The sequence below is a fragment of the Loxodonta africana genome, unplaced genomic scaffold, assembly GCF_030014295.1.
Source record: "Loxodonta africana isolate mLoxAfr1 unplaced genomic scaffold, mLoxAfr1.hap2 scaffold_55, whole genome shotgun sequence".
Taxonomy (NCBI): domain Eukaryota; kingdom Metazoa; phylum Chordata; class Mammalia; order Proboscidea; family Elephantidae; genus Loxodonta; species Loxodonta africana.
This window is the reverse complement of record NW_026975272.1, coordinates 903,928-976,016: the sequence shown is the minus strand read 5'-3', so window position 1 is coordinate 976,016 and position 72,089 is coordinate 903,928. Positions and strand designations below refer to the sequence as shown.

The window sequence follows — 72,089 nt, the reverse complement described above, 5'->3', positions numbered from 1 at the left end:
CTTTGTAACTGAGTTTGTTCTCTTGGGTCTTTCATGGAATCCAAGTGTTCAGAAAATAATATTTATTGTATTTTTGTTCTGCTACATTGCAACTCTTGGGAGCAATTTGCTAGTTGTGGTGACAATTGTCAGCAGCCCAGCACTCCTGGGATCCCCGATGTACTTCTTTCTGGCATTCCTGTCCTTCCTGGATGCCTGCTATTCCTCTGCATTTGCGCCAAAGATGATTGTGGACTCCCTCTATGAGAAGAAAACCATCTCCTTCAAGGGCTGTATGACCCAGGTCTTTGCTGATCACTTCTTTGCTGGAGTGGAGGTGACTGTCCTGACCGCCATGGCCTATGACCGTTATGTGGCCATTTGCAAGCCATTGCACTACCCCTCTATCATGAACTGGAAGCTCTGTGGCATTCTGATGGGGGTAGCCTGGACAGGGGGCTTCTTGCATTCTGTGATACAAATTCTCCTTATTTTCCAGCTGTCCTTCTGTGGCCCCAATGTTATCGATCACTTCCTATGTGATTTGAACCCATTATTGAAGCTTGCCTGTACTGACACTTGCATCAGCAGCTTTTTGGTCGTTGCCAACAGTGGGTTTATCTGCATCATAATCTTCTCCTTGTTGCTTATCTCCTATTTTGTCATCTTGCTCTCACTAAGAACTCATAGCTCTGAAGGACGGCTGAAAGCTCTCTCCACCTGTGGATCTCACACTGCTATCGTGGTTTTGTTTTTTGTCCCATGCATAATTATCTATGCCCGACATCCATCTGCTTTCTCCTTCGACAAGATGGTGACCATAGTTTATGCCTTCGTAACTCCCTTGCTCAATCCTTTGATTTATACTTTCAGGAATAAGGAAGTGAAAAATGCTATGAGGAAATTATGGACCAGATTGCTGGGTTTCTGATGAAAAATAAAACATTAAACTTAAAAATTTAAATTTCAAGGGGAAAGAATTCAAAATGGGCTTAACAAAATGCTTTATAGGGGTGGGAACTTGTAAGGCAGAAAGTAATGTAATGCCACAGAAAAATATTGATGGGTAGGTCAGGAAATGCTATTACCACCCTCAGATCACTCATATCTTGGAGTTGGCAGCTAAGTATCCTTATAGGTAATTAATGGAAAGTTGAATTTTATGTTTGTTTCGAATATAGTAAAGAAAAGAAATCACTAAAAAAGAGGAATCAGATTATATTCTAAACTTCTTGCCATGTACACCATACTTTGAAAAGCCCTTAAGGATAGTAGAAAAAAAATCTTAGATATCAGGAATAGGAACTTCATGAAACTATTTTAACTGAAGAAAAAGTTCACTTTTAGGGTCCTGATCCCAGTTAAGCAGCTCTGGTGGCACACAAGGTAAGCCCTCAGGTGCTGACATAAAGTGTGGTGGTTCAAAATCACCACCTACTCTATGTCAGAAAGATGTGGCTTCTGCTTTCCTTATAAATATCACAAATCTGGAAACCTTCTGAGTCCAAACTCAGGGGATGGTAATGGTTTTTGTTGTTGTTTGTTGCTGTTGTTCTTTTTTTAAGAATCATTGCTTCCTAGCTAAAAGAGATTCCCCAGCATCCAATGTAGTTAGGTGTGATCATGTGATCAATTATGGTGAACAAAATGTAAATGAAAGTGATATATGAAATGGTAATTCTGTAAATATGGAATTGTGGTGGGAATTCAGGCAATCATCTTGGACTTTGAGGATGTGTGTTAAGGTTAGTGGAAACGCAAGACTGAAGGATTCTAAAACCCTAATGTTGTAGAGTTGTAATAGCAGCCCCATATTACTTGGCTCAGAATTCCTATATGTAAGAGGTAAATAAATTTCCAACTTGCTTAAGTCACTGTTAAAAAATAAAGTAATATCTGAATCTACATCATCTATTACAGTTATGAGCTATTCTGTTCATTAATGATGCAGTATTCCATGTTCATTTGTTCTCACAAATTTCTTATAGTTCTATAGGATCTCCAAATTAGTTCACATTAAATAGCCTTTACCCATTAAACATGTTATTTAACAGCTTAATGTCTGACTTTTTTTTTTTTTGACACCCTGACATCTGAAACAAATCTTGTTCATACTGTTTTGTTATGGAGACTTGTTTTTACTAATACTACCTGGTAAATTGTATGATTACCTCTGTATTAGAATTTGAAAAATTCTCAACTGTTTATGATACTGAGTTTTAGCAAAGTAGGAATTGAAAGATACTTCAATTTGAAGAAAGGTATCTGCTTAAAAAATTACTACAAGCATCAAACTTAATGGGAAGCATTGATGTACTTTCTCCCTATTTCAATGAAATAATTTAAATTATCAAAAGAGAATTTCCAGACTCCTGTAGCTATATCTATCAATCTGACAGCATCCATTCACTTATATGCTGCCTTTTAAGTGCTACTGTAAGTGACGTATCTGTAACCCGTACCAAAGACAACCAGCGTCTCTTTACTTTTACATGGGAACTCATCTCCTCACTGCTTACACAAGGACTGTTGCCTAAGAATCTCTTCTGACTCTTATTTCATCCACGTTTCCCTCTCTACTGCAACAGTTGCATCATCAAAGAAGCAATCCATTACGTCTCTCATTGTTAAAAGTATTTTTTTTTTACTCTGCTTCCTTTGTATCTAATACCCCATTTCATTCTCCCTCCTTGGAAGGAAAAATAAATGGGATCTCTAAAATGTCCAGCCCCGCTTTCTCTCCTTCCAACCTCTTTAAACTCCCTTCAGTCACATGTAAATAACTAGAACTATCTGAAAATCCTCTCTTCAAGGTCACCACAGACCTCTGCATCATTATATTTAACAGCAGTTTTTCATTTCTCATCTTATTAAATCAATTAACATCGTTTAACCCAGTTGCTCTATTCACTTTTCCTTTACATAATCTCTTACATGACCAAGGTGCCCAAATTAATATTTCCAGCCCAGGCTTCTTCTTTGAGGTTGAGATCTGGACATCCAACTGCTTCCATGGTATTTCCATCTAAATGACAAGTTGGTTTCTTAAACTGAATAAATCCAAAGCAGTATTTCTGGTTGTTCTGGCCCAATCCCCAAACAGACTCCACTCACATCATCCTCCATCTCTACTGAGGGCTCATTTGGTTTGTTTTTCTCCCTGCCCACATCCTCTCTATCAGGAAATGCTGTTAGCTTTAACCTATATATCCCCAATTCAAAAACTTCTTATCATTTTTTAGAGCTGTCACTTAATTCCAAGCCACCATCCTCTTTCACCTCGATTATTGCAAGTCCCTCTTACTTAGTCTCCCTACTTTTACCTTTGTATACAATACCCCAGTTCTATCCTCAGCAAGACATTTGTAGTTATCCTTTAAACCCGTAAGTCAGATCATATTATGAATCTGCTTAACTGCAGTGGTGCTCAGGATAAAAGCTAAAACCTTACAATTGCTAAAGATCAGGCAGCATTAATCTTGCTACCCTCCCACCTCTCTGAACTCCTCTCTCAGGGCTGACCCCTCACTGATCCCCCAGTCCATGTGACGCTTTCTCTTCTGCTTGCTAATCACATATACTCTTGCCGTAGAGCCTTAGCGTCCATAAGTTATTTCTTCTGTCTGGAATACTTTTCCTCCCCTGAACTCTCTAAATGGCTTACAATCTCATTTTATATTCACAGATTTGAAGAACTGATATTTTACAGGAAACTACCCTTGGACCTGGACAAGCAGAACCCTGTCCCTGCTTCCATGCTTTGGAGAGCCTGCTGTAAAATGTCCAACATTCTCCAGTGCCTGTGACTGGGAAGTCTGTAGTGCCTTCTGGGTATAGCATCCCAACTTGGACATGACTCTATGGACCCCTGACCATTTATAATTTTCATGCTGCTCTTCCATACTCTATCCCATCCATGGAGTCAAACAGTATCTTCCAGGGGCTCTTATTCAGCCCCAATCAACTTATGACTGGTCCTGCTGCTGGGACCCCAGTTCCAGTTACATGGACTGGCATCCAAATGGCTTCAGAAGGCTAGATCTTTGTTTATTTTTTCCACAGGATTACACTACTTTGGGTTATCAGAGTTTTGCTGAGATGCTCAGTTCCGGGGACGGAAGTTCAGGGCTCTGGGATAAAAACAGTCCCCTGCTGATCCTTGTCCTTGGGCCTTTTGTGTGGGCCCTTATAAAGCTCTCATCTGTCCATGCTCTGACTGAGGGTGTTGAGAGTGGAGGAAGACCTCCTAAAGGAGTGTCCATCTTCATGGTACCTAACAAGAACACCCAGTTTCTCCACAGAATCCAGGCCCTGTATCAGGCAGTTTTCTGTGGATTTCTGTCCTTGAATCACAAGGAATGTATCCATGTCAGGTAGTTCTTCTGGTCAGGGCAAACCTCTAAAATTTTGATAAAAAGAAAGCAACCCTTGTTCTTTGTTCCCATAGGTGCTTGATTTGAAGGTGCTTCTGGGCCTTAACTTTTCTGATGAATCACTTCAATTTTACATCTTTTGTGGGGTATGAACTGCCATAGAAGTAGGTAGATTAAAATGTTTAAATACCGAATGGAACAACGTATTGTTTGGTTTGGCCCCTTTCTGAAGCGGCCTGATGGGGGATCTCCAGGTTTTCCCTCAAACTTCAATCACAATGCTACATTTCATCAGAGCAAACTGATCTGTCATTCATTCTTTTCATATAACATGACAAAAGAAGAAAATATTAAACAAACCAACAAAGTCCAGTTACTGTCAAGTTGATTCTGACCATGGGGACCCCATGTGTGTCAGAGTAGAGCTATGCCTCATAGAACTTTCAAGTACTAATTTTTTGGAAGTAAATGGCCAAGACCTTGTTCTGAGGTACCTCGAGGTGGACGTTAACATCCATCCATTTGGTTAACAGGTGTGTGCATTAACGATTTGTACCACCCAGGGACAGAAATCAGGCTTTTAGTTTTAAAGTCATGGAATATCAAGATCAGGTATGTAGAGAAAAAGGTAACATTTGGGTTAATCTACGTAGTTTTGCATATTTCTATATGAAATATGTTATTCCTTAATAAGCACTCATTGCTACCCCAGCCCAAGAACAGCACATGCTGTCCTCATGTATAGATGCTGTGCCTGATCCCAGAACTGAGCTCTTGCGTTTAGTAAGAACATAGGCATTTCCATCCCAGCATACACATTGTTATATTCCTGAACATAAAGGGAAGTGAAAACATCTTCACATAGAATCTCAGGAGTAGTTATGAAAGAAGGAGATTAAAACAAAAAAAAAATCCTGATTGATTTGGGACATAGAAATTTGCCAATGCTTAAGTACTTCAAACCACATTAAACTGTCTTGGAGAATCATGCTGATGGAAAATTTTCAAACCCCGGAGGGCAACTGAGAGGCAGTTCTACAGGTTCATGTCCTCTCAGGGAAACCTCTTTAAATTCCAGTTGGAAATAAAGGACAAATCTTTTCCTTCTCTATTTTTTGTTCCATGACATCAAATTGGAAACAGCACTTGAGAAGCAGTGGGGAACATTCTCTGCCTTGTGTGCCTGTGAGACTTTCTCTCTCTCTTAGATGTAGAAATAAGACTTGGAAATGGCATTCACATTTTATCCAGGCACTGAATGAACTTTTCTCCACAAAGAATAGGAGATTGGCAACACCAGAATTTTCAAAAAAAAAAAAAATGATGTATGGTGAGATTTATAATTCACATTTTTGCATTCTTAGAACTATTTAATCATCAATATAAATTAGCATTAATTAATTTACAGACAACTTGATTTTCTTTGTGTAAAGAAGCTGCCTGAAGTAGAAGTGGACTCATGGGTATTTGAGAGGTACTAAAGGATTACAAAGGTCATTCAATAGTGCTATGCATTAAAACAATTGGCATACCTACACTGTGACCAAATAAAATAATTTCCATTTTTAAATTAGTAAAACAAAGAGTCAAAGAGCTTATCAGTAAAAGCACTTGTCAGCCCTGTTCATGGTAAAAGGGGAATTAAGCATAAGAAAAAATGTTGCCAATTCCCTGTGTCAGTGGTCTGGGGGCTTGATCTCCTGTTGAATGTATTTATGCATATTGTGTTACCTGATTCTATGAATAGGCATTCTTAGTATACTCACTTTTCAGAAGTGGAAACCAAGGATTGGAAGTAACTTGTTCCATGAGCCATAACTAAATAGAAGAGCTTGGATTTGAATCCAAGCCTGTATGAGTCTGGAGTTGATGTTCTTACTTATTTCACTTCATTGTCTCCCTTACTTTTGTCCTAGGCTAAACTGACCACTATTGGGTCCTATATCTGTTGTAGAGTGATAACTTTCACTAAAGCCTTCTGCAACAGAGTTTTTTATTGTGACTTATCAGAAAACACAAAAAGGGAAATTGGCTGCAAGCACTCAGGCTACAAAGAAACCAAAATCCAAAGAAGAATAATCAATAAGTGCTTTTTGTACAATTTTGACAGGTGCAGATTCCTTACGAGTAATAGTGTTTCAAGGAGATCTTCACAGCCATTAGTGTAATTGCCTATAAGAAAATTACTTACAGACTATCTTTGTTTTAAGTAAATACAAAGAACTAAGGTCATGACTGGGTGACCTTTTCTTGTTTATCTTTTCTGACAGTTTGGTCTATTGGCTCAGGGGTCCAGGGTCTGTCATATGATAATTGCTGTCTGTGATGTGGGCTATGTGTGATGTTGGGTAGATCTCTAACTCACTTCCGGGGGTAAATTTTCACTTTGTTTTGGTAGACACTTCCACAGTCCATCGAACAAGTTAGAGCATTCAGTCCTACCCCTTTGATACAGTTTCTTAGAGTTTGAAGCCCTATGGATCCTGAGAAATAAATTGACCTGTTGTGGTTATGGCCTTCTGTGGTTAGGTTAACCCTTTATTGATAATCTTTATATTTTAAGATATGTTTGTTGACAGACCCAATGACCCTTTTGGGTTGGTTTTATGTTTTTATTTTTTGTTTGTTTCTGGATAACACCTTGCAGCTAGATATGGAGTTAACAGTGCTGGCACAATTTAGGATTGCCAAGGTCCCTGGGAACATAAGGAAAATGTTTTTTTAAAAGCAAACAAATAGATGACATAAACCTGTAAAATTGTATATTCATTAGTTTTGTTTGTCAATTCTAAGTGGCATTTAACAAAATCACTTTACCACTATAAGCCCCACAAGTATTTTTTTCGTCTCTTTAGCAAACATATAATTACGTAAATGATTTGAGTGATAAATTTCTATTACAGGTACAAAGACACATTCATCCTTCAAAGCTTTGTCTATCTACGGAAAATGGAGTCAGAAGTTGAAATAATTATTTGGTTGAGTCGTGGAAATGCTTTCCATGGGGAAAGCAGCTGGTTTATTAAGTGAGACAATAATGACCACAGTTTGCAACAACAGTTCTTTGAAATAAGCAATGCTTTCACATCTTCAAAATTGGCCCTCATCATAGTCTTGTGAGATGCTTAGGTAAGCAATATATGAACTATTTTACAATAATGTTATATAATTTTGAAATGAATATACCTTGAGGAGTTGCACTTGATTGTGTTAGGTCACATGGTTTGAACAATTGGTTAAGAATAAATTAAGTCTTAAGACTGGCTTATGTTGAATATGTTGTTTCTATTCTTCACTTCCATAGTTGTTGCCCTTTGTATATGTATTTGATATGTATTGTGTATGGTAGGGCCATTACCTTCTGATTATAAATCATCTGGAGTTTTTTTTCCCTGAGGTGTCTAATTTAAACATGAACAAATGAATCAGAAGGTTTTAACCTTGAGAGGTGTGTGGAGAGTGTAGAAAGGCCATCCTTACTCTGAAGTTCTCCCAGAAAAGAAACATTCTCACTGCTTGTTATTGATCCAGTGGAATGGACATTGGCTGTGGAGACAGAAAATCCAAGATCTACATGTTTTTTTATTTCCTGAACTCTCAAACCATAACTTAGCTGATACTAGAATAGGGATAATAAGACCTCACATGGACAGTATCCTAGACACTAGGCACTGAGCAATTGCTTTTTTCCTTGCATTATTTCACTCAGTCATCAGCAGAACACTTTGAAGTAGGTATTATTATTTTTGTCAGCTTCTGTTTACATCCTAAAATGAAGACTAAAACAAAAACAAAGACAACCCAAAACTTAATGCATCCTTATTTTTGTTAAGCATACAGTTAGGCAATGTTCCATTGGCCTTTATTTTTGATAAGAAATGAATTAATTCATCTTGAAGGCCCAGTTCAACTCAAATTTTTAAAGAAATATTTGGGGGAATAGGCATGATTTCCAGTTGCCTGTTAAAATGCATGTTAGCTATTCCTTTATTTGTAGGTAGGACAGTCTCCTGGAGAGAGATGCATTTCCCATGCGAGTCATCCTGGTTCCCATGCCATGTCAATGGGAGGCATAACTAATACATTACAGTCCTCCTTTCCTCAGAGCTTGGATGTGCTTCAGAATCTTCCTCAACATTTCACTCTAGGTAGCCACACCTAACAAGTCAAAGCTGGCACCCACTTTAAAAACCATTTGTCATCCCTACCACATGTGAATGGTTCCCTTCCCCCTATTGAAACTCTGACTGTTTTAAAGAGTTTAACCTCAGTTCTGACTGATGGCTCAAGAAATTTCTAATTTTGTATTCTTAACAACAACAGAAGGACTTAAAATAATTTTGCTTATGGATGCACCAATAATTTTGATGACTACACTAATATAATAAACTGGTTTAAGACAAATATATTTCTCCTAATTTCAGATTCTACATGGTCACTGTGTTAGCTTCCAACTTTTCCTCTGAAATATGCAAAACCAAAGCTTTGTAACTGAGTTCATCCTCTTGGGTCTTTCATGGAATCCAAGTGTTCAAAAAATAGAATTTGTTGTATTTTTGTTCTCTTACATGGCCACTGTTGGGGGCAATTTGCTAGTTGTGGTGACCATTGTCAGCAGCCTGACAGTCCTGGGATCCCCGATGTACTTCTTTCTGGCCTTCCTGTCCTTCCTGGATGCCTGCTATTCCTCTGCATTTGCACCAAAGATGATTGTGGACTCCCTCTATGAGAAGAAAACCATCTCCTTCAAGGGCTATACGACCCAGGTCTTTGCTGACCACTTCTTTGCTGGAGTGGAGGTGACTGTCCTGACCGCCATGGCCTATGACCGCTATGTGGCCATTTGCAAGCCATTGCACTACCCCTCTATCATGAACTGGAGGCTCTGTGGTATCCTGATGGGGGTAGCCTGGACAGGGGGCTTCTTGCATTCTTTGACACAAATTGTCTTTACTTTCCAGCTGCCCTTCTGTGGCCCCAATGTTATTGATCGCTTCCTATGTGATTTGAACCCATTATTGAAGCTTGCCTGCACTGACACTCACATCCTTAGCCTTTTGGTGGTTGCCAATAGTGGGTTTATCTGCATCATAATCTTCTCCTTGTTGCTCATCTCCTATTGTGTCATCTTGCTCTCACTAAGAACTCATAGCTCTGAAGGACGGCTGAAAGCTCTCTCCACCTGTGGATCTCACATTGCTGTGGTGGTTTTGTTTTTTGTCCCATGCATAATTATCTATGCCCGACCTCCATCTGCTTTCTCCTTCGACAAGTTGGTGGCCATAGTTTATACCATTGTAACTCCCGTGCTCAATGCTTTGATTTATACTTTCAGGAATAATGAAATGAAAAATTCCATGAGGAAATTATGGACCAGATTGCTGGGTTTCAGATGAAAAATAAAATATTAAAGTTAAATTTCAAGAGGAAAAAATTTAAAGTGGGCTTAAACAAAATACTTTATAGGGACTGGAACTTGTAAGGCAGAAAGCAATGTAATGCCACAGAAAAATACTGACGGGTAGGTTAGGAAATGCTATTACTACTCTCGGATCACTCATATCTTGGAGTTGGCAGCTAAGTAGCCTATAGGGATTGCCTATAAGGTAATTTAAGGAGAGTTGAATTTTGTGTTTGTTTAGAGTATAGTAATGAAAAGAAATCACTAAGAAAGAGAAATCAGATTATCTACTAAACTTCTTGTCAAGCACACCACAGTTTGAAAAACCCTTAAGGAAAGTAGAAAAAAAAATCTTAGATATCAGGAATAGGAACTTCATGAAATTATGTTAACTGAAAAAAAAGTTCACTTTTAGGGTCCTGATCCCAATTAAGCAGCTCTGGTGGCACACAAGGTAATCTCTTAGCTGCTGATGTGAAGTGTGGTGGTTCAAAACCACCACCTACTCTACATTAGAAAGATGTGGCGTCTGCTTTCCTTATAAATAACACAAATCTGGAAACCTTCTGAGACCCAACTCAGGGGATGGCAATGATTTTTGTGGTTGTTTGTTGCTATTGTTGTTTTTCTGATAAACTCACTTCCTAGCTAAAAGAGATTTCCCAACATCCAATGTAGTTATGTGTGATCATGCAAACAAATTACGGCAGATAAAATGTAAATGAAACTGTGCCCAAAACCCGAAAGTGGTATATTAAATGGTAATTCTGTAAATGCGGAATTGTAGTGGGAATTCAGGCACCCATCTTGTACCATGAGGATGTGTGTTAAGGTCAGTGAAAGCAAGACTGAAGGATCCTAAAACCCTCATGTTGTAGAGTTGTAATAGCAGCCTCATACTACTTGGCTCAGACTTCTTATATGTAAGAGGTAAATAAATTTCCAACTTGTTTAAGTCACTACTAAAAAAATAAAGTAATATCAGAATCTACATCATCTAGTACAATTCTGTTCATTAATGATGCAATATTCCATGTTCATTTGTTCTCACAAATTTCTTATAGTTCTATAGGATCTCCGAATAAGTTCACATTAAATAGCCTTTAACCATTAAACGTATTATTTAACAGCTCAATGTCTAACATTTTTTTTTTTTTGACACCCTGACATCTGAAACAAATCTTGGTCATACTGTTTTGTTATGGAGACTTGTTTTTACTAATACTACCTGGTAAATTGTATGATTACCTCTGTATTAGAATTTGAAAAATTCTCAACTTTTTATGATACTGAGGTTTAGCAAAGTAGAAATTGAAGGATACTTCAATCTGAAGAAAGGCATCTGCCTAACAAATTACCACAAGCGTCAAACTTAATGGGAAGCATTGATATACTTCCTTCTTATTTCAATGAAATAATTTAAATTGTCAAAAGAGTATTTCCAGACTCCTACAACTATATCTTTCAATCTGACAGGATCCATTCACTCGTACGCTGCCTTCTAACTGCTGCCGTAAATGAAGTATCTGTGACCCTTACAAAGGCAACCAGTCTCTCTTTACTTTTACATGGTACCTCATCTCCTCACTGCTTACACAAGGACACTTGCCTAAGAATCTCTTCTGACTCTTATTTCATCCATGTTTCCTCCTCTGCTGGATCAGTTACATCATCAAGGAAGCAATCTGTTACCTCTCTCATCGTAAAAACATTTTTTTGACTCCATGTCCTTTGTGTCTAATACCCCATTTCATTCTCCGTCCTTCAAGGAAAAATACATGGGATCTCTAAAATGCCCAGCCCCCATTTCTCCCCTTCCAACCTCTTTAAACTCCCTTCAGTCACATGTCAATAACTAAATCTATTTGAAAATCCTCTCTTCAAGGTCACCACAGACCTCTGCATCATTGTATTTAACAGCAGTTCTTCATTTCTCATCTTATTAAATCATTTTACATCTTTTAACCCAGTTGCTGTATTCCCTTTTCCTTTACATAATCTCTTATATGATCAAGGTGCCCAAATTAATTTTTCTAGCCCAGACTTCTTCCTTGAGGTTGAGATCTGGACATCCAGCTGGTTCCATGGTATTTCCATCTAAATGACAAATGGATTTCTTAAACTGAATAAATCCAAAGCAGTATTTCTGGCTGTTCTGACCCAATCCCCAAGAAGTCTCCACTCACGTCATCCTCCATCTCTACTGATGCCTCATTTGGTTCATTTGTTTTTCTCCTTGCCCACATCCACTCTATCAGGAAATCCTGTCAGCTTTAACATATATCTCAAATTCAAGAACTTCTTTTCATTTTGAGAGCTGTCACTTAATTCCAAGCCACCATTCTCTTTCACCTCGATTATTGCAAGTCCCTCTTACTTAGTCTTCCTGCTTTTACCTTTGCATTCAATATCCCAGGTCTATCCTCACCAAGCCAGTTAGAGTTAACCTTTAAACACATAAGTCAGATCATATCATGACTCTACGCAATTACACTGGTGCTCAGGATAAAAGCTAAAACCTTACAATTGCTAAAGATCAGGCAGCAGTAATCTTGCTACCCTCCTACCTCTCATAACTGCTCACTCATGGCTGATCCCTCACTGATCTTCCAGTCCATGTGGTCCCTTTCTGTTCCACTTTCTGACCAGGTATACTCTTGCCATAAAATTTTTTTTTTTTTTTTTTATGGCATAGGGCCTTTATATCCATAGGCTATTCCTTCTGTATGGAACACTTTCCCTTCCCCTGAACTCTCTAAGTGGCTTACAATCTCATTTTATATTCACATATTTGAAGAACTGATATTTTACATAAAAATATCCTTGGCCCTAAACAAGCAGAATCTTGTCCCTGCTTCCATGTTTTGGAGTGCCTGCTGTAAAATGTTCAGCATTCTCCAGTGCCCGTGACTGGGAAGTCTGAAGTGCCTTCTGGGTATAGCATCCCAACTTGGACACTCTATGGACCCCTGGCTATTTATATTTTTCATGCTGCTCTTCCATACTCTATCCCATCCATGGAGTCAAACAGAATCCTCCAGGAGCTCTTATTCAGTCCCAATCAATTTATGACTGTTCCTGTGGCTGGGACCCCAGTTCCAGTTACATGGTCTGGCATCCAAATGGCTTCAGCAGGCTGGATCTTTATTTGTTTATTTATTTCCACAGGATTGTACTACATTGGGTTACCAGAGTGGTACTGACATGCTCAGTTCAGGGAACACAAGTTCAGGGCTCTGGGATAAAAATAGTCCCCTGCTGATCTTTGGCCTTGGGCCCTTTGTTTGGGCCCTTTTCAAGCTCTCATCTGTCTATGCTCTGAGGGTTTTGAGAGTGGCAGAAGATGTCCTTTACCCTGAGTATCCATCTTGATGGTACCTAACAAGATCACCCAGTCTTTCCACAGACTCCAGGCCCTGTGTCAGGCAGTACTCTGGGGATTTCTGTCCTTGAATCACAAGGAATGTGGTCCATGTCAGCCAGTTCTTCTGGTCAGGGCAAACCTCTAAAATTTTAATAAAAAGAAAGCAACCCTTGTTCTTTGTTCCCATAGGTGCTTGATGTGAAGGTGCTTCTAGGCCTTAACTTTTCTGATGAATCACTTCAACTTTACTTCTTTTGTGGGGTATGAATTGCCATAGAAGTAGTTAGAGTAAAATGTTTAAATACCGAATGGAGCAACATATTGTTTGGTTTGGCCCCTTTCTGAAGTGGCCTGATGGGGGATCTCCAGGTTTTCCCTCAAACTTCAATCACAATGCTACATTTCATCAGAGCAAACTGATCTGTCATTCATTCTTTTCATATAACATGAGAAAAGAAGAAAATATTACACAAACAAATGAACCAAACCCAGGTATTGTTGATTTGATTCTGACTGACGGGAACCTCATGTGTGTCAGAGTAGAACTATGCTTCATAGTGTTTTCAAGTACAAAGTTTTTGGAAGTAGATGGCCAGAACCTTGTTCTGAGGTGCCTCGAGGTAGACTTTTACATCCATCTTTTCAGTTAACAGGTGCGTGCATTAACGATTTGTACCACCCAGGGACAGAAATCAGGCTTTTAGTTTTAAAGTCATGGAATATCAAGATCTGGTATGTAGAGAAAAAAATAACATTTGGATTAATCTATGTAGTTTTTCATATTTGTATATGAAAAATTTTATTCCTTAATAAGCACTCATTGCTACCCCAGCCCAAAAATAGCACATGCTGTCCTCATGTACAGATGCTGTGCCTTATTCCAGAACTGAGCTCTTGCGTTTAGTAAGAACATAGGCGTTTCCATTCCAGCATACACATTGTTATATTCCTGAACAGAAAGGGAAGTGAAAACGTCTTCACATAGAATCTCAGGAGTAGTTATAAAAGAAGGAGATTAAAAAAAAAAAAAAATTCACAATTGATTCGGGATGTCGCAATGCTGCCAATGCTTAAGTACTTCAAACCACGTAAAAGTGTCTTGGATAATCACGCTGACTGAAAATTTTCAAACCCCCGGGGGCAACTGAGAGGCAGTTCTACACGTTCATGTCCTCTCAGGGAAAACTCTTCAAATTCCAGTTGGAATTAAAGGAGGAGACCTTTGCTTCTCTGTGTTTTGTTCCATGACACCAAATTGGAAACAGCACTTGAGAAGCACTGGGGAACATTCTCTGCCTTGTGTGCCTGTGAGACTTTCTCTCTCTTAGATGTAGAAATAAGAATTGGAAATGGCATCCAGATTTTCTCTAGCCACTGAATGGACTTTTCTCCACAAAGAATAGGAGATTGGTCACGCTAGAATTAAAAAAAAAAAAAAAAAAATGATATATGGTGAGATTTATAATTCACATTTTTGCATTTTCAGAATTATGTAATCATTAATATAAATTAGCATCAGTTAATGTACAGACAACTTGATTTTCTTTGTATAAAGAAGCTGCCTGAAGTAGAAGTGGACTCATGTATGTTTGACAGGTACTAAGGGATTACAAAGGTTATTTAAAGGTGCTATGCATTAAAAAAAAAAATGGCGTACCTACACTGTGACCAAATAAAATAATTTCCATTTTTAAAGTAATAAAAGAAAGAGTCAAAGAGTTTATCACTAAAAGCACTTGTCAGCCTTGTTCATGGTAAAGGGGGAATTAAGTGTAAGTAGAAATGTTGACAAATCTTCTTTGTGTCAGTGGTCTGGAAGCTTGATCTCCTCTTGAATGTATTTGTCTGTATTGTGTTATCTGATTCTATCAATAGGCATTCTTATTAGCTCACTTTTCAGAAGTGGAAAACAAGGATTTGAAGTAACTTGTTCCGTGAGACATAACTAAATAGAAGAGCTTCGATTTGAACCCAAGCCTGTATGAGTCTGGAGTTGATGTTCTTACTTATTTCACTTCATTGTCTCCCTTACTTTTGTCCTAGGCTAAACTGACCACTGTTGAATCCTATATCTGTTGTAGAGTGATAACTTTCACTAACGCCTTCTGCAACAGAGTTTTTTATCATGGCACATCTGAAAAAAAAAAAGGGAAATTGTCTGCAAGCACTCAGGCTACAAACAAACTAAAATCCAAAGAAGGATAATCAATAAGTGCTTTTTATGCAATTTTGACAGATGCTGATTCCTCATGAGTAATAGTGATTCTAGGGGTTCTTCACAGCCATTGGTATAATTGCCTAAAAGAAAATTACTTACAAACTGTCTTTGGTTTAAGTAAATACAAAGAACTAAGATCGTGATTGGGTGAACTTTTCTTGTTTATCTTTTCTAACGGTTTGGTCTGTTGGCTCAGGGGTCCAGGGTCTGTCATATGATAATTGCTGTCTGTGATGTGGGCTATGTGTGATATTGGGTAGATCTCTAACTCGCTTCCTGGGATAAATTGTCATGTAGTTTTGGTAAGCACGTCCACAGTCCATTGAACAAGTTAGAGCATTCAGTCCTACCCCTTTGATACAGTTTCTTAGTGTTTGAAGCCCTATGGATCCTGAGAAATAAATTGACCTGTTGTGGTTATGGCCTTCTGTGGTTAGGTTAACCCTTTATTCTATTGATAATCTTTATATTTTAATATATGGTTGTTGACAGACCCAATGACCCTTTTGGGTTGGTTTTATGTTTTTTTGTTTGTTTCTGGGTAACAGCTTGCAGCTGGATATGGAGTTAACAGTGCTGGCACAATTTAGGATTGCCAAGGTCCCTGGGAACATAAGGAAAATGGTTGTTTAAACACAAAGAAACAGATGACATTAACCTGTAAAATTGTATATTCATTAGTTTTATTTGTCAATTCTAAGTGGCATTCAGCAAAATCAGTTTACTGATATAAGCCCCACAAGTATTTTATTCATCTCTTTAGCAAATATATAATTATGTAAATGACTTGAGTGATGAACTTCTATTATAGGTACAAACAAGGACACCCTCATCCTTCAAAGCTGTGTCTACCTATGGAAAATGAAGTCAGAAGTTGAAATAATTATCTGGTTGAGTCGTAGAAATGCTTTCTATAGGGAAAGCCGCGGGTTTATTGAGTGAGATAATAATAACCACAGTTTGCAACAACAGTTCTTTGCCATAAGCAACACTTTCACATTTTCAAACTTGGCCCTCTTCAGAGTCTTGTGAGATGCTTAGGTAAGCAATGTATGAACTATTTTACAATAACGTTATATGATTTTGAAATGAATATACCTCGAGGAGTTGCACTTGATCGTATTGAGTCACACTGTTTAAATAATTGGTTAAGAACTAATAAAGTCTTAAGACTGGCTTATGTTGAATATGTTGTTTCTATTCTTCACTTCCATGGTTGTTGCCCTTTGTATGTGTATTTGATATGTACGTATATGGTAGGGCCATTACCTTCTGATTATAAACCATGCGGAGTTTCTTTTCCTTGAGGTTTCTAATTTCAGCATGAACAAATGAATCAGAAGGTTTTAACCTTGAGAGGTATATGGAAACTGTAGAAAGGCCATCCTTTCTCTGAAGTTCTCCCAGAAAAGAAACATTCTCCTTGCTTGTTATTGATCCAGTGGAATGGACTTTGGCTTTGGAGCCAGAAAATCCCAGATATACCTTTTGTTAATTTTTTGACTTAACCTCCCCAATTAGGGCTATTGGGGATAATAAAATCTAACATGGACTGTATCCTAGTAACTAAAGGCACTGAGCAATTGCTTTCCTTGCATTATTTCACTTATTCATCAACACAACATTTTAAAGTAGGTATTATTATTTTTGTCAGTTTCAGTTCTCATTTTAAAATGATGAATTAAAAAAAAACAGCACTTAATATATGCTCATTTTCTTTAAGCATACAGTTAGGCACTTTTTCCATTGGTCTTTATTTTTTATACGGAATGAAGTAATTCGTCTTAAAGGCCCCATTCAGCTCAAACTTTTAAAGAAACATTTGGGGGAGTAGGCATGATTTCCAATAGCCTCTTAAAATGCATGTTATATTTTCTTTTATTTGTGGGTAAGGCAGTCTCCTGGAGAAAGATACATTTCCCATGCAAGTCATCCTGGTTCCCATGCCATGCCAATGGGAGGCATAACTAATACATTATAGTCCTCCTTTCCTCAGAGCTTGGATGTGCTTCAGAATCCTCCTCAACATTTCACTCTAGGTAGCCACTCCTAACAAGTCAATGTTGGCACCCACTTTAAAAACTATTTGTCATCCGTACCACGTATGAATGTTTCCATTCCCACATATTGAAACTCTGACTGTTTTAAAGAGTTTAAAGAGTTTTAAAGAATTTAAGTTCTGACTGATGGCTCAAGAAATTTCTAATTTTGTATTTTTAACAACCACAAAGCACTTAAAATAATTTTGGTTATGGATTCACCAATACTTTGAATACTATGCTAATATCATAAACTCTTTTGAGACAAACATCTTTCTCCTAATTTCAGATTCTACATGTTTACTGTGTTAGCTTCCACCTTTTCCTCTGAAATATGCAAAACCAAAGCTTTGTAACTGAGTTCATCCTCTTGGGTCTTTCATGGAATCCAAGTGTTCAAAAAATAGAATTTGTTGTATTTTTGTTCTCTTACATGGCCACTGTTGGGGGCAATTTGCTAGTTGTGGTGACCATTGTCAGCAGCCCGACAGTCCTGGGCTCCCCCATGTACTTCTTTCTGGCGTTCCTGTCCTTCCTGGATGCCTGCTATTCCTCTGCATTTGCGCCAAAGATGATTGTGGACTCCCTCTATGAGAAGAAAACCATCTCCTTCAAGGGCTATACGACCCAGGTCTTTGCTGACCACTTCTTTGCTGGAGTGGAGGTGACTGTCCTGACCGCCATGGCCTATGACCGCTATGTGGCCATTTGCAAGCCATTGCACTACCCCTCTATCATGAACTGGAGGCTCTGTGGTATCCTGATGGGGGTAGCCTGGACAGGGGGCTTCTTGCATTCTTTGACACAAATTGTCTTTACTTTCCAGCTGCCCTTCTGTGGCCCCAATGTTATTGATCGCTTCCTATGTGATTTGAACCCATTATTGAAGCTTGCCTGCACTGACACTCACATCCTTAGCCTTTTGGTGGTTGCCAATAGTGGGTTTATCTGCATCATAATCTTCTCCTTGTTGCTCATCTCCTATTGTGTCATCTTGCTCTCACTACGAACTCATAGCTCTGAAGGACGGCTGAAAGCTCTCTCCACCTGTGGATCTCACATTGCTGTGGTGGTTTTGTTTTTTGTCCCATGCATAATTATCTATGCCCGACCTCCATCTGCTTTCTCCTTCGACAAGGTGGTGGCCATAGTTTACACCTTCGTAAGTCCCTTGCTCAACCCTTTGATTTATACTTTCAGGAATAAGGAAGTGAAAAATACCATGAGGAAATTGTGGACCAGATGGGTGGTGGTTTCTGATGAAAAATAAAACATTAAACTTAAAAATTTAAGTTTCAAGAGGAAAGAAATCAAAATGTGCTTAACCAAATACTTTATATGGGTTGGAACTTGTAAGGCAGAAAGTAATGTAATGCCACAGAAAAATACTAACGGGTAGGTCAGGAAATGCTATTACCACCCTCGAATCACTCACATCTTGGAGTTGGCAGCTCAGTATCCTTATAGGTAATCTAAGGAGAATTGAATTTTATGTTTGTTTATAATATAGTAATGAAAAGAAATCACTAAAAAAGAGGATTCAGATTATCCATTAAACTTTTTGCCATTGACACCATACTTTGAAAAACCTTTAGGGAAAGAAGAAAAAAAATCTTAGATATCATTAATAGGAACTTCCTGAAACTATTTTAACTGAAAAAAAATTTACTTTTAGGGTCCTGATCCCAGTCAAGCAGCCCTGGTGGTACAGTAGGTAAGCCCTTGGCTGCTGACATAAAGTGTGGTGGTTTGAAACCACCACCTGCCCTACAGCAGAAAGATGTGGCAGTCTCCTTTCCTTACAAAGATCAAAAATCTGGAAACTTTTGAGTCTGAGTTCAGGAGATGGCAATGGTTTTGTTGTTGTTGTTGTTGTTGCTGCTGTTGTTTTTTCAGAAACTGTGTTTCCTAGCTAAAAGATATTTCTGAGCATCCAGCGTAGTTAGGTGTGATCATGCAAACAAATTATGATGAATAAAATGTAAATGAAAGTGGTATATTAAATGGTAATTCTGTAAATGTGGAATTGTGGTGGGAATTCAGGCAGCCATCTTGGACTTTGAGGATGTGTGTTAAGGTTAGTGGAAAAGCAAGACTGAAGGATCCTAAAACCCTAATGTTGTAGAGTTGTAATAGCAGCCCCATACTACTTGGCTCAGACTTCCTATATGTAAGAGATAAATAAATTTCCAAGTTGTTTAAGCCACTACTAAAAAAATAAAGTAATATCTGAATCTACATCGTCTATTACATTTATGAGCTGTTCTGTTCACTAATGCTGTGATATTTCCTGTTAATTTATTCTCACAACTTCTTACAGTTCTATAAAAAAGATCCCTAAATTAGTTCACATTAAGTAGCCTTTACCCATTAATCATATTATTCAACAGCTCAATGTCTGGCTTTTTTTTTTTTTTTTTTTTTTTGACACCCTGACATCTGAAACAAATCTTGGTCATACTGTTTTGTTATGGAGATTGGTTGTTACTAATACTAACTGGTAAATTATATGATTACCTCTGTATTAGAATTTAAAAAAATCTCAACTCTTTATGATTCTGAGGTTTTGCAAAGTAGGAATTGAAGGATACTTCAATTTGAAGAAAAGTATCTGCTTAAAAAATTACCACAAGAGTCAAACTTAATGGGAACCTTAATGCACCGCCTTCCTATTTCACTGAAATAATTTAAAACATCAAAAGAGAATTTCCAGAGTCCTACAAGTATATCTATCAATCTGCCAGCATCCATTCACTTATATGCTGCCTTCTAACTGCAGCCGTAAATGAAGTATCTGTGACCCTTACCAAAGACAACCAGCTTCTACTTTTGCATGGAACCTCATCTCCTCACTGCTTACACAAGGACACTTGGCTAAGAATCTCTTCTGACTCTTATTTCATCCATGTTTCCTTCTCTACTGGATCAGTTATATCATCAAAGAAGCAATCTGTTACCTCTCTCATCGTTAAAAATATTTTTTTGGCCCTACTTCCTTTATGTCTAATACCCCATTTCATTCTCCCTCCTCTGCAGCAAAACTAAGGGATCTCTATAATGCCCATCCCCCATGTCTCTTTACTCCTTTCAGTCACATGTCGGTAATCAAAATTATTTAAAAATCCTCTCTTCAAGGTCACCACAGACTTCTGCCTTGTTGAATTTAACAGCACTTTTTCATTTCTCATCTTATTAAATCCATTAACAGCATTTAACCCAATTGATCTATTCCCTCTTCCTTTACATAATCTCTTAAATGACCAAGGTGCCCAAATTAATATCTCCAGTCCAGACTTCTTCCTTGAGGTTGAGATCTGGACATCCAACTGCTTCCATGGTATTTCCATCTAAATGGCAAGTTGGTTTCTTAAACTGAATAAATCCAAAGCTGTATTTCTGGTTGTTCTGACCCAATCCCCAAACAGACTCCACTCATGTCATCCTCCGTCTCTACTGATGCCTCATTTGGTTCATTTGTTCTTCTCATTGCCCACATCCACTCTATCAGGAAATCCTGTCAGCTTTAACCTACATCTCAAATTCAAGAACTTCTTTTCATTTTGAGAGCTGTCACTTAATTCCAAGCCACCATCCTCTTTCACCTCGATTATTGCAAGTCCCTCTTACTTAGTCTTCCTGCATTACCTTGTATACTTATCTCCAATTCTATCCTTAGCAAGGAAGTTAGAGTTATCTTTTAAACACATAAGTCAGATCATCTCATGACCCTGCTCAACTGCACTGGTGCTCAGGATAAAAGCTAAAACCTTAAAATTGCTAAAGATCAGGCAGCAGTAATCTTGCTACCCTCCCACCTCTCTGGACTGCTCACTCATGGCTGATCCCTCACTGATTCTCCAGTCCATGTGGTCCCTTTCCGTTCCACTTAAGGACCAGGTATACTCTTGCCATAGGGCCTTTATATCCATAGGCTATTCCTTCTGTCTGGAACACTTTTCCTTCCCCTGAACTTCCTAAATGGCTTACACTCTCATTTTATGTTCATAGCTTTGAGGAGCCGATTTTTTCATAAAACTCTGTTTCACGTGGACAAGCAGAACCCTGTCCCTGCTTCCATGCTTTGGAGTGCCTACTGCAAAATGTCCAACATTCTCCAGTGCCTGCGACTGAGAAGTCTGTAGTGTCTTCTGGGTATAACATCCCAACATGGACATGACTGTATGGACTCCTGACTCTTTCTACTTTTTATGTTGCTCTCCCATATTCTATCCCATCCATGGAATCAACCAGAATCCTCAAGGAGCTCTTAATCAGCCCCAATCAAGTTATGACTGTTCCTGTGGCTGGGACACCAGCTCCAGTTACAGGCTCTGACAAGAAAATGGCTTCAGCAGGCTGGATCTTTATTATTTTGTTTATTTTTTCCACAGGGTTGCACTACATTGGGTTGCCAGAGTGGTGCTGACCTGTTCAGTTCAGGGGACACAAGTTCAGGACTCTGAGATAAAAATAGTCCCCTGCTGATCCTTGGCCTTGGGCCAAGTGTGTGGGCCCTTATCAAGCTCTCACCTGTCCTTGCTCTGACTGAGGATGTTGAGAGTGGAGGAAGACATCCTTTACCCTCAGTATCTGTCTTGATGGTACCTAATGACATCACCCATTCCTTCCACAAGCTTCAGGCCATGTGTCCGGCAGTTCTCTGGGGATTTCTGTCCTTGGATCACAAGGAATGTAGTCCATGTCAGCCAGTTCTTCTGGTCAGGGCAAACTTCTAAAATTTTAATAAAAAGAAAGCAACCCTTGTTCTTTGATCCCATAGGTGCTTGATGTGAAGGTGCTTCTGGGCCTTAACTTTTCTGATGAATTATTTCAATTTTACATCTTTTGTGGGGTATGAATTGCCGTAGAAGTAGGTAGAGTAAAATGTTTAAATTCTGAATGGAGCAACAAAGTGTTTGGTTTGGCCCCTTTCTGAAGTGGCCTGATGAGGGATCTCCAGGTTTTACCTCAAACTTCAATCACAATGCTACATTTCATCAGAGTAAACTGATCTGTCATTCATTTTTTTTCATATAACATGAGAAGAGAAGAAAATATGCAACAAACAGTTGAACAAAACCCAGGTACTATTGATTTGATTCTGACTCACGGGGACCTCATGTGTGTCAGAGTAGAACTCTGCCTCATAGGGTTTTCAGGTACTAAGTTTTTAGAAGTAGATGGCCAGGACCTCGTTCTGAGGTGCCTCGAGGTAGACTTTTACATCCATCTTTTCAGTTAACAGGTGTGTGCATTAACGATTTGTACCACCCAGGGACAGAAATCAGGCTTTTAGTTTTAAAGACATAGAATATCAAGATCAGGTATGTAGAGAGAGAGAGAGAGAGAGAAAAACAACATTTGGATTAATCTACATATTTTTGCATATTTATTTTTAAAATATGTTATTCCTTCATAAGCACTCACTGCCACCCTAGCCCAAGAACAGCACATGCTGTCCTGGATCGATGCTGTGCCTTATCCCAGAACTCAGCTCTTGCATTTAGTAAGAACATTAGGCGTTTCCATTCTAGCATAAACATTGTTATATTCCTGAACATAAAGGGAAGTGAAAGCATCGTCACATAGAATCTCAGGAGTAGTTATAAAAGAAGGAGATTTAAAAAATATCCTAATTGATTTGGGACATAGATATTTGCCAATGCTTAAGTACTTCAAACCACATTAAACTGTCTTGGAGAATCATGCTGATGGAAAATTTTCAAACCCCAGAGGGCAACTGAGAGGCAGTTCTACAGGTTCACATCCTCTCACGGAAACATCCCTAAATTCCAGTTGGAAATAAGTGACGAACCTTTTCCTTCTCTATTTTTTGTTCCATGACATCAAATTGGAAACAGCACTTGAGAAGCAGTGGGGAACATTCTCTACCTTGTGTGTATGTGAGACTTTCTTCTTAGATGTAGAAATAAGACTTGGAAATGGCATTCACATTTTATCCAGCCACTGAATGGACTTTTCTCCATAAAGAATAGGAGGCTACCATGACCAGAATTTTCAAGAAGAACTTGATATACGGTGATATTTATAGTTCACATTTTTGAATTTTCAGAATTATGTAATCATTAACATAAATTATCATCAATTAAGGTACAGACAACTTGATTTTCTTTGTATAAAGAAGCTGCCTGAAATAGAATTGGACTCATGTATGTTTGACAGGTACTAAGGGATTATGAAGGTCATATAAAACTGCTATGCATTAAAAAAAAAATTGGCATACCTACACTGTGACCAAATAAAATAATTTCCATTTTTAAAATAATAAAAGAAAGAGTCAAAGAGCTTATCAGTAAAAGCACTTGTCAGCCCTGTTCATGGTAAAGGGGGAGTTAAGTACAAGTAAAAATGTTGACAATTCTTCCCTGCGTCAGTGGTCTGGGGGCTTGATCTCCTGTTGAATGTATTCATGTGGATTGTGTTTGAGTCTATCAATAGGCATTCTTAGTATACTCACTTTTCAGAAGTGGAAACCAAGGATTGGAAGTAACTTGTTCCATGAGACATAACTAAACAGAAGAGCTTGGGTTTGAACCCAAGCCTGTATGAGTCTGGAGTTGATGTTCTTACATATTTCACTTCATTGTCTCTCTTCCTTTTGTCCTAGGCTAAACTGACCACTGTTGGATCCTATATCTGTTGTGGAGTAATAATTTTCATTAAAGCCTTCTGTGACAGAGTTTTTTTTATTGTGACATCAGAAAACAAAAAATGGAAATTGGCTGTAAGCACTCAGGCTACAAACAAACCAAAATCCAAAGAAGGATAATCAATAAGTGCTTTTTATACAATTTTGACAGGTGCTGATTCATTAAGAGTAAGAGTGTTTCAATGGCCTCCTTACAATCCTTGGAATAATTACCTATGAGTAAATGACTTACAGACTATCACTGGTTAACATAAAGACAAAGAACTAAGATCATGATTGGGAGACTTTTTCTTGTTTCCCTTTTCTAACAGTTTTGTCTGTTGGCTTATGGGTCCTGGGTCTGTCATACGATAATTGCTTTCTGTGATGTAAGCTACCTGTGATATTGGGTAGATCTCTAACTCCCTTCCTGGGGTAAATTTTTACTTAGTTTTGGTAGGCACTTCCACAGTCCATTGAACCAGTTAGAGCACTCAGTCCTACCCATTTGGTATAGTTTCTTAGTGTTTGAAGACCTATGGATCCTGAGAACCAATTCGGCTTGTTGTAGTTATAGCTTTCTGTGTTTAGGTTAATCCTTTATTATATTGACTCTCTTTATATTTTAATATACGGTTGTTGGCTGACCCCTGGACCCTTTTGGGTTTGTTCTATGCTTTTTTTGTTTGTTTGTTTCTGGGTAACAGCTTGTAGCTGGATATGGAGTTAACATTGCTGACCCAATTTAGGATAGCCTAGCTCCCTGGGAACATAAGGAAAATGCTTGTTTAAAAGCAAAGACATGACATTAACCTTATAAATGTATATTCACTAGTTTTATTTGTCAATTCTAAGTAGCATTCAACAAAATCAGTTTACTGACATAAGCCTCACAAGTATTTTATTCATCTCTTTAGCAAATATGTAGTTACGTAAGTGATTTCAGTGACAAATTTCTTTTATAGATACAAACGAGGATGCATTCATCCTTCAAAGCTGTGTCTACCTATGGAAAATGAAGTCAAAAGCTGAAGTACTTATCTGGTTGAGTCATGGAAATGCTTTCTATGGGGAAAGCAGGTGGTTTATTGAGTGAGATAATAATAACCACAATCTGCAACAGCTCTTTGACATAAGCAATGTTTTCACATTTTTAAAATTGGGCCTCATCATAGTCTTATGAGATGCTTAGGTAAGCAATGTATGAACTATTTTTTAATAAAGTTATATAATTTTGAAATGAATATACCTTGAGGAGTTACGCTTAATCATATTGAGTCACACTGTTTAAATAATTAGTTAAGAATTAGTAAAGTCTTAAGACTGGCTTATGTTGAGCATGTGGTTTCTATTCTTTACTTCCGTGGTTGTTGCCCTTTGTATGTGTATTTGATGTGTACGTGTATGGTAGGGCCATTACCTTCTGATTATAGATCATGTGGAGTTTCTTTTCCCTGAGGTGTCTAATTTAAACATGAACAAATGAATCAGAAGGTTTTAACCTTGAGAGGTGTGTGGAGACTGTAGAAAGGCCATCCTTACTCTGAAGTTCTCCCAGAAAAGAAATATTCTCGCTGCTTTCTTTATTGATCCAGTAGAATGGACGTTGTCTGTGGAGACAGAAAATCCCGGATCTACCTGTTTTTTATTTCTTGAACTCTCAAACCATAACTTAGCTAATAGTAAACTAGGGATAATAAGACCTCATATGGACCGTATCCGAGACACTACGCACTGAGCAATTGCTTTTTTCCTTGCATTATTTCACTCAGTCATTAGCAGAACACTTTGAAGTAGGTATTATTATTTTTGTCAGCTTGTGTTTACATTTTAAAATGATGACTAAAACAAAAACAAAGACAACCCAAAACTTAATGCATCCTTATTTTTGTTAAGCATACAGTTAGGCAATGTTCCATTGGCCTTTATTTTTGATAAGAAATGAATTAATTCATCTTGAAGGCCCAGTTCAACTCAAAATTTTAAAGAAAAACTTGGGGGAATAGGCATGATTTCCAATTGCCTGTTAAAATGCATGTCAGCTGTTCTTTTATTTGTAGGTAAGGCAGTCTCCTGAGAGAGATGCATTTCTCATGCAAGTCATTCTGGTTCCCATGCCATGTCAAGGGGAGGCATAACTAATACATTACAGTCCTCCTTTCCTCAGAGCTTGGATGTGCTTCAGAATCCTCCTCAACATGTCACTCTAGGTGGCCACTCCTAACAAGTCAAAGCTGGCACCCACTTTAAAAACCATTTGTCATCCCTACCACGTGTGAATGGTTCCCTTCGCCCATGTTGAAACTCTGACTGTTTTAAGATTTTAACCTCAGTTCTGACTGATGGCTCAAGAAATTTCTAATTTTGTATTCTTAACAACAACAGAAGGACTTAAAATAATTTTGCTTATGGATGCACCAATAATTTTGATGACTACACTAATATAATAAACTGGCTTAAGACAAATATATTTCTCCTAATTTCAGATTCTACGTGGTCACTGTGTTAGCTTCCACCTTTTCCTCTGAAATATGCAAAACCAAAGCTTTGTAACTGAGTTCATCCTCTTGGGTCTTTCATGGAATCCAAGTGTTCAAAAAATAGAATTTGTTGTATTTTTGTTCTCTTACATGGCCACTGTTGGGGGCAATTTGCTAGTTGTGGTGACCATTGTCAGCAGCCCGACAGTCCTGGGCTCCCCCATGTACTTCTTTCTGGCCTTCCTGTCCTTCCTGGATGCCTGCTATTCCTCTGCATTTGCGCCAAAGATGATTGTGGACTCCCTCTATGAGAAGAAAACCACCTCCTTCAAGGGCTATACGACCCAGGTCTTTGCTGATCACTTCTTTGCTGGAGTGGAGATGATTATCCTCACCGCCATGGCCTACGACCGCTACGTGGCCATTTGCAAGCCATTGCACTACCCCTCTATCATGAACTGGAGGCTCTGTGGTATCCTGATGGGGGTAGCCTGGACAGGGGGCTTCTTGCATTCTGTGATAAAAATTGTCTTTGCTTTCCAGCTGTCCTTCTGTGGCCCCAATGTTATTGATCACTTCCTATGTGATTTGTACCCATTATTGAAGCTTACCTGAACTGACACTCAGATCCTTAGCCTTTTGGTGGTTGCCAATAGTGGGTTTATCTGCATCATAATCTTCTCTTTGTTCTTCATCTCCTATTGTGTCATCTTGCTCTCCCTAAGAACTCATAGCTCTGAAGGACGGCTGAAAGCTCTCTCCACCTGTGGAACTCACGTTGCTGTCGTGGTTTTGTTTTTTATTCCGTGTATAATTATGTATGCCCGACCTCCATCTGCTTTCTCCTTCGATAAGATGGTGGCCATAGTTTGCACTTTCATAACTCCCTTGCTCAATCCTTTGATTTATACTTTCAGAAATAAGGAAGTGAAAAATGCCATGAGGAAATTATGGACCAGATTGCTGGGTTTCTGGTGAAAAATAAAACACTAAACTTAAAAATTCAAATTTCAAGTGGAAAGGAATCAAAATGCACTTAACCAAATACTTTATGGGGGCTGAAACTTGTAAGGCAGAATGTAGTGTAATGCCACAGAAAAATATTAACGAGTAGGTCAGGAAATGCTATTACCACCCTCGGATAGCTCATTTCTTGGAGCTGGCAGCTCAGTATCCTTTTAGGTAATCTAAGGAGAATTGAATTTTATGCTTGCCTAGAATATAGTAATGAAAAGAAATCACTAAAAAAGAGTATTCAGATTATCCATTAAACTTTTTGCCATTGACGCCATACTTTGAAAAACCTTTATGGAAAGAAAAAAAAAAATCTTAGATATCATTAATAGGAACTTCCTGAAACTATTTTAACTTAAAAAAAAGTTTACTTTCAGGGTCTTGATCCCAGTCAAGCAGACCTGGTGGCACAGCAGGTAAGCCCTCGGCTACTGACATGAAGTGTGGTGGTTTGAAACCACCACCTGCTCTACAGCAGTAAGATGTGGCAGTCTCCTTTCCTTATAAAGATCAAAAATCTGGAAACTTTTGAGTCCAAATTCAGGAGATGGCAATGGTTTTTTTTTGTTTGTTTTTTGTTGCTGCTGTTGTTTTTTAAGAAACATTGCTCCCTAGCTAAAAGACACTTCCCGGCATCCAATGTAATTAGGTGTGACCATGTGAACAAATTATGGTGAGTAAAATGTAAATGAAAGTGGTATATAAATGGTAAATCTGTAAATGTGGAATTGTGACGGGAATTCAGACAGCCATCTTGGACTTTGAGGATGTGTGTTAAGGTTAGTGGAAAAGCAAGACTAAAGGATCCTAAAACCCTAATGTTGTAGAGTTGTAATAGCAACTCCATACTACTTGGCTCAGACTTCCTATATGTAAGAGGTAAATAAATTTCCAACTTGTTTAAGTCACTGCTAAAAAATTAAGTAATATCAGAACCTATGTCATCTATTACATTTATGAGCTATTCTGTTCATTAATGCTGTAATATTCCCTGTTAATTTGTTCTCACAAATTTCTTAGTTCTATAGGATCTCTGAATTAGTTCACATTAAATAGCCTTTACCCATTAAGCATGTTTTTTGACAGCTCAATGTTTGACTTTTTTTTTTTTTGATATCTTGGCATCTGAAAGAAATCTTGTTCATACTGTTTTGTTATGGAGACTTGTTGTTACTATTACTAACTGAAAATTTGTATGATTACCTCTGTATTAGAATTTGAAAAATTCTCAACTGTTCATGATTCTGAGGTTTAGCAAAGTAGGAATTGATGGATACTTCAATTTGAAGAAAGATATTTGCTTTAAAAATTACCACAAGGGCGGGGCCAAGATGGCTGACTAGGTAGAAGCTACCTTGGATCCCTCTTGCAACAAACACTCAGAAAAACAAGTGAGTCGATCACATACATGAAAATATACGAACCCTGACCATCAAACACAGATCTAAAGAGTTGATCTGAGTGACAGAGACTGAGAACTAGCAACCATGGGGAAGCAACGACTGTTTGCGAAGCCTGGATCCAGCATCCCAGTCATAAAACCTTAGTGCCGGGCTTTGGACTGGGCACAGAGAGCTGAGCATGGCATCCTGAGATGGCACAAACACAGGGCATAGCCCTAGCCCCCAGAAGTGACCTCGGGGTAAGCCTATCCAGTGCAAGCAGGCAGCACAGTGACATGGCTGACAGGATGAGAAGTCACCGGGAGGCAGTGACTGGTTTTGGAACCTGGAGTGTGACTTCCCAGCCAGGGAACCTTGGCCCTGGGCTTTGGACTGGGAGAGGAGAAACTGACCAGGGCTTCTGAGACAGCACAAGTAAAGGACACGGGCCTGACCCTCGGGGATAATCTGGACCCAGCCAACACACACAGGCTACACACCCCTCGGGAATCTTAGATAAAACAGTCATAACCAAACAAGATAAGTAGCTTTGTCTATATTCTGGGTTACTACTCTCTCCTATCTATCCGATCCCTCCCCTCCCTTTCCCAGGAGACTTCATTAACATTGGAATTTCCTGAACCAGAGAGTGAAGTGCTCTGCAGTTTTTGTTTTGTTTTTTTGGTCTTTTTCTAACCCATTCTTCTGGCCTGAGAGAAAATTTTTTTTTTTTTTTTAAGCAGCTACAAAAAACCCAGGGACCAAAAATCCTTCCCAGACTTCCCAAAATTGGACTAAAAAAACAAAACCAGCTCTAGCCAATCATATGAGATCCACATTCTTGGGCTTTCATCCCTACAGGGAACAAGGTGGCTATTATAATGCAAAGGCAATTCTGATAGGGATCTGACTGTAATTGTTTAAGGAGATTACTGGAAAGACAAGTTTCCCAGGTCTGATATCTCTGCATATTCAACAGAGCCCTCACTGACCCACAACAGGGAACTGAGGGCTGAAGCTCCCACCGGACCACATAGCCTCCTGCCTTAGGGGTCTGAGGATAGTGATATCTACCAATGTGTAGAGGTACATGCATTGGATGCCTAAGGTACAGGTGCAGAGCCCACCCACCAAAGTGCTTAAGGAATAGAGACACACCTACCTCACTGGCAATTGGGGGAAGCCTGTCAGCATCCTGCCTCCCCTGGACTGTGACCACCTGCTGCTACTAGAATCTGGTGCACACAGCTAGCACCACCACTCCTCTAGGTGGATAGGTGACAGTCTGCACCACACACTTGGTGACCCAAAATCAGATTCTACTCAAGAAGAGTGAATGGACTCTTAGGCTAATATATCTGGTAACAGCTCAATCCAGCTGATAATAGGACATAAATGATTCAAGGGCTACAACAATCAAGTCAGCACAATTTAGTAGCCCATCTACTTATATTGAAAGAAAACAAGATAAGACTCAGTGAGCAAATATAAAATAAACCAATACAATATCTTAGAGATGGCTTGGAAACAGCAGTCAATATCAAACCACATAAAGAAGCAGACCGTGATTGATTCTACAACTCCCCAAATTAAAGAATCAAAATCTTTCCCAAATGAAGATACAATCCTGGAATTGCCAGTTGCAGAATATAGAAAACTAATTTACAGAATGCTTCAAGACATCAGGGATGACTTCAGAAATGAAATAAGCCAATTTACAGAAAAAGCTAAGGAACACACTGGTAAAACAGTTGAAGAAATCAAAAAGATTATTCAAGAACATAGTGGAAAAATTAATAAGCTGCAATAATCCATAGACAGCATTCAGAAATCCAAAAGATTAATAGTAAAATTACAGAATTAGAGTATTACTCAATAGGAATTCAGAGGAGCAGAATAGAGCAATTGGAATGCAGAGTGGAGAACCTGGAGGATAAGGGAATTGATATAGATTTTAAAAAATCAGATAAAAGAATCAAAAAAAAAAAATGAAGAAACCCTAAGAATCACGTGCTACTCTATCAAGAATAACTTCCGTGTGATTGGAGTCCCAGAACAGGGAGGGATAACAGAAAATACAGAGAGAAAAGTTGAAGATCTGTTGGCAGAAAACTTCCCTGACATCATGAAAGATGGAAGGATATCTACCCAAGATGCTCATCGAACCCCATTTAATAAGATTGATCCAAAAAGAAAATCACCAAGACATATTATCAACAATCTTGCCAAAACCAAAAATAAAGAGAAAATTTTAAAAGCAGCCTGGGATAAAAGAAAAGTCTCCTACAAAGGAGAATCAATGAGAATAAGTTCAGACTACTCAGCAGAAACCATGTAGTCAAGAAGGCAATGGGATGACATATACAGAGCACTGAAGGAGAAAAACTGCCAGCCAAGGATCATATATCCAGCAAAACTCTCTCTCAAATATGAAGGTGAAATTAAAACATTTACAGATAAACACAAGCTTAGAGAATTTGCAAAAGCCAAACCAAAGCTACAAGAAATACTGAAGGAAATTGTTTGATCAGAGAATCAATAATATCAGATACCAACACAACGTCACAGAACAGAACATCCTGATATCAACTCAAATAGGGAAATCACAAAAACAAATTAAGATTAATTTTTAAAAAGAAAAAAATGCTCAAAACAGGGAATCATTGAAGTCAATATGTAAAAGATCACAATAATCAAAAAGAGGGACTAAATACAGGAGGCATAGAACTGCCATATGGAGAGAAAAACAAGGCAATATACCACAAGTTAGGTTTTTACATAGAAAAATAGGGGTAAATATTAAGGTAACCACAAAGAGGTATAACAATTCCGTAACTCAAAAACCAAGGAAAACATAAAGACTCAGCAAACGTAAATTCAACTACTATGATAATGAGGAACACACAATTTACAAAGAAAAACAACTCAGCACAAAAAGGTAAGTGGAAAAATGAAATTGTCAACAACACACACAAAAAGGCATCGAAATGATAGCACTAAACACATATTACACTGAATGTAAATGAACTAAATGCACAAATAAAGAGACACGATCTGTCTATATGCTGCCTACAAGAGACACACCTTAGACTTAAAGACGCAAACAAACTAAAACTCAAAGGATGGAAAAAAATATATCAAGCAAACAACAAGCAAAAAAGAGCAGGAGTAGCAATATTAATTTCTGACAAAATAGACTTTAAAGTTAAATCCACCACAAAAGATAAAGAAGGACACTACATAATGATTAAAGGGGCAATTGACCAGGAAGATGTAACCATATTAAATATTTATGCACCCCAAGACAGGGCTGCAAGATACATAAAACAAATTTTAACAGAACTGAAAAGTGAGATAGACACCTCCACAATTATAGCAGGAGACTTCAACACACCACTTTCTGAGAAGGATAGGACTTCTGGTAAGAAGCTCAACAGAGACACAGAAGACCTAATTGCTACAATGAACCAACTTGACCTCATAGACCTATACAAAACGATCCATCCGACAGCTGCAAAGTATACTTTTTTTTCTAGTGCACATGGAACATTCTCTAGAATAGATCACATATTAGGTCAAAAACAAAACTTTGCAGAATCCAAAACTTCAATATATTACAAGGCATCTTCTCAGACCACAAGGCCATAAAAGTAGAAATCAATAAGAGAAGAATCAGGGAAAACAAATCAAATACTTGGAAACTGAACAATACCCTGCTCAAAAAAGACTGGGTTATAGAAGACATTAAGGAGGGAATAAAGAAACTCATAGAATACAATGAGAATGAAAACACTTCCTATCAAAACCTCTGGGACACAGCAAAAGCAGTGCTCAGAGGTCAATTTATATTGATAAATGCACACATACATAAAGAAGAAAGAGCCAAAATCAGAGAACTGTCCCTACAACGTGAACAAATAGAAAGCGAGCAACTAAAGAATCCGTCAGGCACCAGAAGAAAACAAATAATAAAAATTAGAGCTGAACTAAATGAAATAGAGAACAGGAAAACAATTGAAAGAATTAACAAAGCCAAGAGCTGGTTCTTTGAAAGAATTAACAAAATTGATAAACCATTAGCCAGACTGACTAAAGAAATACAGGAAAGGAAACAAATAACCCGAATAAGAGACGAGATGGGCCATATCACAACAGACTCAAATGAAATTAACAGAATCATATCAGATTATTACAAAAAATTGTACTCTAACAAATTTGCAAACCTAGAAGAAGTAGGTGAATTCCTAGAAAAACACTACCTACCTAAACTAACACAATCAGAAGTAGAACAACTAAATGGACCCATAATAAAAAAAAGAGAGTGAAAAGGTAATCAAAAAACTCCCAACAAAAAAACAGCCCTGGCCCAGATGGCTTCACTGCAGAGTTCTACGAAACTTTCAGAGAAGAGTTAACTTCACTATTACTAAAGGTATTTCAAAGCATAGAAAAGGATGGAATACTACCTAACTCATTCTATGAAGCCACCATATCCTTGATACCAAAACCAGATAAAGACACCACAAAAACAGAAAATTACAGACATATATCCCTCATGAACATCGATGCAAAAATCCTCAACAAAATTCTAGCCAATAGAATTCAACAACATATCAAAAAAATAATCCACCATGACCAAGTGGGATTTATACCAGGTATGCAAGGCTGGTTTAGTATTAGAAAAACCATTAATGGGCAATAGGTTTAGAATCCACCATATAAATAAAACAAAAGACAAAAACTACATGATCTTATCAATTGATGCAGAAAAGGCATTTGACAAAGTCCAACACGCATTCATGATAAAAACTCTCAGCAAAATAAGAATTGAAGGAAAATTCCCCAACATAATAAAGGGCATCTATACAAAGCCAACAGCCAGCATCATTGTAAATGGAGAGAGCCTGAAAGCATTTCCCCTTGAGAACGGGAACCAGACAAGGATGTCCTTTATCACTGCTCTTATGCAACATTGTGCTAGAGGTCCTAGCCGGAGCAATTAGGCTAGACAAACAAATAAAGGGCATCTGGATCGGCAAGAAAGAAGTCAAATTATCTCTATTTGCAGATGACATGATCTTATACACAGAAAACCCTAAGGAATCCTCCAGAAAACTACTGAAACTAATAGAAGAGTTCGGCAGAGTCTCAGGTTATAAGATCAACATACAAAAATCACTTGGATTCCTCTACATCAACAAAAAGAACATCGAAGGGGAAATCACCAAATCAATACCATTCACAATAGCCCCCAAGAAGATAAAATACTTAGGAATAAATCTTACCAAAGATGTAAAAGACCTATACAAAGAAAACTACAAAGTGCTAGTGCAAGAAACTAAAAGGGACCTACATAAGTGGAAAAACATACCTTGCTCGTGGATAGGAAGACTTAACATAGCAAAAATGTCTATTCTACCAAAAGCCCTCTATACATACAATGCACTTCCGATCCAAATTCCAATGTCATTTTTTAATGTGATGGAGAAACAAATCACCAACTTCATACGGAAGGGAAAGAAGCCCCGGATAAATAAAGCATTACTGAAAAAGAAGAAGAAAGTGCAAGGCCTCACTCTACCTGATTTTAGAAACTATTATACAGCCACAGTAGTCAAAACAGCCTGGTACTGGTACAAAAACAGGCACACAGACCAATGGAACAGAATTGAGAACCCAGATATAAATCCATCCACATATGCGCAGCTGATATTTGACAAAGGCCCAGTGTCAGTTAACTGGGGAAAAGATAGTTTTTTTAAGAAATGGTGCTGGCATAACTGGATATGCATTTGCAAAAAAAAAAGAAACACGACCCATACCTCACACCATGCACAAAAACTAACTCCAAGTGGATCAAAGACCTAAACATAAAGACTAAAACGATAAAGACCATGGAAGAGAAAATAGGGACAACCCTAGGAGCCCTAATACAAGGCATAAACAGAATACAAAACTACAATGAGATTCCATCTCACTCCGACAAGGCTGGCGTTAATCCAAAAAACACAAAATAATAAACGTTGGAGAGGCTGTGGAGAGATTAGGACTCTTATACACTGCTGGTGGGAATGTCAAATGGTACAACCACTTTGGAAATCTATCTGGTGTTTTCTTAAAAAGTTAGAAATAGAACTATCGTACAACCCAGAAATCCCACTCCTTGGAATATATCCTAGAGAAATAAGAGCCTTTACACAAACAGATATATGCACGCCCATGTTTATTGAAGCACTGTTTACAATAGCAAAGAGCTGGAAGCAACCAAGGTGTCCATCAACAGAGGAATGGTTAAATAAATTATGGTATATTCATACAATGGAATACTACGCATCGATAAAGAACAGTGACGAATCTGTGAAACATTTCATAACATGGAGGAGCCTGTCAGGCATTATGCTTAGTGAAATTAGTCAGATGCAAAGGAGCAAATACCGTATAAGACCACTATTATAAGTACTTGAGAAATAGTATAAACTGAGAAGAACACATTCTTTCATGGTTACGAGAGGGGGGAGGGAGGGTGGAAGAACTTTATTTATGGATTAGTTAGTAGATAAGAACTACTTTAGGTGAAGGGAAGGACAATACTCAATACAGGGAAGGTCAGCTCAACTGGACTGGACCAAAAGCAAAGAAGTTTCCGGGATAAACTGAATGCTTCGAAGGTCAGCGGAGCAAGGGCAGGGGTTTGGGGACTATGGCTTAAGGGGACTTCTAAGTCAATTGGCATGATAAAGTCTATTATGAAGACATTCTGCATCCCACTTTGAAGTGTGGCATCTGGGGTCTTAAATGCTAACAAGCGGCCATCTAAGATGTCTCAATTGGTCTCAACCCACCTGGAGCAAAGGAGAATGAAGAACACCAAGGTCACGCGATAACTATGAGCCCAAGAGACAGAAAGGGCTACATGAACTAGAGACTTACATCATCCTGAGACCAGAAGAACTAGATGGTGCCCGGCCACAACCGATGACTGCCCTGACAGGGAGCACAACAGAGAACCCCTGAGGGAGCAGGAGAACAGTGGGATGCAGACCCCAAATTCTCATAAAAAGACCAGACTTAATGGTCTGACTGAGACTAGAAGAATCCTGGCAGTCATGGTCCCCAAACCTTCTCTTGGCCCAGGACAGGAACCATTCCTGAGGACTACTCATCAGCCATGGAAGGGACTGGACAATGGGTTGGAGAGAGATGCTGATGAAGAGTGAGCTACTTGTATCAGGTGGACACTTGAGACTGTGTTGGCATCTCCTGTCTGGAGGGGAGATGGGAGGGTAGAGAGGGTTAGAAACTGGCAAAAGGGTCCCGAAAGGACAGAGTGGAAGGAGGGAGCGGGCTGACTTATTAGGGGGAGAGTAAATGGGAGTATGTAGTAAGGTGTATACAAGCTTATATGTGACAGACTGACTTGATTTGTAAACTTTCACTTACAGCAAAATAAAATTTATTTAAAAAAAGGTTTAAATACAGAAGAAAACATTCTTTGATAGTTACGAGGGTGGGGATGGAGGGAAAGCAGCATTAACTAACTAGATAGTAGACAAGAATTAGATGAAGGGAAGGACAGCACACAATACGGGGGTCATCAGCACCACTGGACTAAACCAAATGCTAAGAAATTTCCTGAATACAACCAAACACTTTGAGGGACAGTGTAGCAGGGGCAGGGTTCTAGGGACCATGGTTTCAGGGGACATCTAGGTTAATTGTCATAACAAAGTTTATTAAGAAAATGTTCTGCATCCCACTTTGGTGAGTGGTGTCTGAGGTCTTAAACGGTAGCGAGTGGCCATTTATCATACCTCAGTTGATCACAACCCACCTGGAGCAAAGAAGAATCAAGAACACCAAAGACACAAGGAAAATATTAGCCCAGGAGACAAAAGGGGCCACGTAAACCAGAGACTCCATCAGCCTGAGACCAGAAGAACTAGATGGTGCCCAGCTACCACCAATGACCACCCTGACAGGGAACACAACAGAGTATCCCTGATGGAGCACGAGAAAAGTGGGGTGCAGAACTCGAATTCTAGTAAAAAGACCAGACTTAATGGTCTGACTGAAACTGGAGGAACTCCAGAAGATATAGATCCTGGACTCTCTGTTAACCCAGAACTAAAACCATTCCCGAAGCCAACTCTTCAGACAAAAAATAGACTGGGCTATAACATAAAATGATACTTTTGAAGATTGTGCTTCTGAGTTCAAGTAGATACCCAAGATAAATGTGCAGCTTCTGTCCACAGACAAAAAGGGAAAGGATCTGGTTGAATGCAAATGGACAATCTGGAGTGGGAAGGAACAATGTGCAGTCACATTATAAGGGATAGCAACTAGGGTCACATAACAATGAGTGTATAAATTTTCACATGAGAAACTAACTTGAGCTATAAACAGTCACCTAAAGCATAATTTAAAAAAAAAATTAGGAAGCATTGCTTTGGGCAAATCTGTTGCAAAAGGCCTTTTTGTTGAAAAGCAAAAATGTCACCTTGAGGATATACGTGCACCTGACTCAAACCATGGATTTTTCAGTAGCCTCATAGGCATGTGAAAGTTAAACAATGAATAAGGAGGCCAAGAAGATTTGATGCCTTTGAATTTTGTTGGTGGGGAAGAATATTGAATACGTCATGGACTGCTAGAAGAACCAAAAAATCTGTCTTGGAAGAAGTACAGCCAGAATTCTCCTTAAAAGCAAGGATGGCAAGACTTTTTCTCATATACTTTGGACATGTTATAAGGGGAGATCAGTCCCTGGAGAAAGATATCATACTAGGTAGAGAGCGAAAAAAGGATATCATACTAGGTAGTCAGCGAAAAAGAAAAAGATACTCAAAAGAGATGGATTGACCCAGTGGCTGCAACAATAGGCTCAAGCATAACAACTATTGTGAGGGTGGTGCAGGACCAGGAAGTGTTTTGTTCTGTTGTACATAGGGTCAATATGGGTTGGAACCAACTGAAGGGCACCTAACAACAACAAAACTTTAAGTTTGGTGAATGAACGTAATCATTGCTGAGATTAGTCCCTTGATCTTGAAAATAACCATGGATCATATTTTAACATAACACAAAGAATGTTTCAAATAAATTCCCTACTCTAGTCATATTCCCATATTTTTTTTTTTTTTTTTTATATATGAGGATATTGAAAACACCATGACTTGGGTTAGGTGCACCGTAGTCCTCAAGGTAACATAACTTGCTTTTTAACACTTTAAAAAGACCTTTTGCAGCGGATTTGGTCAATGCAATGTGCCTTTTGATTTCTTGACTGCTGCTTCCATGGGTGTTGATTGTTGATCCAAGTAAAATGAAATCCTTGACAACTTCAGTCTTTTCTACATTTATCATGATGTTGCTTATTGGTCCAGTTTTGAGGACTTTTGTTTTCTTTATGTTGAATTGTAATCCATACTGAAGGCTGTGGTCTTTGATCTGCATCAATAAAGGCTAAAAATCCTCCTCAATTTCAGCAAGCAAAGTTGTATCATCTGTGTAGCGCAGATTGTTAATGAGTCTTCCTACAATCCCAATGCCCTTTTCTTCTTCATATAGTCCAGCTTATTGGACTATTTGCTCAGCATACAGATTGAAGAGGTATGGTGAAAGGATACAACCCTGATGCACACCTTTCCTGACATTAAGCCATGTGGTATCTGCTTATTCTGTTCAAAGGACTGCCTCTTCGTTCATGTACAGGTTATTTATGAACTCAATTAAGTGTTCTGAAATTCCCATTCTCCATAAGGTTATTGATAATTTGTTATGGTCCACACAGTCAATGCTTTAGCACAGTCAATAAAACAAAGGTAAACCTCTTCCTGGTGTTCTCTGTTTTCAGCCAGAATCCATCCGACATAACCAATGATATCCCTGGTTCCACTTCCTCTTCTAAATCTGGCTTTAATTTCTGGCAATTCCCTGTCGATACAATGCTGCAGCCAATTTTGAATGATCTTCAGCAAAATTTTGTTGCATGTGATATTAACAATATTGTTCAATAATTTCCACATTTGGTTGGATCACCTTTCTTGGGAATAGGCATAAACATGGTTCTCTTCCAGTCAGCTGGCCAGGTAGCTGTCTCCCAAATTTCTTGGCATAGATGAGTGGGCCCTTTCAGTTTGTTGAAACATGTCAATTGGTATTACATCAATTCCTGGAGCCTTGTTTATCGCCAATGTAGTAAACGTAGTGCTGCTTGGACTTCTTCCTTCAGTACCATTGCTTCCTGATCACGTGTTACCTCCTGATGGTAGAAAGTCAATCAATTCTTTTTGGTATAATAACTCTGTGTATTCCTTCCATCTTCTTTTCATGCTTCCTGGGTCATTAATATTGAATCCTTTAATATTGCAACTCAAGGCTTAAATTGTTTCTTCAGTTCTTTCAACTTGAGAAATGCTGAGCATGTTTTTCCATTTTGGTTTTCTGTGTCTGCACGTCATCGTAATACTTTGTATGCTCGAGTTGCTCTTTGAGATCTTCTGTTCAGCTCATTTACTTCGTCATTTTTTCCTTTGCTTTAGGTACTCAATGTTCAAGAGCAACTTTCACAGTCTCTTCTGATATCCATTTAGGTCTTTTTTTACTCTACTGTCTTTTCAATAACCTCTTGCTTTCTTCATGTATAATGTCCTTGATGTCATTCCACAACTCATCTGGTGTCTGGTCATTAGTGGTCAGTGTGTCAAATCTATTCTTGAGACAGTCTCTAAATTCAGGTGGGATATAATCAAGGTCATATTTCAGCTCTTGTTGACTTGTTATAATTTTCTTCAGTTTCAACTTGAACTTACTTATAAGTAGTTGATTCTGATCTGCAGTTGACTCCTGGCCTTGCTCTGACTGGTGATAGTGAGCTTTTCCACTGTCCCTTTCCACAAACGTAGTCCATATGATTCCTGTGTACTCCATCTACTGAGGTCCACGTGTATATTTGCTGTTTATGTTGGCGAAAAAAAGTATTTGCAAAGAAGAAGTCATTGGTCTTGCAAAATTCTGTCGTGGGATCTCTGGCATTGTTTCAATCACTGAAGCCATATTTTCCAACTCTGATTCTTCTTCTTTGTTTCTAACTTTCGCATTTCAATCACCAGTAATTATCAGTGCATCCTGATTGCATGTTTGATCAATATCAGACTGCAGAAGTTGGTAAAAATCTTCAATTTCTTCATCTTTGGCTTTAGTGGTTGGTGCATAAATTTGAATAATAGTTTTATTAACTGGTCTTCCTTGCAAGTGCATGGATATTATCCTTTCACTGACAGCATTGTACTTTAGGATAGATCTTGAAATGTTCTTTTTGACAATAAATCCAACGCCACTTCTCTTCAAGTTGTCATTCCCAGCATAGTAGGCAATATGATTGTCCGATTCAAAATGGCCAATACCAGTCCATTTCAGCTCGCTAATGCCTAGGATATCGATCTTTATGTTCCATTTCACTTTTGACGATTTGTAATTTTCCTAGATTCATACTTCATACTTTCCAGGCTCTAATTCTTAATGGATGTTTGCAGCTGTTTCTCTTCATTTTGAGTCATGTCACATCAGCAAATAAAGGCCTCAAGAGCTTGACTCCACCCAGGTCATTAAGGTCGATTCTACTTTGAGAAGGCAGCTCTTCCCCATTCATATTTTGACTGCCTTCCAACCTGATGGGTTTATCTTCCAGCATGCTATCAAACAATGTTCTGCTGCTATATTCATAAGGTTTTCACTGGCTAATTCTTTTCAGAAATAGACTGCTGGATTCTTCTTCCTAGTCTGTCTTAGTCTGGAAGCTCAGCTGAAACCCGTCTGCCATGGGTGACCCTGTTGGAATTTGAATACCAGTGGCATAGCATCACAGCAACACACAAGCCCTCACGACACAACAAACCGACAGACAATTGGGGGACTACATATTTAGGGAGGATTAATAAAAACACATAAATATTTCTCCTGCTCTTTTCTGAGCCAGGGCATCTTTCTTTTCATATATTATGTCTTTTAATTTTGACAGAAACTTTTTAAATTTAGGCCTTCTTGTTCCCATTTATTTGATGAGAAAGCTGAGGCTCATAGGCTTCAAATGACTCAGCAGAAACCTTCCTCATGATTCTGCCCCTCTGTTTGTAACAAAAAAAGTCCAGAAGTTAGTCATGATTTTCTCCAAGAAGTTTGGGACTGCTGGTTGCCATGAGGCCCTTCAACGAAAGTGCAAAGCGTGTTGCCGTGTATATTCATGGCATTCTCCTGCCTCCATTTCTGTCTCCCAGCTCTCTCTCACCCCTACCTCGGACCTCCCAATTCATTTTCTTTTAAGATAATGGTGTTCCTAGCAGGCAGTTTTGAGATTTGAGTTCTGGATAGTAATTTTGCCATGTAATCTGTCCCATCTTTAATAACTTGCAACCACGTTAAAAAAGCAAAAATCCAGCTTTCTTCCATATGAAGAGAAAAGCATGTATCTTTAAAAATAAAACACGTAAGACAAATACTCAGTAATTCCTTTCCTTTTTCCATCTGTCTCCTTTCTTCATTTCTGCACTTACTTAAAACATACATGGGGTTAGAAATGGGATAGTGCAATATTAATAATATTCATAATGTTAAGTGTAATAAATAATAATTATTACCAGCTACCTTTTGCAAAAAGGGAAATTGAATATTAAAGAGGTTAAGAAGCTTGTTTAAAATCATATAAAACATAAGTGGTGAAGCCAGAATTCATGTCTACCACATATATTTCACTTATCTGAGGCTTTAACTCGTTTCAATAATTTCACACTCCTGGAAGAGACGGAGAAACCCTGGTGGCGTAGTGATTAAGTACTACGGCTGCTAACCAAAGGGTCAGCAGTTCGAATCCACCAGGTGCTCCTTGGAAACTCTATGGGGCAGTTCTACTCTGTCCTACAGGGCCACTATGAGTCAGAATTGAATTGACGGCAATGGATTTGGTTTTGGTTTTTTGTAGAAGTGGGCTTAAGCAATTCTATGGAGACGGGATTGAGGTTTCCTCATATGCGTTTAGAATAAGTTGGGGTTTAACTAATTGGCCCCCAGGTTTCCTTTTGCTCTTGGGCTATCTGAGCTGGGTAACTCATTGGACCATCCTTAGGGACTGGGCTGGAAGTAATGGTTTCTTTTGAGCTCCTGGGGCTGAAAGCCTGCCATAGGCTTTTGTAAACTTTTTGGGGAATTATAATAAATATTCAGTGCAGTAAAAACAGAAACATTAAATCATGTTTTCCCAAAAGAACCTGTAGGTAGAGATATTGCCTCAGGCTTGTTTATCTGTCAGCATACCTTAATAGTTTCTTCTGTAAACACATTTTCAGGAACCAGATTGATAAACTTTTGCTATTTTTTTTAACTATTTCTTTTGTCTAAGCAATTGCTTCTGGAAAAAAGCCATGTAAAGTCTGCATATTCAGAGTCCCCTCTCTCCATAAACTTTCCACTCTCCATAACCTCTTGTGATAGAAAACATCAATAAATGTCAACCAAGTATCCTTTTCATGTTCCACCTGGGCTTCATATAATTCATCTTCTAAGTAAATTAAAGCTGAAAATATGAAAAATATACTTTATTGGAAGTCGTATATCTGTTTATAAGGAAAGAGGTAAGCTTTTCTAGTCTATCTGAAATAGTTCCTTCACAATAAGTCTTCAAAACTGGTCTGGTGGCATCTGCACTCTGATGGAATATACACTCAGTGCATATTCTGAAAAAGATGGAGCTCCCAGGGAGTATTTCCACCAATGAAGGGTGAAGGTGGTCCAGGATTCCTAAAGTCTTCCCTGGCCTCAGAGCAAAGTACACTATCTGTCAAAGGACTTCCTGCTCATACAAGGGGAAATAAACTACACCATGGGATTGAAGCCAACCTGGAAGAAATTTCTTTTTTGGGGGGGGGATCCTCTCATTTAAAGAGCTTGAAGTTCATTGGTCATGTTTCTCAGTTTGAAAGAGAGCTGTACTTTTACACACTTGTCCTGGATTTTCAAGACCTATGGCAACCCTTGATCATGACCTGAAATGGCACCCCCTTCTCAGGTTTTGGGGCAAGTGGCAATGCAGTGGGCCAGGGAGAAAAAAGTTGAACTCTGTGATGAAATCTTGGTCACACTACCTTCAATAAAATTCTTTGTTCGCCTCCCTCCATGTCTTTCTATATCACAACCCCTTGCTCTTCTTCTTTCCCTGACATTTGCTCACTGCCACTCTCCTCTGTCCTGTGTCAACTTCATCCAGTCTTTGCCCTTTCTTTCCCTTCACTATTATTTATTATATACTTAGTTTTCTGCTTTGATATTTGTCCTACCATGAAGTTAACCATGGTTGATTTTGGCATCAGGACAGAAACTTAAGGTATTAGTTGGCATCCTTCTCTGCTGGCTAGTGACTTTTCTTGGGTATATTCTACATGATTAGTTGGGATTTGATGATTTATATAACTTGTTGTTAGATGTTAGAGAGAGAGGCTGTCTAGCAGCATATAATATTCATTATAGCCTGATTGTACTCAGCAAAACTATTATAGATCAATCTGTGCACATAAAGAACACCAGACAAATGGCTACAGTCACCTCACCAAAAAATTGTGCACATCAAATGAAACAACAAAAGTGAAAACCTTCTTAAAGTCACACAAAAATAATAGGTAATCTAGGACTACCTTATTCGATTCAACACATATTTTAAAAAGTACCATAGTATTATAAGAGCATAGGGGATAGAGTTAGATGTCTATTTGTCTGGAAAGAGAAGGGAAGATTCTGGGGCTAGAGAGAGAGTTTCGGGACAAGGTATATTTTGAATTGTTTATATTTCAACAGGTAAAGTAAAAATTAAGGATACTATAGAAGAGCAGGAGCCCTGGTGGCACAGTGGTTAAGTGTTTGGCTGCTAACCAAAAGATCGGCAGTTCAAATCCACCGACTACTCCTTGGAAACCCTATGGAGCAATTCTGCTCTGTCCTTTATGGTCACTATGAGTCGGAATCAACTCGATGGCAAAAGAGTTTGGTTTGGTTTAGTTTATAGAAGAGCAAATAGCAAGCTCCACTACTGTGGTGTCCCTCAATATCAGGTAGATAGGATAGATAGTTTAGGAGTATTAGGAAATAATGGTTGAATTCAGTAGCAGAACTCTGGGGTACTCTTGATCTGAACTAATGCATACACCTTAGTAAAGTGCTGTTTGCCTATCTTCAGGTTTCAAATACTCTCTTTGCTCAGTTGAAACAACACCAACTAGAATTGCATCACCTGGCTTTCACAGCTCTCCATTAGCCAGGAACAAAACAAAACATTGCCCTAGAGTTGATTCCTACTCATAGCGACCCTACAGGAAACTCACAAAGGTTTCCAGCTGTCCATTATCAGCTCACAAACTTATCTTTTATAACTTTTTGATTTGATGAGAGTACAGTTTTTATGACGGTCATGTCTATGTTTACCGGAAGCAGTGCGTCTTACTCACTTGGTAACCTAACCGCTCCTCTCCTCACAGCAAATGACAGTTTTTCTTTTTTGTTTTTAGCCCCCCCCCTTTTTTTTTAGGGGCTTAGTGTATTGAAACCGAGTAATAATTAATTCACTTTATATTTGTCGGAGATAATTCGAACTTCCAGTCTGAGCTTCTAGATATTACTTACATCACACTTAGCTAATATTTCAGCTGTACTACAAAGAAACAAAGTTTTATTAATATTACAGAGCTTTATTAGAGAGACAATTTGAGTTATTAATTTTCAAATACTGCTTCTACTTAGGGAAATGCAGTGTAAGCTTATTCAATACCTCAGTTCCAGAGAGCCTATTTGGAAACTTCATTTTCACACACTGAAATCTGTAACTCCATTTCTTTCTTGCTTTTGAAACTTCACCATTCCTCAATTTGTTCTCTAGGGTTCTCTCTACTTTTGGAACCAAAAGTCATTAGATATTATCATATATGGTGGTATGTAAATCTTAAGTAATTAGTTATCTTGTTCAGAGGTATGTTATCCCTCCAATTTAATTGTATAGAGTTTGAAAACATATTTCTATATCCCACTGTAGCTACCACAGAGCTGATTAGGTTCTTAGTACCTATGATGGCTGACTTGAATGTGTTATTGGTTCATTGACGGATTGGTGATTAATCAGACAAAATCATTATAAAATAAATTCTAGATCCTTTGAGGTTAATATTAAAAAGTAGAGAAAAAATATGACAAGATAAAGATATAAGTCCCCAAATTGAAGAGTGAATTACATAAATGTGAAAAAAAGGAAAGAACTCAAACTTTAAAGATATTAAAAATTAACTGACAAAGATATATATATTGAGAAAGAAAAATTATAAGAAGTAAAAAATATAAAAAATTATACTATCACCAGTAATCAAGGAAATGTATATCATAGTTTCAGTTACTCTCATCAAGCAAATAAGATAATGCTCTAAGTTAGATTTTCATTAGAAATCTGTTCCATATTTCTGCAATTTTAGAAAGATATGGGAAAAAACCCAATTCTTACATGAAAAGGGATATTTAAACAAATTATGGAGATATATAACTCTGGAAAAAACCTGGAAGAATATTTCAGCTGGACTACAAAGAAACTTTTTATTTATATTACCTCTGTAAAGTGGGATTGGGAAGTTATGAATTTTAGAAGGATATTTTTCATTTTTAACCTGTAATCTATTGAAAGTGTTGGATATTTTAATATGTACATGTAATCATTGATAATTAAAGTATTTCTAATAAACATTGGTACAAAAAAATTGGAAGTTCACTTGATAATAATTGCCAGTAATTATGAAAATAATAACTTTTGCCTCAATAATCCCCTGGAAATTTAATATCCGAAATGACTACAAATAAAAAGAGGTTCAATTAAAAGTTTTTTATGAGAATGAAAATTTGAAAACAAATGATAAAAAAGTTTTAAAAACATATTATGAATTTTTGATACAATAATTTATAACTGCTAAAATTAATAAATACATTATAGGTACTCTACATAGGAAAAGACTTTTAACAATGCAAAATGAAAATCAGAACATTTAAAATATTATAGAGTGATTGCAATTCTATAGATATGTATGTTTATAAGCAAAATATAGAGTAGGAGAATGGGGAAGATATTTCCATGGTGAAATTATGAAATATTTTTTCAATTATGCTTTAAGAGAACAAAAATTGGCAGGCCTGACACCTATTACCATACTTAACCCCATTATAGAAGCCACTGTGTCAATTCATCTCATTGGGAGTCTTCCTCTTTTTCACTGACCCTCTTCTTTACCAAGCATGATGTCATTCTCCAGGGACTGATCCCTCCTGACAACATGTCCAAAGTAGTCTCACCATCCTTGCTTCTAGGGAGCATTCTGGTTGTACTTCTTCCAAGACAGATTTGTTTGTCCTTTTGGAAGTCCATGGTATACTCAATATTCTTCTTCAACACCACAATTCAAAGGTGTCAATTCTTCTTTGGTCTTCTTTATTCATTGTCCAGCTTTCATGTGCATAGGAGGCAACTGAAAACACCCTGGCTTTGGTCAGGCTCAGTCTTCAAGGTGATATCTTTGCTTTTCAGTACTTTAAAGAGGTCTGTTGCAGCCAAATGGCCCAATGCAATGTGTCTTTTGATTTCTTGACTACTGCTTCTATAGGTATTGATTTTGGATCCAGGTAAAATGAAATCCTTGACAACTTGAATCTTTTACCTGTTTATCATAAAGTTGCTTACGGGTCCAATTGTGAGGATTTTTTTTTTTTTTTTTTTATGTTGAGATGTAATCCATACTGACGGCTGTGGTCTTTGATCTTCATCAGTAAGTGCTTCAAGTCATTTTCACTTTCAGCAAGAAAAGTTGTGTCATCTGCATAACGCAGGCTGTTAATGAATCTCTCTCCAATCCTGATGCCCTGTTCTTCTTCATAGAGTCCAGCTTCTTGAATTATTTGCTCAGCGTACAGATTGAATAGGTATGATGAAAGGATACAACCCTGACACACACCATTCCTGACTTAAACCACACAGTATCCCCTTGTTCAGTTAAAAGACTGCCTCTTGATCTATGTACAGGTTCTTCATGAGCACAAGTAAGTGTACTGGAATTCCCATTCTTGCACCCATAGAATGTGAAACTCAATACCGTGTATCTAACATGAGTAATGAATGATTTCACATAATAGAGTGATTATGCACAATAATACTAACCTCAATGACTTATTCTTGTGTGCCCTGACTGACAATGAAGGTGAAACCCAGAGTCAAAAGTTGGAGAAATGAATTCTTCTTAAAGCCTAAACCAACCAAGGTACTAAAGTGGTCAGAATAATTTGCAGAAAGTCGTGTACAAATTAAGGAATGTTGTTCCTGATAGTGAACCTCTAAATTTAGTATTTGAATTATATGGGAATATTTGCTTTTCATATATTGAGATGCATATAGACATATTTCATACATGTTTACATTAGAAAAAAAACTCAAATCCATTGCTATCACGTCAATTCCGATTCATAGCGACTCTATAGGACAGAGTACTACTGGTTTCCAAGTCTGTAATCTTTAGGGAAGTAGACTGTCACATCTTTCTCCTGAGGAGCAGCTAGAAGTTTCCTACCACCAACCTTTCAGTTAGCAGGCTAATGCTTAACCACTGCACCACCAGGGCTCCCTATGTACACTTACAATGTGTCTATTAGAATCTAAGTTTTATAGGAATAAAAAGTTTCAAGATATTGAAGTGACTTGTTCAGGTCATACAGAAGAATAAGCAGCTCCCAGACATTGTCAGATTGCACAATTACCTGTGAGTTTTTTTTCTTGCCCAAAATGACTTGATTCCACAGGAAGACTTTGAGTCAATGGCTGTAGTTAAAGAATGGACATCAGCAGTAAAAAAAAAAAAATCCCAAGTGATTCCGTTGTTGTTATTAGCTGCCGTCAAGTTGCCCCTGACTTGTGGTAACCTCATGCACAACACGGGATCTCTCCATCGTAATTCATAGAGTTTTTATGGACTGATTTTCAGAATTAGATCACCAGGCTTTTCTTCCCAATCTGTCTGAGTCTGAAAACTCTGCTAAAACCTGCTCAGCATCATTGCAACATGCAAGCCTCCACTGACATAGGTGGTGGCTGCACATGTGGCACATTCGCTGGGAATCAATCAAGTCTCCTACATTGGAGGGAAATTCTACCACTGAACCATCATGGAATTAGAACTATAAAGTTGTAGTTCAGAGTCCAAGTCTGCTGCCATTGCCAAGTCAACAGTTACACACTTTTCTTTTCAGAGAAACCATTTCTTAGCTGCATCCTTTTGACATCATCTGTAACCACGGAGTTGAACAGCAGTGTGACTGAGTTCATTCTGTTCGGGATAACACAGGACGTTCTGAAGGAGAAATTAGTGTTTGTGATCTTCTTGTTTCTCTACCTTGCAACTCTGTTCGCTAACTTATTTATTGTTATGACCATCAGATACAGTCGGATGTTAGGGGGCCCCATGTACTTCTTCCTTTTCTACTTGTCCTTTGCTGATGCCTCCTACTCAACAACCACAGCTCCCAGATTGATTATAGATACTGTATCTAAGAAGGAAGTCATCTCCTACAATGAGTGCATGGCTCAGATTTTTGCAGGTCATTTTTTTGGGTGCATGGAGATCTTTGTGCTCATACTCATGTGTTTTGATCACTATGTGGCCATTTGCAAACCCCTGCGGTACACAACCATCATGAACCAGCGTGTCTGCGGTGCATTGTTGAATCTGGCTTGGGTGGGATCTTGCATTAGTACAGGTTTTTTTGGTTTTGAAAGTACCGTTCTATGGTTTCAATGTTATTGACCACTATTTCTGTGATATGCAACCTTTGTTAAAACTTGCCTGCATGGATACTTATGTCATAAATCTACTCAGAGTATTTAATAGTGGGGCCATATGTATTGTGAGTTTTGTAGTCCTGATAATCTCCTATGTTTTCATATTACACTCTCTGAGTAACAAGAGTGCAGAAGGAGGAAAGAAAGCCGTCTCTACCTGCACCTCCCACATTATTGTTGTCATCTTATTCTTTGTTCCGTGTATATTCACATACAGTCACCCGCCTATCACATTTCCAGTGGACAAGAAGGTGGCTGTGTTTTACACTATTAGGACACCCTTGCTCAACCCTCTAATTTACACTCTGAGGAACGCAGATGTTAAAAATGCCATGAGAAAGTAATGGTGCAACAAGCTATGAGTTTAAATGGCAAAGAACAGAAAACACCAATTGCTGATTCTTTAGCAATTTAAATGAAATTGGATTGATAGAGAATAGAAAATGTTCTTATCCTGATGTGGACAATAGAATCCTCTCCTAGAAATCTGTTTGAGGACATTGGTAGAGTAAGCACAGGCCCATTTTATTTTAAGCCCATGTCACATAAAGTAACATAACATAAAGTACACTGATATTTGTGGGAGTGCTAGCCCACTCCCCACCTCTGCTCTCTGCATTGATACTGTTGGTGTTTTGCAGTATATGAGCCAGATCCTGTTGTATATAGAGCTTCACCTCACTCATTTGTACAGTATTCTAATTTGAATTTATCTTCTCCATGTTATTGATCAAGGACAAATTTGAACATTCCAGAAATCAGGAAGATAGTGCAGGACCAGGCAGTGTTTTGTTCTGTTGTGCACAAAATTGCCATGAGTCAGAGTTGACTCCACGGAAGCTATCTATCTTTCTACCTATCTACCTAGGTCTGTCTATCTATCTAGCTATCTAAATATTTATACAAGTAAAAATATTTTAATAAATATATATGTAACACCACCTGTCTGTCAGTTTGTTCTACTGTGGTGGCTTGTGTGTTGCTGTTATGTTGGAAACTATGCCACTGGTATTTTAAATACCAGTGGAGTCACTCATGATGGACACTTTTCAGTGAAGCTTTCGGTGAAGCTTTCAGATTATAGTGGGCTAAGAAGAAGGAAATGATGGTTTACTTCTGAAAAAAATGACTAGTGAAAATTTTATCAGATGAATATTGTCTGATATAATGCTGGAAGATGAGCCCCTCAGGTTAGAAGGTGCTCAAAATACAACTGTGGAAAAGCTACCTCCTCAAAGTAGAGTTGATCTTAATGACATTGATGTAGTCAAGTTTTTGAGACCTTCATTGCTGATGTGGTATGACTTAAAATGAGATGAAATAGCTACAAACATCCATTAATAATCGAAACATGAAATGTACAAATATGAATATAGGAAAATTGGAAGTCATCCAAAATGAAATGGAACATAACAAGATTCATTTCCTAGGCATTAGTGAGCTGAAATGAACTGGCATGGGCAATTTTAAATAAGACAATCATATGGTCTTCTACACCAGAAATGACAAATAATATTTCAAGATCTATCCTATCAGGAATAGGATAATATACATATGCCTACATGGAAGATTAGTTAATAATATTATTCAAATTTCTCATCAACCATTAATGTCAAAGATGAGGAAACTGAAGATTTTTTACCACCTTTTGCAGTCTGAAAGTGATCAAACATGCAATCAAGATGCATTGATAATTACTGGTGATTGGAATGCAAAAGATGGAAACGAAGAAGTATTGGTGGTTGGACAATATAGCTCTGGTGTTAGAAATGATACTGGATCACATAATAGAATTTTGCAAGAACAATGACTTATTGTGAATAACTTCTTTCAGCAACATAAGTGGTGTGTGTACTTGTGTTCCTCATGTCTCCAATTTTTCAATATGTTCCTTCCAAGTCCCTGGTCATCCAGCCAAATCATTGACCACAGCCCATGAATTAGTATACAGTTGTACATCTGGCCATTTCTCTTTCCAAAGAAAGCAAATAACCAGGTACACCGCTCGAAGTTCTGCCTGCTGGGAGTATTTCCCTTCACCAGTGTACTTCAGGGGGGTCCCAGAAAGGGGCTTTAGTGCTACAGCTGTCCATTTTTGAGTGGTGCCTGCGTATCACACAGAACCATCTGTAAACCAGGCAAGAGTATTCACTTCCTCAGTCAATTGATTTGAAGGAACTCTCTATAAAGTTATAGGCGCAGACTGGGAGATGGAAGGCAATGTGACAGGAGTGGGGACCATGAGTATTTGGGCCACTTCCTCATGCAACTTACTTGTGCCTTCAGGTCCTGCCTAGTACCCATTTCATATATACTACTTCCACTTAATGATGGACAGCTGCTGTGCACCTCCAGCTTTATGGCTTTGTGGGTAAGACAACACCATGTTTAACATTCAGTCTCTACTAAGGCCCAGTATCAAGCCAAAAGCTGTGTTTCAAAAGGAGAGTAGGTTATCTGCAGAGAATGGCAGGTGCTTTGCTCCAAACTCCTAAGGGTCTGCACAGTAATTCAGCAATAGGGACCTGCCATAAACTCTATACCGCATCTGTATCTACCACTGATACTTCAAGCACCATTGGATTAGCTGAATCATATGGCCACAGTGGCAGAGCCGCTTGCATGGGAGCCTGAGTCTGTTGCAGAGTCTCTCTTGGTCTGGGCCCCACTTAAAACTAGCAGCTTTTGGAGTCACTTGATAAATAGGCTGGAGGAGCACACCCAAATGAGTGATCTGTTACCTCCAAAATCTAAGGAGGTCCTCTAGGCTTTGTATTCCTTTTTAGTTGTGGGAGGGGCCAGATGCAATAACTTATCCTTCACTTTAGAAGGAATATCTCAACCTGCCCTACACCATTGGTCACCTGGGAATTTCACTGAGGTGGAAGGCACCTGAATTTTTGTGGGATTAATTTCCCACCCTCTAGCATGCAAGTGTTTTACCAATAAGTCCAGAGTCATTGACCCTTCTTCCTTACTAGGCCCAAACAGCATCATGTCATCAATGTAATGGACCAGTATGAAGTTTTGTGGAAGGGAAAGGTGATCAATGTCTCTGTGGACTAAATTATGACATAGGGCTGGAGAGTTGATAAAACCCTCCGGTAGTACACTGAAGGTATATTGTTGGCATTGCCAGCTGAAGGCAAACTGTTTCTGGTGGATCTTCAAAACAGGTATGGAGAAAAAATATATATTAATTAACCAGATCAATAGCTGCATACCAGGTACCAGGAGATACATTAATTTCCTCAAGCAGTGGAACTATACCTGGAACAACAGCAGCAATTGGATTTACCACCTGGTTAAGTTTTGGATAATCCATTGTCATTGTCTAAGACCCACCTGTTTTTTGCACAGCCAAATAGGCCAGTTGAATGGGGATGTGGTGGGAATCACCACTCCTACATCCCTCTCGTACTTGATGGTGGCAATAATCTCCACAATCCTTCCAGGAATGCAGTATTGCCTTTGGTTTACTATTTTCCTAGGTAGAATATGTTCTAATGGCTTCCACTTGGCTTTCCTAACATAATAACCTTTATTACATTTGTCAAGGATCCAGTGGGAAGGTTCTGCCAGTTGCTAAGCATATGTATTCCTATTACACATTCTGGAACTGGGGAAATCACTACAGGATGATTCCAGGGACTCTGGAACTACTGTGAGATGGGCATGAGCTAAGACTCCATTAATAACCTGAACTCCATACACATCCAACTCTGAATGGTGGGCCACAGTGACTTTTTGGCTCCCCTGGAATTAATGTCAGTTCAGAGCCAGTATTCAGTAATCCCTAAAAAATCTGATTATTTCCTTTTCCCCAATGAACCATCACTCTCTTAAATGACTGTAGATCCCTTCGCAGAAGGCCAGGAGAAAGATTAACGGTATAAATTTTTGGTAGTGTGGTGAGGTCCTTCCTTAAGGAGATCCAGCCTCCCCTTCATTCAAGGGGTTTTGAGTCTTTAAACCAGCTCAAGTATGGGAATTAATTGAGAGACTGTGACTCTCTATTCTGGTGATTTGAGTTACACTGCAGTTCACTTGGTCTAGAATTCTTCATTTGTACAGATCAAGTAAATACTTAGTAGATTTCCTGTCTATTTCACTCCTAGGGACACCATGACTAAGTAACCAACACCATAAGTCCATACGAGTCAGATTATTCTGATTACTGCTTTGAGTCTGCTTCCCAATATGGTAACCACGCTCACCTTGTCTTTGCTGATTGAGTGCCACCACTTGGCTCCTGCCACCACAGGGCCCAATCAGCCCTATTGTAGTTTGGTGTCTTAATTAAGTTAGGGCAGTTCACACTGTCAAATCTGACTTTCATAAAATAGCAATAGCAGCAGCCTTCAAAGATAGTGGGGCTCCCTTCACAAATTTGTTCCTCACTATTGTAGTGAAAGATTTGTCCTCTGGGTACTTCATGTGTGGGTCTATGGCTCTAACCTGATAAACCCACTCTAAAATGTCAATTTCCCTGAGAACTTTGTATTCCTTCTTCAGTAGTATATCAAGGCAGGTCTGCTACTTCAACGTGATTTAGCATAGGTCACTGTGTAATCTATGCTTCAGTGACCCAACAACATAAACTATTAGATTATTTCCTAACCTCTCAAGCTGGAATACTGAATGAAGAATCTGTGCTTAGTGGGCCCATATCAATAAACTCAGACTGATTCATCTATATATTCCTTGTACCATTATCACATACCGTTAGTAGTCATTCTCACACATATTCCCCAGATTTCTGTTTGTACGTGTTAGAAAAGCCGACCAGTTCTTCTGGAAGGTGCCATACCTCCTCTTGGGTCACACTTTGTACTTCACCTGTTGGGGCTTTCTGGGACTTAAATCTACTTATAGGTTTAAAAGTCAAAGTTGGTGGTGGGGATGTGTTTTTAGAACATTCAGCACTGCCCTATAAGGCCTCTGCCTCAGGTGATGCCCCAGACAATGATTCAGACAAATGCTCTCCAAACACAGCTGGGTTAATCTCATCAGATGAGGGTGGAGGAGCTAATGGTTTTACAGGTAAGGGTGCCTTAGCAGACACAGATGGAATAATATCTCCAGATGGAAGTGAGAGTGCTGGTTCTGTCGACAGGATTGATATATGGAATTTAGGGGCTCTGTGTCCCAGGCTTCCTGATTATCTGTCCATGTGTCCCCAACTCAAGTTTCAGGATCCCATTTCTTCCCAATCAATACCCTCATTTTTAACTTCAGAGTGCTCTTGAGATTAATTCATCCACTCTTAGTATAATACTCTGGGTCTGGTTTTTGACACTATCAGCTCTGTTGCTACAGGAAATAAGGTTTTCTTTCAAGGCACAAGTGGAAATATTTAGGTTGTTTATGTGGTGCTTGAGTTTTGATTTTGAAGCCCTGAGCTCATTTCTGTCTTTCACCACTTTTTCTAGCAAAAGTAGGACCAATCAACCAGTCTCTTGGTACCAAATGTGTTAGGCTAGATTTTCTAGAGAAGGAAAACCAGCAAAGGGTATAAATATACATATAGAGAGAGATTTATATCAAGGAAATGGCTTATGTGATTGTAGAGGCTGGAATGTTCCAAGTCTGTGGGTCAGGATAGGGGCTTCTGATTGACATAGTCACAGGGGCTGGTGAACCCAAGATTGGTAGGTCAAATAGCAGGGCTCTTGGTCACAGGCTGCAAAGATCGATGAATTTCAAGCTCAACAGGCAAGACAGCAAGTAAGCTGCTAGCTCGAGTCCCAAGAATCGGAAGTCAGAAGAACAGGAACCACTTTTAGCATCCTGTGCAAGCAAAATCCCATGAGCCTGGTCATAAAGTCCACTTATACTCAATGCAGGCCACACCCATAAGTAAAATCCCTTTCAACTGACTGGCTAATCACAGCAGATCCCATCATGGAGATGATCACATTATATCAAATCTCATCATGGGGATGATTACATCATCATAGGACCCCTAAACTACATCATAGCTGCCCAGTCAACTTGACACACAATCTTAAAGATCCCAGCACCTAACAACAACATATGTGTATATATGTGTATGTAGATAAATGATAGATGATAGACAGATGATATAGGTAATAGATAGGTGATAGATGATAGACAGACAGATAGATAGATAGATAGATGATAGATAGATAGATAGATGATAGATAGATGACAGACAGACAGATAGATATAGATATTGCACATATAACTCTTTAAAGTAATCTCACTTTGAACATTGAGAGCCTTTCCATGAGTTATCCTTGGAGGTTAACTCAACTCTGATACTAAAATTTGGAGGAATTATTGAAACACTACATTCTTTACTGGAAATCTCTCAAATTCTAAATTTTGTAGACAGTGAGGCAGGAGTTTCCCAGTTTGTATCATAAAATATCAACAAGTCACTTGCCTTGCCACAAGTTTAGCATTGCTGTTCATAACTATAGGTTAGCCTTTCCTGAAACAGAAGAGAAGACTCAGGACTGGAGAAAAGAGAAAATGGGCAAATGAAGATGAGATAATGAAGGGGAAAAACTTTTCACCTTGTATTTTATTTTAGGAATCTTCACTGAACATAAGTGCTTGTGGAAGGACATTGATGAACAGAAAACTTTTGTTTTTTTCATTCAGATTTGCTGAGATTCCTCTGGACACATGTACTGTGAGGATTATGAGGAAGGCACAGGACCAGGCAGTGTTTCCTTCTTTTTACATAGTGTTGCTGCGAGTCGAAAGTGACTGGATGGGACCTAACAACAAAATGAAAATCAAGGATTCTTGTGACTTTAAATACCATCTTTATATTGATGAATCTCATATTTATCTCCACTCTAGGCCTCCTAACTGAATGTCAGCCTTTTTATTCAACAACTTACTTGACATATATCTTTGCATATCTAGTAGGAATCTTCTTGCCCAAACATACTCTATCTATAGTTTTCCCCAGGGAAATCTGTTCTTCCTGCTGCCCAGGCTGAACACTTTGGAATAAAAAAAACTTTGGAATTAAAAAACATTTTATGTTATAACAGTTCACACCTGCACTGTGATGAATTACTTAGGATGGCCTTTCTCACCATGGTGTTGTAACTTCCACTCAGGTGACTGGGCGGAGATGTGCAAATAAGATAATTGTGGCCCACCAGAGGATTGATCAGTTTTGCCTTAAAAGAGAGCCAATTCCAGAGCAGAATAAAGAGCCCACCACCACACAGGAAGGAGAGACCTGCAGGAGAGACCTGCAGGTGAGGCCTGCAGGAAATGGCACAGCTGGCTTCCTGGTCCACAGAGTGAGAAAGCTGAGTGCTGTTGGGCAGAGGTTGAGGGCCAGGGAAAAGCCTATGCCTGACCCACGAATTTGGGACTTGCCTGCCTCCAGAACTGCATGGGTAGTTTCCTTTATATGGTTCATGAGTTCTGTTTGACATAGTCACCTGAGACTATGGACCCAGACCCTAGCTACTTGGTCCCTCAAAGTATTTGGATGTTTGGGAAACTTTCATGCTTTTGCTTTGGTCCAGTTGTGCTGACTTCTCGTGTATTGTATGTATTGTGTGTTCTTCTTCCCTTTACTGAAGTTGACACTTGTCTATTACATAGTTAGTGATTTTCCCTCTCCCCCACCCTTGTAACCATCAAAGAATCCTTTTCTGTGTGTGTAAATCATTTGTTTAGTCTTGTAATAGTGGACTTAAACAATATTTGTCCTTTTATAACTTACTTATTTCATTCAGCATAATGCCCTCCGGATTCAGTTATGTTGTGAGATGTTTCGCAGATTCATCATTTTCTTTATCATTTCACAGTATTCCATTGTGTGTATGTGCCATAATTTGCTTATGCATTCATCTGTTGATAGGCACTTAGGTTGTTTCCATCTTTTTGCTATTGTGAATAGTACTGCAACGAACATGAGTGTGCATATGTCTATTCGTGTGGTGGCTCTTATTTCTCTAGAGTATATTCCTGGGAGTGGAATTGCTGGATCTTATGATGCTTCTATTTCTAGTTTTTTAAGTGGCTATACCATTTTACATTTAAACCAGCAGCGCATAAGAGTCCCAATCTCCCTAAACCTCTCCAACATTTGTTGTTTTGTGTTTTTTGGATTAGTGCCAGCATTGTTGGGGTGAGATGGTATCTCAATGTAGTTTTGATTTGCATTTCTCTAAAGGCTAATGGGAAACCTTGGTGGTATCGTGGTTAAGTCCTACTGCTGCTAACCAAAAGGTCAGCAGTACAAATCCACCAGGATCTCCTTGGAAACTCTCTATGGGGCAGTTCTACTCTGTCCTACAGGGTCGCTATGAGTCAGAACTGACTCGACGGCAACAGGTTTGGTTTGGGGTTTTAATGGCTAATGATCATGTGCATTTCCTCAGCTGTGTGTTAGCAGCCTGAATGCCTTCTTTTGTGAAGTGTCCGTTCATATCCTTTGCCCATTTTTTAATTGGATTACTTGTCTTTTTGTTGTTGAGATGTTGCAGTATCTTGTAGATTTTAGAGATTAGCCCTTTATTGGGTATGTTTTAGCCAAAATATATCATATTGCTCTCTATTTAGTGGAAAAGTGCATATATTTACATATTTTAAATATTTTATTGAGTTTTTGGTGAAACTTTACACAGCAAGTTAGGCTCCCATTGGACATTTTTCACACAAATTGTTTAGTAACATTAGTTGCATTTATCATAATGTGTCAACATGCTCTTTAATTGTTTTCTGTTTGTTCCATTTCCAGTACTCTAGTTGCCTTGCCTCCTTATCTTCTTATCTTCGCTTTTGAATAATTTATTGACTTTTTGGTCTCATACACATGGTTTGTAAGTAGAACACAGATCTTATGGGTAACATATTTTATTTTATGTGCCACTCTTCTATTTCGCTAAAAGGTGTTCTAAGGGGTTAGGTTTGGTTCTAGGTTTAAAGGATAGTCTCAAGAAGCCCTCTATTCTCTACTGTTCCAGTTTGTGTGGCTTTTTTATTCTAATAATGTGAGTTCTCCACATTTTTCTCCCTTTCTATTGGGACTATCTTTTATGACCCCAATCAGAGCGGTCAGTGCTGGTAGTGAATCACCATCTAATTCTGGTCTCAGGGTAGATGTGGCTCATGTAGACTTGTTTGTTCTTTGAGCTTTTGGTTACCTTCTTACTGTTTTGCTCTCAGCAACTAGATACCAGTAGTTGTGTCTTAGATGGCTGCTCTTAAGCTTTTAACATCCCAGACGCTACTCACTTCACTAGGATGCAGATCATGTTTTGGGGAACTATGTCATGCCAATTGACTATGTTGTCCCATGAGACTACAGTCCTAAAGAGACTACAGCTTTCAAACCCAGAAAAATAATTTTGGAAGGAGTTTGGTTACATCTAATGATAAAGGGTTAACCTAACTGTGGCAGGCCAAAACCACAAAAGGCCAACTTGTTTGTCTGAATCTGAAAAGCTTAGAAAAATATGATAAAACTACATCAAAGAAGTGGACAGTGTGCTCGAACCAGTTCAATGACAGTGGATGTACCTACAAAAACTAAATATCAATTTATACCAGTAAACGAGATAGAGATCTATCCCATATCATATGTAGCCCAGGTAACAAAAAAAAAACAACTACCAAATGACGGACCGGGGACACCTGAGCCTAAAGAACAAATTTTTAGAAAAGAAAAACAAGGTCACCCAATCATGATCTTAGTTCTTTGTCTTTACTTTAACCAATCACAGTCTGTAAGTCATTTACTCATAAAGAATCAGCACCTGTCAAAATCATATAAAAAGCACTTATAGAATGTACTTCTTTGAATCATAGTCTGTTTATAGACGAAGTGCTTTCAGCCATTTTCCCATCTTTATTTTCTGATATATTGCAACAAAAAATCTCTTTATTGCACAAGGCTTTGGCAGAGCATGAGCAGAGTCTTCACTAGCAAATTCCTTGTCATATCTACAGAAGGATTGAACTGCTTGTTGATGTCACAGGGGACCCATTATATTCAGGTTCTTGCACTCTGTGTCCCCTTCAAAGATCCTCCATCTCAGGTAAGCACTATCAAAGTAGGAACTCTATTGCCTTTCTGCATAATAGGAAATATTCTTGTGACACATTTGTTGTTGTTTTTTGTTATAAACACTGGTTTGGAAACTTTTTGTTTGAAGCTTCATTATGAGAGTTTTGTTTGAGAGCTCCATTTGGAGGTCTTTTGGTAAAACTGCTGTTCTTGATTTTGTGGTTGTTTTTCTATTTCTGTATTTTGTCTCCTGTTCTTTTCTGTGTTAGCTAACAAAAGAAAATGGGAAATAATAATAACAAGAGTGACAAAAACCCCTCATCTGGGAACCCTGTTGCCTGTATAATTTAAAACTGTGGTGCCACTGCTGGTTGGTATTTAGAAAAAATGGCACAATCTCACTAAGGACTGTGAGGCTGAACAGTGGCCCCTAGGAGGAAGTTTTATTTCGGCTAAAATATTATATTTGAACTGTAAACTAGAAAGTCTTGTGTAAAGCAACCACAGTGGGATTTTTTTTCATAGTTGGCATTTTGAGGCTTCGAGATGTAAACATCATGACAGTATCTAAGCAAGCCAAACAAATCCAAATATTGCACACACACACAAAAGTTGGAAGGCAGTACAACATTGGACTCAGTCAAATCATTGCCTTCCTATCTCTGTGCAGACTTAGAGAATTTTACTTTACCTGAAATGCCATTTAAAAGATCAGGAGATATTGGACCCACCATGCCCTTAATAGTTAAGCAATAGGCCAAAGGTAGGAACCCTGAGGTCTTCTTCTACCCATGGTCTAAGGCTGAACTTAGGCCCATCATAAAAGAGTCCTCTGCTCCAAGAGAAAATCCTCACAAATTTAGTCTTGAATTTAGGATATTAGCTGAAATATATGAGCCCAGTGCTGCTGATATATATAATTTAATAAACATATTGTTAGGTTCCTGTCATGCCCATTGGTGGTAGATCCTGAAAACACTTTAAGTGTTCCTAGATGTGCCTCAGGTACAACTGTCAGAACAGAAACCGAGAAATTAATGGGAGAACTTAAAGGCTGTTTCTTCAAAGTTTTCCGCCCCCCAAAATCAATTGGACAAAATTACAAGCTTGCAATCAAGAAAAAAAAAAAAGAATCTATCTATGAGATTAAAAAAAAATTGCTTTCGAGTTGATTCCAACCCATAGCTACCCTGTAGGACAGAGTAGAACTGTCCCATAGGGTTTCCAAGGAGCAGCTGGTAGATTCAAACTGTCAACCTTTTGGTTAGTGGCTTTGCATGCCTGTGCCACCAGGACTCCAATAGGTTAACTACAATGATTATAGAATATTCAGGTTTAAAAATTACTCATGAAGGGGGTATGGTTGCCTTTAATTCAATATTTGTATGTGAATTAAGTCCTGAATTAGCCCAAATGATAAGAAAAAAAAAATCAGTTAAAATGATACTTCTGAATTATCCACTTTAGCCTATAAATTAAACCAAATATGGAAAGGCAAAAAGTCTGAGTGAAAAATAAAACAAAACAAAACAAAACAAAGAAAATGAAGAATAGTTAATGGCTCTCCAAATGCAGCAATTACAGAAGCCTATGGGAGCAAAGCCAAAGTAAGGGAATTCTGTCACCAATAATGCTGCTCCCATGATCTGTAACTATTGTAAGAAACCTGGTCACTTTAAAATGGAATGTTTTAAGCTTAAGAATAAACAAAAGGTGACTCCTTCTGCACCATCTTTAGAAAAATCAATGTGACAATGCTCTGGGGAGCTTACAGAGGCTTTGACAGCAGTTCCCTTCTCCAAATGCAGAGAAACAATGCTCCAAGTAAATGAGGAGCACCATACCTCCCTTACGAACATGGGTGTAACACTGTTAGCAATTAACCCTACAAGTTTGCAAAGGCCTTTTCCCTGCAGCACTCAGACTTCTTGTGTCAGAGAGATTTCCAATGAGGAAAAAAATTAGACCATTCTTTTCTCATACCAATTTCTTCAGGGCCAGCAAAAATCAAAAGAAGATGGAATATACAGAGTCATTATACCAAAAAGAATTAGTTGACATTCAACCATTTCAAGAGGTAGCATATGACCAGGAACTGATGGTACTGAAGGAAGAAGTCCAAGCTGAACTGAAGGCAATGGCAAAAAACAAGGCTCCGAGAATTCACAGAGTATCTGTTGAAATGTTTCAACAAATGGATGCAGCACTGGAAGTGCTCACTCATCTATGCCAAGAAATATGGAAGACAGGTTCCTAGCCAACCGACTGGAAAAGATCCATATTTATGCCTATTCCCAAAAAAGGTGATTCAACTGAATGTGCAAATTATCAAATGATATCATTAATATCACATGCAAGCAAAATTTCGCTGACGATCTTTCAAAAGCAGCTGCAGCAGTACTGAAGTAGAGAAAATACATTTTCTTCAGTGTTTTAATATTAAAGTATAGGGAATGTATTTTCTAGTTTGTTTTAGTATAGCTGTATAAGCTATAATTAATCTCTAGTCTTTGAAAAATGGCGCAGATTCTGTTCAAGATATGGGTGAGCACCCTGTTGGACTCTTAACATAACAAACATGACTGAGCTTTGTTTTGCAAATGGTAAACTTCAACAGTAGTCAAATGTTATTATGAGAGTAGAAATAATTTGAGCAAGTTTAATTTGATTATAGAGTGCTTAATTTTAGTTCTGAAACTCCCCCCAATTAAACCTACTGGCATCTCAAAATTGAAAAATGTCCTGTGACACTAATACCTTACAACGTGTTTTCTCCTATTCAAAATGAGTGATTGAGAGCTTGACATTATGGGACATCATCCCATAATGATGCTCTAAGTAATCTCTATGCATTTTTTATTGCACTAGCTGCACTGGTCTTTTCCAAAGGGGTGCAGAGCTCTCTTTGCTCCTGTGGCCTTGGCCTCTCTTCTCTTCTTTGTTCTCTTGAGAAATGGCCTTCAGCCTACAAGATGGCAGCTAGGAATCCTGCCTGGCACTTTTGATCTACAACTTTCTTTCTTGCTCCTTATCTCAGTCACAGTGGACTTGGCAGAGAAGTTCCACTAACTGAGAAATTCTTGTGTAAGTTTTTTTCAGCCTGTTACATACATACAGATTAGAGTCCAGATGTGTGACATGTATATCTTCAGTTTAATATAGAGTTTCTTGTAGTTGTTTTGTGATGTATAGGACCATCTGTGGGCTACGTGCTTAAAAACATTAGGTAACCCTGACCTTCCCCCTATAAGACCCTCCCATTAGTCCTTTAGAGTTAGACAGAATTTGGGAGAAATTTAACCCCCTCTGTCTCTTGGACACCAGTGTTCAATAAAGCCTTCTTGCTGCTTACCTCCTTCTATCTCACTATTGGCTGTGCAGCAGGCAGCTTGAATCCACGTTTTGCAGTAACAGTGTGTTGACAGGGAACTGCCAAAAATTCAAGGCAGATTCAGAGGAAGACTTGGAACCAGGGATATCATTGCTGATGTCAGATGGATCCTGGCTGAAAGCAGAGAATACCAGAAGGATGTTTACCTGTGTTTTATTGAGTATACAAAAACATTTGACTGTGTGGATCATACCAAATTATGGATAACATTGAGAAGAAAGGGAGTTCTAGAACACTTAATTGTGCTTATAAGTAACCTGTACATACTTCAAGAGGCAGTTGTTCAGACAGAACAAGGAGAAACTGAGTGGTTTAAAGTCAGGAAAGGTGTGTGTGAGTGTTGTACCCTTTCACCATACATATTCTATCTGTATGGTAAACAAATAATCCAAGAAGCTGGACTATATGAAGAAGAACGGGCCATCAGGATTGGAGGAAGACTCATTAACATTCCGCTTTATGCGGATAACACAACCTTCCTTGCTGAAAGTGAAGAGGACTTGAAGCACTTACTGACGAAGATCAAAGACCACAGCCTTCAGTATGGGTTACACCTCAACATAAAGAAAACAAAAATCCTCACAACTGGATCAATAAACAACATCATGATAAGCAGAGGAAAGATTGAAGTTGTCAAGGATTTCATTTTACTTGGATCCACAATCAACAGCCATGGAAGCAGCAGTCAAGAAATCAAAACACACATAGTATTAGGCAAATCTGCTGCAAAGGACCTCTTTACACTGTTGAAAAGCAAAGATGTCACCTTGAAGACTAAGGTGTGCCTGACCCAAGCCGTGGTATTTTCAATTGCATCATACGCATGTGAAAGCTGGACAATGAATAAGGAAGACTGAAGAAGAATTGACACCTTTGAATTGTGGTGTTGGTGAAGAATATTGAATATACCATGGAATGCCGGAAATGTGAAAAAATCTGTCTTGGAAGCAGCACAACCAGAATGCACCCTAGAAAGCAAGGATGATGAGACTTCATCTCACATACTTTGGACATGTTATCAGAAGGGACCAGTCCCTGGAGAAGAACATTGTGTTTGGTAGAGTGTCAGCGAAAAAGACGAAGACCCTCAACAAGATGGACTGACATGGTGGCTACAACAATGGGCTCAAGCATAACAATGATTGTGGGGATGGTTCAGGACCAGGCAGTGTTTTGTTCTGTTGCACACAGGGTCACTATGAGTAGGAGTTGACTCAAGGGCACCTAACAGCAACAACAAAGTAGAAGACTTCCACCCATTTTTACTGATAGTGTTCCTGTAAATTTGTTGGGCCATGACTTTCTTTCCAAATGGAAATGCCACATTCTGTTTACAGAAGCAAGGATATATCACTCAATTTCCCTGATGCTGAAAATGGAGGTAAGACCCAGATGCCTGAGATAGAATAAACCCTTTGTTTATTACAAGGTCTTTTGGTATTGGAGGATGACAGCACCTTGCCCTTAGAAAAAGAAGACTCAAATTCCTCATGAAATACCATCAGAGTTATGGGCTTCCTCACCAACTGGTATCTGCTCCATTCTATCAGCTGATCCTATTAAAGTCCAAATAGACCCCACTAAATGCTTACCTACGGTATCTCAATACCTTTTAAAACCAGAAGCAAAGGAAGAACTGAAACCGATCACCCAAGACTTTTTAGAGAAGGAATTAATTGTTCCATGTACTAGCCCTTGTAATACCCCAGTATTTCCTGTTAGAAAACATAATAACTGTGATTGGTGATTTGTGCAAGTCTTAGTGCTATTAACCACATTATTATCCCTTGAACCCCTGCTGTTCAAAACCCACATTTACTATTAGCCCAAATTCCGCCATATGCTGCACGGTTTACAGTCATTGACCTCTGTAGTGCTTTTTCAGTATTCAGATTCATTCAGGCAGCCTTTTTTTTTTTTGTCTTTACATGGGATAATCAGCAATATTCTTGGGCTGTCATGCCCCAGGGGTTCACTGAGAGCCCCATCTACTTTTCCCAGATTTTACATGCTGACTCATTGTCTTTACAGCTTGACATAAATCTGTGTTACTCGAGTATGTTGATGATCTCTTACTTAGTATGTTAATATACCAAGCAAGTAGTATACAGGATAGTCCTCTGTTATTACATCATCTGTCTGATAGAGGGCATATGGTATACAGGAAAAAAATTACAGCTTGCCCTTCCACTAGTAAAATACCTTGGTCATTTAATCTCATCAGAAGGAATCTCAACTGACCCCAAATGAAAAGAAGTAATCTTTTCCTATCCTATACCTACAACAAAGAAACAAAGGTATTTTTATGATTGTGTGGATATTATAGAGTCTGGATATCAAATATCTTTTTTTTAGCACCACCTCTGTATGTATGTCTTAAGGGTAATATCTCTGAACCTTTTTTTCAAGCCATCTATGGAAGCTGTGCAAGCCATAACTAAATTAAAAGAATTTCTAACTCACACTCCAGCTCTTGGATTCCCTAACTATTCTTTAGATTTCTCTCTTTCTGTTTTTGAAACAAAAGTGAATGCCTTTGTTGTCTTAACTCAGAAGCATGAAGACAGACAGAAACCTGTGCTAAAGTGTACAATTAGATACAATAGCCAGAACTTATCCTCATGTCTTTGAGTGGTTGCAGATGCTGCCAAATTAGTAGAGACAACCACTGATATAGTACTGGGAACTAATCTAGATATGTGTTTTACGTGCTGTTTCTGCTATCTGAAATTATACTATAATCGAACACTTTTCTGCTAGCTGACTAACTTCATATGAAGCTCTTCTAGCTGCCCCCAACCTTAGATTACACACAGTAGCGGCCTTAAATCCAGCTACCTTCACACCTGATCCCAATGATAATGACACTGATCATGATTGTTTTGATTTAACGGATCAACTTTTATCTCCAGGAATAGATCTGCAAGAAACTCGCTTTCCAACCCTTCACTTGTGCTGTTTGAAGATGGCTCCTACCTAAAACCTGAAACTTCTAGTTCTAGGTTTCAAGGAGGATATGCTGTCACTGTTGCAGTAGAGGCATTTGAAAGTGAACCCTTGTCTGAGGTAACCTCAGCACAACGAGTCGAGCTTATAGCGTTAACAAGAGCACGTGGGTTGAAACAAGACCAGTCAGTCAGTATAGACACTGAGTCATATTACAGCTATAGAACAATTTATGATTTCAGAATGTTGTGGAAACAGAGGGGATTTTTAACTTTCTCAGGACACCCCACAAAGAATGGCACCTTAGTGGCTGAATTTCTTGAAGATCTTTTACTACCTTCTGAAATTGCAGTAATAAAAATACAAGCTCATCAGTCCAAAGAGAGCTACCAAACAGAGGAAGTAAAGGGGAATAGATAGGCTGACAAAGCTGCTCAACTGGCTGCTCAGACCTCCATTTAGGAATATTTAGTCTCAAACTGAGCAAAATCAGAGCTCAACTCATTTTAAGGCAATTAGCACAGGCTCTCTGAAAGTTCAAGAATGAAGAATTAGAGGTCTTTCTCCTCAAACTGTTAACTTTCAGTCACCATTCATAGAGTTCTCATATTTTCAAATAATAAAACAATGCCAGAAGTTAGCTCCAGAAGAAGTACTTAGTTGGGTCTCAAGAGAGTGTTATCTAGATGCCACCACCCAGTTATGGGTGAGGCCTGGAATCAGACCAGTAATAATTCAAGGCCTCCACTTTACATTATTATTAACTTGTCTGTTTGAAATCAAATCTATATGGGAGGAAGGTTTTCTTGCCTTTTTAGATCACAGTTTCTGGGGAAATTTTAAGGAAGCAGCTCGTTATCTATATGAGGTAGGAAGTGGACTGATGTCAGAATTTAGATGCATGCCAATGGCTGGAGGAACTGAAAATAAAAGGTATCACCCCTCACCCCCTGTATGTTTTTTTGGATAACACCAATGCCAGATTTATTATAATGGACCAAATACTCCCTTACATGAACCTCAGATTGAGGATTCAGGAAAAGAGGGGGAAGAAAAGTGGCGTAGCCTGTCATTGCATTAAAAAACTGCCCCTTCCCCCCCAAAAAAGATCAATGGAAAGCTGAAGGATGTTAAGATAAACCAGCAAACAGGGTTGTGGATGGGACCAAATAATCAATATGTACTTCTTAAGGATTTAGACATCCAGTAGGTACTAGTTTTCATTTAAGAGAACATTTAGGATGAGAAAAGACAGTACAAGGAATGAAGAAACATTATTGGGGTCACTTTTGAAAGGTTGCAGATAGGGTAGCCAGATAATGCCCAACCTGTGCTGAATTTAATCCAGTGAAAGTACTCAGACACCCTGTTGGAAGAAACCTTTTCCTACTGGACCTATGTCCAAATAGCAAATGGATTTTATTCAGTTAACTCCCTCATGAGGATACAAATATATATTAGTCATAATTTGTTAATATTCTCATTGCGTAGATGTTTTTCCTTGCAGGAATGCCACTGCCAGCTTGGTAGCTAAGAAACTTTAAGAAAATATAATTCCTATTTGGGGTACTCCAGAAATTCTCTATAGTGATTAAGGAACTCATTTTACTGGTCAAGTAGTAACTGCTATATGCAAAATTTTTCCCATCCTACAGCACTTGCACTACCCATATCATTCCCAACTCTCAGGACTGGTAGAAAGAACCAATGGCTTTATAAAGAAACAATTAACTAAATTTACTTATCCATTGGGATTGGCTTGGCCTCAAGCTCTTCCCTAGGTGTTAATGAATTTAAGGTCAACTCTCTTTGATTCTCACAAGCTAACTCCTTTTGAAATTATAACTGGCCGCCCTATGGCTTTATCTTATGGGGTTAGCAGTATTGAGTCAAATCTCCTTTCTACTAATCTGTTAAAATATTGTCAAGAATTAGTTCAATAATAAAGATCATGCTTACCAATTGCAGCGTGCATGTCAAATATGCACACCTGTTTCCAATTCTTCAAATTATAAACCTGAACCAGGAGATTAGGTGTATTGGAAATGTCACCAAATTAAGGACTACATTGAACCTTCAGGGAAAGGACATACTTAGTTCTATTAACTAATGATCATGCCGCTAAATTATAGGAAGGAAAGTCATGAATACAACTATCCCAGCTAAAGAAAACCAAAGTTTCTAAAAGGTTTATTGAACCAGCAGGAGGAGTAAAACTGAAGTTTAAATGGTGCCTGCACACCACCACTAATCATCCACCACCAAAGGCTGAACCTTTCCTCCAACCTATACCAGAAAGTACAGGATCATAAAATCTACTTACCTGAATTAACAGGACTTACACGAACTTACCTTATTTTCTGCAGTAATAATTGTATATTGAAAATGGGAGTGTTAAATACATTAGATTGAAGTCTGTGGTTTAGTCTGTTTAATCAGAGCAATAATTTTGATAGTTGCTATATTTTATCCATTGCCTGTTATTCATCTATATTATTATGGGTTTAATTAAGATATCTCTAATATTCTCCATATGTATCACCTTTGCCTGGGAAGAAAACACATTGACAAAATTGGCTCAATCAGTTGCATGTGCAGGGAATTTAACTGATTTTAATGTCATCAAAATCTTAAATCTGTACAAGACAATTCAAACCCTTTAGTTTTCCCAATATTAAACTATCATGTTATCCCTTCACCAACAACAAATTTTGGCTCTGCCCTAAAATGAACAATAAAGGTTAAATTGCAGCATCCCCTAACATGCCATTTCATCCAAATATTCCTTGCTTCAATCACAGTTATATAGATTATAAAGGAGCAAAGGCAGTTAACCCCCAAGTTCCCTGTGTAAGGAGGAGAATTAGGACCCTATCTGATTGAATACTGTCCTGAATCACCTAGGTATTATGATGATTGTTTTCAGGATTGTTTAACAACCTTAAATGAAGTATACCTTAAATATGACAAATACAATAATCCTATTTATGACAATCTCTATTCCTGGAATTGTACTTAGAACTTAAGTTTGGAAGACTTAAAACATGTAATAACAATCTTATTGAGACATGAACAATGTGTGTAAATTTTTCTGTTCCTGAGACTGGTACCAATACTGTCATTGTGCCCCTTATGGTTATGTGCTCATACATGGGGGATTTAATTACAGTAGTTTAAGCAGTCTCTTTCCCAGGCATGCCTTTATGCATGGGCAATTCTGTGTGTAGATGAGTGGAGAATGCAAAGGCAAACTACCTTAGGATCAATGGGTGTCTCCTTTGACATTTATTCAAAAATGCTAGCCAACTTTGGATGAGTGATATCAAAATATTTTCAATAGCCAAAAGAGAAGTATATGAAAATCTCATAGCAGAACAACCAGGCTGGGGTTGACCATTCTTAAGAGCATTAATTCCCTAATACGGCATAGTAGAATTAGAACAATTTTTACAAAACCTGTCTGCCACAATGGCAAAAATAGTTGATAATGTTGCTGATGAAATGTCAGCTCAGAAAAATCATTAACCTCTCTGACAAATGTGGTCCTGGACACTCAGATTGTGTTAGACTTCTTATTGGCACAGGGAGGGGTATGTGTGATAGTCAATATATCCTGTTGCTCGTGGATAAATACCTCTGGAATAGTAGAACAAGATATCATTAAAATTAGACAGCAGGCTGTTTGACTGCACTCTTTTCCTCCTTTGTCGTCATTGTTGTTAGATGCTGTATTAGTCATCTACTGCTGCTTTAACAGAAATACCACAAGTGTATGGCTTTAACAAAGAGAAATTTAGTTTCTCACAGTCTAGTAGGTTACAAGTCCAAATTCAGGGCATCGGCTCCAGGGAAAGGCTTTCTCTCTCTGTTGGCTCTAGAGGAAGGTCCTTGTCTTCAATCTTCCCCTGGTCAAGGAGCTTCTCAGGCGCAGGGACCCCCGGGTCCAAAGGACATGCTCTGTTCCTGGTACTGCTTTCTTGGTGGTATGAGGTCTCCAACTCTCTGCTTGCTTCCCTTTCCTTTTATCTCTTGTTGCAGCCATTGTGTCAATTCATCTCATTGAGGGTCTTCCTCTTTTTTGCTGACCCTCTACTTTACCAAGCAGGATGTCCTTCTCCTGGGACAAGTCTTTCCTGATAACATGTCCACAGTATGTGAGATGTAGTCTTGCCATCCTTCCTTCTAAGGAACATTCTGGTTGTACTTCTTCCAAGACAGATTTGTTTGTTCCTTTGGCAGTCCATGGCACATTTAGTATTCTTTGCCAATACCACAATTCAAATGTGTCAATTGTTCTTCTGTCTACTTTATTCATTGTCCAGCTTTCCCATGTATATGAGGTGATTGAAAATAACATGGCTTCGGTCAGGCACACCTTAGTCTTCAAGGTGACATCTTTGCTTTTCAACACTTTAAAGAGATCTTTTGCAGCAGATTTGTCCAATGCAATGTGTCTTTTAATTTCTTGACTGCTGCTTCCATGGGTGTTAATTGTGGATCCAGGTAAAATGAAATCCTGAAAACAACTTCAATCTTTTTCCCATTCATCACGATGTTGCTTATTGATCCAGTTGTGAGGATTTTTGTTTTCTTTATGTTGAGGTGTAATCTATACTGAAGGCTGTGGTCTTTGATCTTCATGAGTAAGTGCTTCAAGTCCTCTTCACTTTCAGCAAGCAAGGTTGTGTCATCTGCATAACACAGGTTGTTAATGAGTTTTCCTCCAATCCTGATGCCCCATTCTTCTTCATATAGCCTAGCTTCTTGGATTATTTGCTCAGTATACAGATTTAATAGGTTTGGTGAAACCTCAGATTTATTCGGGTAGCTATCCCAAAGGATAGGATCTTGGGCTCACTCACTGCTGCAAGACATTTAATAATAATATTAATTGGCTTGATCTAAAATTTGTTCAAATGTGTGGTCACTGAAATTAATAAATGCCAGCACCCTAGAGCATGTCCAATTCCTATACCAGTAATGTATATTGATTCTGCCCACATTCGCTATATGATCAACAGAGATGTAATCCTCACTTAATGACCCTGGTGAAGAACCAGATGGTATCTGATGAAAACCAGACTTTGAGTTTAAACCACCTGCCATGGTGGACTTCCAGGAGCCCAGCAAAGTCCAAGCATCATCTTGTGATCATTGATGTACTTACAGTAATCAGTGATGAAAAGGTGGGATTGATTGATAACCACAAAAGGCCAGCTTGTTTCTCAGAATCTGAAAAGCTTAGAACAATAGGGGTAAACTGCATCAAAAAAGTGGGACAGAGTTCTCTAACTGGATCAATGGTCAGTGGACATGGGTACAAAAACTAAACAGTTTACCCTAGGAAGCTAGTTGAAGATCTACCCAATATCATACGAAACCCACATAACAAATTCAAAACAAAACCAAAAATCACATGACAGACTCGGAATCTCTGAGCCAAGAAAACAAATTGTTAGAAAAGAAAAACAAGGTCACCCAACCATGATTTTAATTATTTGTCTTTACTTTAACCAATCATAGTCTATAAGTCATTTACTCATAATAAATCAGCACCTGCCAAAATTGTATAAAAAGCACTTATAGATTGTACTTCTTAGGATTTTGGTCTGTTTGTACCCTGAGTGCTTGCAGTCAGTTTCCTATCTTTGTTTTCTGATACATCACAACAAAAATCTCTTTGTTGCAGAAGGTGTTCGTGAAAATTGTTTCTCTACAACACTGAAGAGTATCAGTATTTGTGTCTTTATGAATATATGTGCCTGCCTCCACATATTTGTATTTACAAATACCTATAGGTACCTGGGAAACCCTGGTGGTGTAATAGTTAAGAACTATGACTGCTAACCAAAAGGCTGGCAGTTCAAATCCACCAGGTGCTCACTGGAACCTGTATGGGACAGTTCTACTCTTTCCTTTGTTCTCACTTATGTACATACCTGTACCAGTCCACATAACAATATGCTTATACACAACCATATGTGCTCAAACACTCGTTTTACTTTGGTTGTGCCGTGCTCACTACATGCACATTTGGTGCCACTTTTCCCATCACCAAAAATAAACAACAAATTTCTACATTATGAAGCATGCTCCCTCCCCCATCCTGTCCCTGGTAATCAATAATGAACATTGTTCTTTCTTTACGTATCTAGTCTTATCTTAAAAATGAGGGATCCTCCAATATTTGTCCTTATGCTTTTGACTCATCTCACTTAGCATTATGTCTTCCAGGTCCATCCATGTTATATTTTGCAGACTCATCATTGTTCTTTATTGCTGCATAGTATTCCATTGTATTTATGTATCACAATTTGTTTTTCCATTGATCTATTGATGGTCACTTCTGTTATTTCCATTTATTTGCTATTGTTAATAAAGAAGCAATGTGTGTATATCTGTTTATGTCATTATCTTTCAGTCTCTGCGGTAGATGGGGAGTGAAGGTGATTATCCTCACTACTATGGCCTATGACCACTATATGGTCATTTGCAAACCATTGCACTACCCTTCTATCATGAGCTGGAGGCTCTGTGGCATTCTGATGGGAGTAGCCTGGACAGAGGGCTTCTTGTATTTTGTTATACAAATTCTCTTTATTTTCAACCTGCCCTTCTGTGGCCCCAATGTCACTGATCACTTTATATGTGATTTGTATGCATTATTTGAGCTTGTCTGCTCTGAAGCTCATGTTTTGTTTTTTTTTTTTTTTTTCCCTTTTGGTGGTTGTCAATAATGGGTTTATCTGCATCATAAACTTCTCCTTGTTGCTTATCTCCTATTGTGTTATCTTGCTTTTGCTGTGAGCTCATAGCTCTGAAGGTCAGAGGAAATTTCTCTTCACCTGTGGATCTCACAATACCATCATGGTTTTGTTCCTTGTCCTATGCATACTTGTGTACACATGACCTTCATCAGCTTTCTCATTCAACAAGATGGTGGCCAT

General features: G+C 38.4%; 3 protein-coding genes and 2 pseudogenes across 3 annotated transcripts in view; all 5 read left to right on the top strand.

Annotated features, from left to right (window-relative positions):
* Positions 1-910, top strand: part of LOC135229808 (olfactory receptor 4C15-like) — a 924-nt gene extending 14 nt beyond the window's left edge. The window contains exon 1 of the mRNA XM_064279086.1: positions 1-910. This exon is cut by the window's left edge and continues 14 nt beyond it. Within this exon, the coding sequence (XP_064135156.1) occupies positions 1-910 (910 nt within the window).
* A 7,770-nt stretch (positions 911-8,680) lies between these two features.
* Positions 8,681-9,748, top strand: LOC100675632 (olfactory receptor 4C15-like). Its single transcript, XM_010602384.3, has one exon. It carries the CDS (start codon positions 8,822-8,824, stop codon positions 9,746-9,748), a length of 927 nt encoding a protein of 308 aa, XP_010600686.2. The 5' UTR covers positions 8,681-8,821.
* Positions 9,749-17,608: 7,860 nt separating this feature from the next.
* On the top strand, positions 17,609-18,644 carry LOC135229822 (olfactory receptor 4C15-like). Its single transcript, XM_064279100.1, has one exon. It carries the CDS (start codon positions 17,709-17,711, stop codon positions 18,642-18,644), a length of 936 nt encoding a protein of 311 aa, XP_064135170.1. The 5' UTR covers positions 17,609-17,708.
* Positions 18,645-26,554: 7,910 nt separating this feature from the next.
* LOC135229802 (olfactory receptor 4C15-like) lies at positions 26,555-27,740 on the top strand (annotated as a pseudogene).
* A 5,790-nt stretch (positions 27,741-33,530) lies between these two features.
* On the top strand, positions 33,531-65,562 carry LOC135229807 (olfactory receptor 4C11-like; annotated as a pseudogene).
* The last annotated feature ends 6,527 nt before the right edge of the window (positions 65,563-72,089 follow it).

What these genes read in the sequence shown, in the direction of transcription:
- LOC100675632 (XM_010602384.3), top strand. Translation starts at nt 8,822, where the DNA reads ATGCAAAACCAAAGCTTTGTAACTGAGTTCATCCTCTTGGGTCTTTCA.
- LOC135229822 (XM_064279100.1), top strand. Translation starts at nt 17,709, where the DNA reads ATGCAAAACCAAAGCTTTGTAACTGAGTTCATCCTCTTGGGTCTTTCA.